Here is a 57,528-nt window from a genome sequence, read left to right as displayed (position 1 = left end):
GACTAGTAAATCCTGTGGTCATGAGCCTGTGGTGTGCCTCTTTGCTGTAAAATGGGTTCTTTGGTCTGAGGCACTGTGATGTGGGATACCACATTGAGACATCAGGCATTCTGTAAGCACACAGGTGGTGCTGGAGTTTGCATTGATTCTGGTAAGGACAAATCACTGCCCCCTCAATACCGGGGGTCTGATATAATCAACCTACCACAGTGTGGCTGGATGTTTTCTCCCCCTACTGGGGAGTAGCACAATATACACAGCTCAGAGCCAACTTCTGCCGCGAGCAGCCTGGGCACTCAGCAGTAGCTCCTAAAGTTGGTGAGAGGGCACCGTGATCTTGAGCCCATGCTAAGCCTCCATCTTGCCACCACGTCCACTATGCCAGCACTAGGGTGACTGATGACTGAAGAGAAGGGCTGGCTGACAGTCACAGGATGAGTTATCCTGCCCGATGATTGTTCAGTGCCTCCTCCGTGACGGATGCTCCTTGGTGGACATTAACGTGAGTCTCAGAGATCTGCTCCCTTCCTGTGTGTTTCCATAGGTCCATCTACGAGGGCTGGGTCTCAGGTGAGGCAGTGCACGATAGGGCATGAGGTTTAAGGAAGCCTTCACTCTTAGGATCATGGAAATGTACCCCAGTCCTGGCCTTGCCATACGCTTATCTCTTTCCCAGACCCCCTTTGCTTCAACTTTTCATTTTGCTCTTTCCAGGACTCTGACCAACTGACAAAACCATTTGCCACTTACTAGTAATCCATGTGTGTCCTTCCTCTGGACTATCTCTCCCTATACACAAAGTGGATGACCAGATGTACACTAGAGAGGATTTCCCTTTATCACTGTCCTTCAGAGATGACCTGAGTGGGACCATAATTCTAGCACATCCGTCAGTTGGTTATAGGGAACGCCCACGAGGCCATAAATGTGGGTTGAAAAAGAAGTACTGCAACAGAGGCAGGTGATTTGGGGTCCGGGCCGCCTGCTCATGCAATTTCCTTACACATTCTGGGCTAGCTCAAGCCTGATCCAAATGTGTCACTCCCATCACACAGTGGATTACTGCTTTGCCGTCCAACTTTAGGACTCGTGTATCGGACGCATGGATTCAGCTTTTGGTGGGCAGCTCCGGTTGAATGGTCGCTTGGTGCCCATTGGTCAGGCACTCAGTCTCTATAGCATTCCAGTAGCTGTTTTTCAGATGTGATTCTTTGCCAGAGAGGGTATGACCTTGTTCCAGAACCGCAGGGTATGTGGTACACTTCTCCATTGGAGCTTGCCCGAGACTCCACACAGCATCCTTATCCACCACTGGACACGCTGGATCACAGGCCCAGGAGGCAGAGCAGCTTGTCCATAGCTTGGACCTGCTGCAGGGGCCTTTCTCGCTCTGGGACTTACTTGAAGCTGGCGGTCTTCTGGGTCACCCCGTAAGTAGATTGAAGTGATGTTCCCAAGAGCAGCCCACCTTGTCTCCCAAATCCAAAGAGGCCAGATAAACACTCTACCTCTTCCTTTGTGCCAGGAAGTGCAAAGTGCAGCATCTTGTCCCTCATGACAAGCCCCAGAGCAGGGCTTTGGAAAAAGATGGTGACCAAGGGAACCTGAGGAGTTCTGTGTCCGACAGAGCAAGGATATTACACGCTGTGGGCCATACCAATATCTGTCTTCTCTTTTTCATTCCAACTAACTGCTTTCAGAGAACAAAACTGATGAGTTTTTATTTTTACCATCCTGCCCTCTGTGTCCAGGCTTTACCAATAGCCCGCCATTACTTCGTATAATCAATTACTATTTGATAAATAACTGCCAACGACTGGCCTGGCCTTATTTGAGGATTACCTGGTACCATTTTACAGGTGAGAAAACTGAGACCAAGGTCAAGAGACTTAGCTTCAGTCACACAATGAGCACGTTGGTCTGAACCTGGGGCTTCCAACCTGGGACTTCGCGGCCCTGGGGGTGAGGAGATTACAGCCTTCATGAACCAAGTGTTTGCCACAAGCAAGCCCTGTGCTAAGTGCTGTACAGGTGTGAACTCGCATACCCTTGTAACAGGCTCACAATAAAAGTAGATGTTCTGATTATCACCCCCAGTTTACAGACAGCGCATCTGAGACTTAGGGAGGGTCAGCGAATTGCCCAAGGTCACCCAGTCAGAACGAGGAGGTCTGGCTTCAGATCTTGGGATCTCAACTGCTAGCCAACACAGACGCCAAGGAGTTAGGGACACAGGCCCACACGGATGGGTGGGCACTACTTAACTGCTTTCCCACGGAATGATTTCATGTGAAAGATACAGGAGGGGAGCAGAAAAGGAGCAGCTTTCAAAGCCTTTAACTATTGCCAGGACAAAACAGCCCTGTATGGAGTTCCCCTGAGAAGACCAGGCCATTCAAGCTTTAAGAAACCAGAATCCAGGAAGGTTTTCTACCCACCAACTCAAACTCTACCCTTTGAATAACCTGTGCTTTGTAGCAATTTCAACCCAAAACATGGACTTGTTTACAGAACCATGGTATCTTTGCACATAGTTTTTTGTCCAGCCGAACGTGCTTTGCTGACATCATGAATGATCGTGACACATGCCCACATGCTCCTGAAAGAGGCAGTGATGTTTCAGATTCCACATGATGCCTTTTATCCTAACAGCTTCAGGCATTTGCAGAACCAAAAGCGTCACTTTATAGTTACTCTCCTTGTATCTATTTAGTCAACAGTCTTCTCTGCCTGCAGTATACCAAACACGCTGGGGGCGAGGCATGCAAAAGTAAACACAAAGTCAGCCACCTGTTCTTCTGGAGTTGACGTCTGGGTGAGAAGAAATACCCACAGCATATTAACCTTTTAGTGCCTCTTACTTCACATTGGAAACCAGTAGATAACGAAAGGCGTGGCCTGAAACTGAGCAACCGTGAGCTGAAATGGTCAGCCTTGGCCTTGACCTCAACAGCCTCTTTTTCCCACGGGTCTGCATGTGTCTGGCTGGCTTTCTAAATCCCAGCTTTATTATAGAATTGGCACATGAATTTATAATGAGCCAGCCCTAGGAAAATTGTTTCTGTTTTTCTGAAGGTATGAAAAAACTCCTCTATAAAATAATATGTCATATAATAATACATTCAATTTTTAGAAAATTATAAGGCCTTTTGCGAATGTAATACTAGTATTGATATTGATAAATTAGATCAAGTGCTTGGTTTTTAATGTATTATAGCGGGCTCAAAGAGTGACTGACTTACCTGAGCGAATGAATTAATGGCAGAAGAAATAGGTTTTTGTTTCTCTTCTTCATTCTTTTCCACTCTGAGGTGGAAACTTTCTCTTATTTATGTTGAATTCCCAGTGCCTGGCAGAATGCTGGCATGTGGGAGATGCCCGATAACTATGTATTGACATGTTGAGAAAATTTTTAAGGAGAAAAGAAAGCTTTCAGAGAATAAAAAACAGCCTTGCCAGGCAGAGGTGGCTCCATGTTGATGTCTCCCCGACTCCCCACACTTATACAATTGTCCCCTTCACAGGCCACTCTCGTGCAGTGCTGCATGCGTCTCCTCACGCACAGTCGCAGGCTGGCCTCAGTCTCGTGGTGGATGTTTTTCATCCTCGTGCACACCTGCGCCTGCTGTGGGCATCTGCATGGATGAGAGTGTCAGAGGAAAAGGAGGGAATTGACTGTGGAAAGGGAATAGAAGTTGGGGTCTGTTTGAGCCCCTGCTCCACTGCTTACTGGCGCTGTGACCTGGGGCAAATCCCATAGGTCCTCTGAGCCTCAGTTTCCACATATGTAAAAATGGGGATAACCCAGCCCAAGCCATTGTATGTAGAAAATGTGACTCATGCAATGTTTCATCAACCGGAAAAGGCTGCTACACTCGGGCATCATCACTTTATGTTTCATAGCAATAGAGTATTAATCAGAACTGGAGGTCCATCTGGACGGCCCATTCAACAGAGTCGAGCCCTCCCTTGATGAGTCAGGCAGCCTAGGGTCTGAGGATGCAGCCGCAGAGATGCGCAAGGCCTTTGCTGTCTGGAGCCTTCATTCTGGTGGGGGAGAGAAAGAGAAACTTGTGAACGAATAAGAAAGATGACTTCAGATCGTGATATGAGTTATGAAGACGATAATGCAGAGCAGATGCTGCTTTTGAAGGCCTCTTCTGAGGAGGTGACAGAAACATTAACCCACTGACCGGGTGAGAAGGAGCCAGACTTTCAAGGTTGGGGAAAGTCTCGGAACAGAGGGAGCTGGAGGGCAGTGGCCTGGAGCACTGAGGCTCAGTCACAGGGTCAGGCCTCAGCCTGCCAGCAGCCCAGGGGCCAGCGTGGCTCCCTGGTAGGCGCCTGTGTGTGCCCCGCCTTTCCCACACCAGCCACACAAGCTCTGAGGAGGTGGGGGGCGGGCAGAAGGGGCCTGAAAGGTATTGGGGAAGATGGAAACAAAGAAAACAGGCAGAAAGGAGGGATGTGTGTTGGGGGGCTGCACAGGTGTCTCCAGCTCAGATGTCTGCCCACCCAGCCCAGATTCTGCAGAGAATTCCAGAATCCTGGTCACCCCACCTTGGGATTCTGCCTTTTGGACAGTGAGGACCCTGGGGATGGACTCTCCCTCTCCAAACCCCTTGCCTGGGTGTGAGGACACAGGAGGATTAGCACTGCTTGGTGTTGAGTGTCCACCCCCCGGCCCCCTCTCATCAGTCATCTCCATTTCTACTTGAAGAGAGTCACACAGGAGGGCAGCAGGTCTGAGTGTCAGCACTCAAACACCTGATTGCCATCTTCTCCACAACCTGCCATTTAATTGGTCACCAGGTGGTGGAGGTGTGGTCTCCGCACAAGCCCGTCAAACGCCAGGGCTCTGCCCTGCGGGGCTGGGGTTCCGTGGTGCCCAGCCCACTTCTGGAGACCATGCCTACCACTTTGACACACTCTAGGACAATCCCAACGAAAGCATTCTTCACCTTTACAATGGGATCACTCACTCTTCTTGTGTGGAGCCTGGGCCCACGCCAGCAGCCCTGGCAGGCGGAGGGTCCTCTCAGACCCGTGTACAGCTGACTCCTTGCACAACTGCTCTGTGCAGACGCAGACCAGGTTACGGGACCGCCAGGAATCTCCTGCCTTTCCATCGGAGAGATGTCTCTTGGAAGAGCCTGAGCCTCTTGGAGGCTGTGACTGTCCCTTGCCCTGGTTCGTATCTTCATCCCCCTCCACCCTTCGGCTTAGGTCAACCGGGGCAAGTTCCTGGATCTCTCCAAGTTGCTTTGTCTGGAAAATGGGGGAAGAATCCCTCTTTGGAAGGGCAGTTGAGGGATTCCATCAGCAAACGGTGCTGAGCCCAGCAGGGGGCTGTCTGAGATGTGGCAGGAGCTTAGGTATTTGTTCCCTTTTTTCCAGCCAGCGCCTGGCCCCGTGTCTCCTCATGGCTGGGGCAGCAGCAGCGGGTCAGACCTCAGCTCTTCCCTCTTGCTCGGCTTGTGGAGGCTGGGGTCTGGTCCCCGCTCAGCCCTGCATGCTGCTGGGCTAACAGAAGGGGCTCAAGAATGTGTGTGTGGGGGCCAGCCCCAGTGGCCAAGTGGTTAAGTTCAGTGCACTTTGCTTTGGTGGCCTGGGTTCAGTTCCAGGTGTGGACCTACACCACTTGGCTATCAGTGGCCATGCTGTGATGGCGGCTCACATACAGAGTAGAAGAAGATTGGCAACAGATGTTAGCTCAGGGCAAATCTTCCCTAGCAAAAAAAAAATAAAATATGTGAGAAATGGCCTGTCTGTTGGTGTTCCCCTCCCAGAACTCTCTCCCTGAGTTCCCAAATGTATTAGTCTGTTGAGCTGCCGTAACAAAATACCACAGACTGACTGGGTGGCGTAAACAACAGAAATGTATTTTCTCACAGTTCTGGAAGCTGGAATTCCAAGATAAAGGTGCCAGCAGAGTTGGTTTCTGGTGAGGCTTCTCTTCCTGAATGGCAGATGGCAGCCTTCTCGCTGTGTCCTTACATGGCCTTTCCTCTGTGCTCATGTGGGGAAGGGGGAAATCTCTGGTGGTCCCTCTTCTTATAGGGACACCAGTCCTATCGATTAGGGCCTCACCTGTATGACCTCATTTAACTTTAATTACTTCTTTCAAGGCCCTATCTCCAAATATAGTCACATTGGAGGTTAGGTTTTCAGTGTATGAATTTTGAGGGGATACAATTCAGTCCATACACCCAACGTCAAAGCCTGTCCTCTCCCCTCAAGAAGCTGGTGTCCTAAGGCAGGTAGGACCCTGGAGGACTCTCTGCAATTCAAGGCGGTGGTACCCAGAGTGACGTACGTCCTCCAGGGCCTTGGGGAGAGAGCTCCCCTCTGGCTGAGGTGACAGAGAGGAGGAGGCACAGAGGAGAGCACAGTTTGGGGGCATCTGGGCTGGGCCTTGATAAGAAGTCGTGGGTGGAAAGGGCGTCCTAGGCGCGGGGAAGTCTGGGCAGGCGTGGGGCCACGTGAAGAGCGTGCTGGGTCAGATCAGGTTGCCATCCCCACTTTCTCCTTCTTCTTTCTCCTGCTGTGGGTCCTTGGGGAGTGTATGTGCTGCCAGAAGTTCCTCAGGCTGAATTTGCTGTTAAAGTGAATTGCAACGTGGCAAAGGAGAGAGCTGTCTGGGGCAGCCGCAGGAGGAATCCTGCAGCAGCTGGAGCCCCTGTGTTGCAGCCGTGTGTCCAGATGGTGCCGGGGTTAGGGCTGCCAGCACCTGGAGCGGGCAGAGAGGGATGGCGAGGAGAACACGGGATCCTGGGAGTCTGGAGAGACCATGGAGAGGGTCACCAGGGATCCGAGAGTCAGGTTCCAGGACTGCTCAGATGTGATCGGGAAGGGAGACCAGTGAAGAATTGTGGAGGATCCTGGAGGACTCAAGGGACCCCAGAGAACCTGAGGAAGCTCCAGATGTTCTGAGGGACCTTCGAAGCTGAGGGCGTCAGAGGCACCAGGGGATTTGGGGGTCAGGACAAGAAGAGTTCAAGGGGGTTCAGGACCTCGTAGATCCTGGGGGCTGGAACTAGAGGTCTAGAGCGGGTGGGGAGATTTAAGGTTCCCACTTTCTCTCCTCCGGCAAGGTCTAGAGTGTAGACTTTGTGGCCGAGAAGGAGTCATGTCACGGCAGCCAGCCCTGCAGACTGCCTGGTGCAGCCCCGGAGGCCACAGTCCTCCCATGTGGTCTGAACATCACCCACGACCACCTGAAAGAGAAGGCAGGAAGCCCTGTAGATGCCTTGGGTCAGGCATCGTGCTGCGTGGGGCGCAGTGGACTTTCCATTTGACAGTTGAGTTAAACTGAGGCTAGGAGAAGTTAATTACCAATAACTCACTCAAGCAAACTGCGAAGTATGTTTAACAAAGATTCAGTTCAGGTCTGGCTCCAGAGGCAGCATTTTTTCCCTCTGCCCCTGCTGGTTTGTTATCATTAGTTCGTTGAGCACCTATTGAAAACCTATTATATGCTGGAGTGTGTGATAGTTTCAAGGGCTAAAAAGATAAATAAGACATAAGGACAGGGGAGATACATAGGTCAACAAACCCGGGTAATTCAGAATGACAGGAGCTAAACTGGAAGCATGGGGTCCAGAGGGGTGTACGAAGGAGTGGTCCCTTCCGCCTGGGATAAGGTTGCATGGGGGAGAGTGGTCAAGACAAGCTTCAGAAAGGAGGTGGTAGTAGACAGAGCTGGCTTAAAGGGTGAGCAGATGATCCTCAGGAGAAACGGGCAGGGAGGGGTGGAGGAGAGTGGAGGATGTTCTGGGTTGAAGGAGTGGAGTGAGGAAGGCGTGGAGACAGAGCTGCAGTGCCCTCTGGGGATGGCAAGGCTGTGAAGGGGCAGAGAGCTCGAGAGACGAAGCCAAGAGGTCAGCCTGCCTGGGAGCTTTGTTTTTAGCTGGTTGGCACTGGGGAGCCATTGAGAGGCTTCCAGCAGGGAAGTGATGAGATCCGAGTTTCATCGATGGTGTCTTGTAGCACTGGTTCTTGCGCGGTGCCGAACTGCAAGGATCTGTCTACAAGCCTCTCGCCCAGTCAACAGTGTGCTCCTCCAGGGCAGAGCCTGGCTTCTGCCTGTCTTCGTGACTCCTTCACCCACTGCAGGACCTATGGTACGCAGATGTTCAGCACATCAGTACGTGCTAAAGGCAGTTTGGTGCTGGGGCCAGACAATTGCACAAGCCGCCATCCCTGCCCATAGGACGGATGCCCATCCCTCTCCAGAGCCCTCTTCGCCCAGTGTGCGGCACCTACAACAGGATATGGCTGAACCTCAACTCTGCCTTTTATTAGTCATAGGACTTTGGGCAAGTTATTTCACTTCCTTAAGGCTCAGTTTCCTCACCTGTAAAATGTTGGTGATAGTATGAAGCCCTCCAGATTGTATGTGTGTTAGAGTGATGACAAGTGTAGACATGTGGGAGGTGCTCAACACATTTCAGCTATAAAGTTATAATAAATAATACCCACCATGTGTGCCGGTCACTTACTGATCGTCTCTCAGCTCGGATCCCTCCCGTCTTTTTTTTAAATAATTTAATTTAATATGTTTAATTTATTTTTTTTCCTTTTTCTCCCCAAACCACCCCCCCTCCAGTACATAGCTGTATATTCTTCATTGTGGGTCCTTCTAGTTGTGGTATGTGGGACGCTGCCTCAGCGTGGTTTGATGAGCAGTGCCATGTCCGCGCCCAGGATTCGAACCAACGAAACACTGGGCTGCCCGCAGTGGAGCGTGCGAACCCAGCCACTCGGCCACGGGGCCAGCCTAGATCCCTCCTTCTATACTCTGCTCTGTAAGGCTGGGGCTGAAACTCTGCAAAGCACATTTGGCAGACTCCTTTGCCAGTGGGCTCTCTGTTAGGTTCTGTGGATAGGGAGGTCGGCTACTGGCAGACAGGGGAGGACTGGCTTCTTCCTGTCTGCTTCCTTTCAAGGTTTATCTAGCACCCTGGGCAGCACTACCTCCCCCAAGATCTGGATCCCACCTCCGTGGGGAGCCCTCCCTGAGAGTCCAGACTCTGACAACCCAACCTCACCTGCTTGTTCTCCCAGCCTGTGGCTGGGAGCTTCTTCCTGCAGTTCTCTCTGGCTTACTTAGTGTTCCCTTCTTGCTTCCATCCCGCCCACACCAGTAAAGCCAATTCCTTATATCCAATACTCCCTGTGGAAATACCTAGTGTGGTTCCTGTTTTCCTAAGGGAACTCTTGACACCAACATCATGGCTGTAATGGCAGCAGGTACTAAGTGGCTGTGGATGGTGCAGAGATCAGAAAGGGCCTGATCGGGGAGCCTCAGAGACCAAAGATGGGGCAGGGGATGGGGATAGATGGCAGGTCCCCACAGAGCACAGGCCAGTTGATGGGCAGCACAGTGCAAGCTGGCAGATAGGGGAGACTCTAGACTGACTGAAACATGGGGTTTGTATTGGGCTGGGGCGGATCATGATGCTGGAAAGGCAGGTTGCACCTAGAAGTGGAAGGCTTACATCCAGAGGGATGCAATAGAGATGAAGAAGGGCCTGAAGGATAAGAGAGGACAGTTCAGCTTGCTCTCAGTCCTTGAGGCAGGGTCGGGTGGTGGAAGGGGCTGGACCTCCAGCAAGTGGCTATGTGACCTTACACAAGCCATTTTGCCTCTCAGATCATTGATGCCATCCTCTCTAAAGTGGATTAAAAAATATATATATATGTATAATACACACACACACACACACATGCACACACGCTTTGGACATAGAAAGCTCTTTGCCCGCACAAGGAATTACTGATATTAGATGCTATTCTGAGTAGGTGGGGAAGGGCAGCTCTGGAAGAGGGGCTCACAGGAGCGGGGAGGGTATTTCCAGGCTGGGAAAGAGAGGAGGGTGGGAGCCCAGTGGGGAAGAATGTTGGGGGAGGACTCCAGGAGTGTAAGGGCCACAATCACACTGGGAGGAGAGGTTGGGCAGAGGGCAGGGGAAGGGAAGGAAAAGGAAGAAACGTTTGGATGACGGATGTGGCATGTCTGAGGAGTGAGGGGTGTGGGAACCGCTGTAGGTGGGGGCTGGTCCTGCAGGATTGGGAGGGGAAGGGGCCCTCATTTGTTGTGGCCCCAAAGAAACTGCAAGCAGAGAGCCGTCGACCCAGAGAATCTCTGAGAAGAGTCTGCTTTTCTCTACCTCTCGCCTGTTTTGTGTCTTCCCAGCTGCAAAACAACCTGAGGTTACAAAAACATGCTGTCAATCCTAAATTCACAAAAACTGACTTTGGCCCAGCTCAGACATGGAGGAAAAAATTTTCTTGGAGGATGTTTATGGGTCAGACCCTGCAGTACCCAACCAGGTAGAGAGAAGGCAGAGCCAGGGCCCTGGCAGGCTCCGACCTCAGCCATCCTGAGCCCAGGACCTTGACCATCTGGGCAAGAAGTCTCCTTTTAAAAGCAAACTGTTTGTTTTTCACTATATAAATAATGTATGTTCTTTAAAAGACATACAGAGAAAACACAATCAAGCAAAAACTGGATATAAATCATCCATAATTCCATCTCCCAGATGTATTTTTATACTTCCAGATATTTTTCTGAGTTTGCACATGTAAGCGCAAAAACGGCATTTATATTATTTGTAACCTGCTCTTTTTGCTCTGCACTTGGTTGTGGCCATCTTTCCACAGCACTAAATGTACTTCTACAGCATCTTTTTAAATGATGTCACAATTAGATAATGAGGACCATAATTTGTATGGAGCTCTATCGCTTACAAAGCTCTTGGCATCCATTCCCTTATTCCAGCCCTTGGCCTCCTGTGTGGAGGTCTCTCCCTTGGGAAATTCTGCTTCTAAAAGAGGCCATCCTGCCTCCTTCCACCTGCACCTCCTACCCACCTTGGTCTACAGTCACCTTCATTCTTCCTGTTTTGGCAACAGTTGATTTCCACTCCAACTGCCATTTGGAGAGCTGGATGCTGGCTGGACCCCTCTCCTCCGTTTCCACTTCTTCTTGCCTGACCCAGCTGTCAACACTGTCCTTTTGTCCACACTCCTTCCTTCCTCTGACTCCCAGAGAGGAACAGGCCCCTGTCTCATTTTCTTGCAAATCCTTCTTCATAGTCTCAGAATTTCTTCCCCGCTGACACCCTGGTCTTCCATGCATCATTCATCCTTCCCCTCTGTCCCCCTGCACCTCTGCCCACACCCCGCCCCCCTGTTGAATTCTGCGTGAGGACCGGCCTGACACAACCTGAGAGGGTGGGAACCGGAGTGGCCCTCTGCTCCCTCAGGATGTGCCCCTCCTTCCTCTCCGGAAATGACCGAGCAGAAAGTCTCCTGTTGTTGCTCACAAGTGGGGAGGTGTGGGGACCAGACCCACAGAGAGCAAAGGGACAGGATGGGGTGTCCTCAAAACTTCCATTGCGTGTGTATGTAAGAGGTCTGTCTCCTGCCTGTCAGTGCCTCTCTCCCACACTCCCCTTTGTCTGTTTCTCCCTCTCCTCACTGCCTCCCCAGCACTGCCATCCTTTCCTGTGCTCGCTCTGTCTGACATCTGAGAACGGCCTTGGGGCTTGAGAGCTACAGCCACGGGGGGAGGGGAGTGGAGAGAGGCAGGAAGGAGTGTATTGTGCCCCTGAATAAGTGCCCCCTTATTTGCCTAGGATTTCCGCCAACATCTTTATCCTGGGAGTGCCTCCCTTCTGCTCACCCCACTGCTTACCAGGCCCCTGTCTCTTCTCTCTCTCCTTCTGTGGTGGGAGTGATGAAGGTGAGAAGAGAAGCTCCTGGCCTGCTCAGTCCAGGACACCAGGCTGTTCAGGTGTCCTGCCTTTCCTGGGACCAAATGAGGGGCATGTCTGGGGCTGGAATATCTACTCAGTCAGCCAACATCCTGGGCAGGGGACTCCAGCTCCTGGCTTTGGAGAAGGCAAAAACGCCTGAGTTAGGGTAATCAGAGATCCAGGCCCGTTGGTCACCTCACCCCTCACCACAGCCACTCTGAGCACCTGCCCCATGGCCCTTAGGCCTCCTTTCGCTAGCAAGGACATCAAGCCTCTTAGCCCTGTGGCCCTTTGAGACCCTTACTTCAGGCAGGCATCGGGGGTACCTGAGGACTTGATCTCCGTCTCCTGACCATGTGCCTAGGGCTCACGAAGCACCCTCCCTTCTGACTCCATCCCAGCCCTACCAGCCTGGATTCCAGATTCCTGATTTGGCACACGTGCAGTGTCACCTGGATGGATAGTGCCACCCTAGTGTCCACTCACTACTGGTCCCTTTAGATGAGTGACCCAGAGGGGTTCCTGTTCATGGAAGGTGACCAGGAGAAGACTCAGGTGTTCAGACCCTCTGACTCCTGGGCAAAGATAAGGAGTGGGTAGGAGGTGCCAGCACACTGCCCATCAGTCTCACAGGGATCGGAGGAACCCAAACTGCCCTTCCCACCCCTGGGGGCAAGTGGCATGGTCTGAGGGGTTGTGCACAGGAGGCTCTGGCTGGAAGGAGGAAGACCTTTGCTACGGGGTGGCGGCCATGTCCTAATAGCTCACTGTCCTCAGCCCCAGCTGAAGGTTGGAGAAGGCAAACAACTCGTGGACCAGGGGAGGAGCTTCCACAGCATTGTTGACACCCAGCCAAGGGCAAGGTCCACAGTTTCTACCCCAGGGTTACCCCCTGGCTGGGCATCTAAGATCTAGTGCCCTGCCATCCAAGCTCCCTGGCCCTTGGAGAAAGCATGGTGTTATGGGGCTGATCCGAGAGCAGGAGAGGGATGCTGACCCCTCATGTCCTCAGACCCTGCTCTTCCTCCTACATGGTGACAGCCAGGAACCACCTTGGCTGCAGCCTTCTGCTCTGTAACCAGAGCCTAGAGGAGGAACTGTGAGTGTCCCAGATCGTCCTGCCTCCACCAAGGCCTGGCCCAGTGACATAGCCCCCCTGACCTCAGACCACGTCTACCCCCGTCCCAGGCCTCTGGGCCTCTCACCATGGAGGACTCGATTCTGTCCTCCCTACCCCACAAAGATGCATTGGTTGGTCCTGAGCTTGGAGGGGGTGGGACATGAGACCCATAGCTGTCAGCATCCCTTTGCTCATGTGGGGAACTTGTCAAGAGGACACACGGACAGGCCCAAGAGGATGGATGGTAAAATAATTCTTTGATGCTAATCTGTCGCCACTCCATTTCCTTCCCTTCCTAGCCAGCTGCAGGTTATTTTGTCTAGAATTCTGCTTGAATCTAGAGGAAAAGAGGAAATAAAAAAGGGGGTTTTTGGACTCTCTCTTTTAGTCATTGCATTTACCCTTCTGCCTCTGTGGTAGGCGCCCATCACTCCCTCCCCAGGTCAACCTGTTGTCTGTCTCTAGCTGTCTCTGAAAGAGCACATACTTCTTCCCTCCACAAAGCTTCCTTGTATAGTTGGGAAGTCCTCCTGAAGTCTAACTCCCATCTCGCTTGCTACTTGCTAAATCCAGTTCTTCTCTAGCACATGGATCGCAGGAGAGTTTGTCTTCAGGCATCCCTACATCCTTCTCCAAAAAGTTCTTCTGAGCCAGCCACCACCTGCTTATCTTTGGAGGTGGAGTGCAGACAGCATTTCTCTGAAGCCCTCTTTTCTTTGACTCCCAGTCCCTTCCTTAAGCCCTCCACATCCAGACGGCCAGCGCTTCCTGAGCACGCAATGTCCAGGACTGTGGAGGTTAGAGGGCATGGGTGCTGGGGAGAGGGCTTGACCCCACTGCTGCCCTCCAGGCCTGTGCAAGCACAGGTATGCCTGTGTGCTCAGTGTGAGTGTGTGGGTCTCAGATCTAGGGCTTCTGTGTGGAGTCCCTCCTCCCTTCCACTCTGCCGGAGGCTTGTCCGAGACCGGCAACACAGGGAGAAGAGCACAGCCTCCTCGACTCTTTTCTCCCTTAGTTGTAGTTCCACAAGAAACCATTAGGGGTCACTGTTGCTTCAGCCACCAATGACAGCCAGGGGTGCTGGGGCAGGTGGTCCTTGCTGCCCACCCTGACCCTGTCAGGGTAGTGTATATGGGTTGTAATTGCTATCATAGAGATGGCCTCATCTACACAGACTCATGCCCACTCCACTCAGGCCCTGCCCTAAGGAGCTGTGGTTTGCGGGGCAGCTGCTGGAGTGAGCAAGCATGTTTGCAAGTGCAAATCTCCCCAGACCCTGGGTGTGAGCAGCTTGTGGCAGAGCATGGCGGCACGGGAGCTCCGGCCCCGAGGACCTGGATGCAGAAAACACTGGTATAGGATGCTAAAAAGCCCTGAGCCATGACCAGCCCCTTCTGCTGCCACCTCCTTCACCAAGGTTTTAAGTCATTCATCTGTAACTCTCCCCTTCAAATGCCCTGATGGCACTGGCACAGGAGCCTGCAAGTGGACTCCGCTGTGTTCCCTGAACATGCCTCCAGGGCATCTCTGCTCCTGGGAAGGAACAACCATAGGGAGCCAGACACACAGACTCTGCTCTGATGTGTGTCCCTTGCCTTGGCTGGGTGGCATCCAGCACGGACTGGTGTTGTCATCAGGGCCCCTCCCCCACCCCATGTTCTGCCCAGCTCAAGTCTGTGCTGTGATATCCCAGGAAATGTCTGCCCTGTGGATACAGCGAGAGACGACCTAAAGATGAGGTGTGGGAGACAGTTGGTGAGGCTGGGAGGACAGTACAAAGCTGCCCTGCCCGGCTCAACCACTTCTGGCCGCCTGAGCAGCAGATAAGAGCAGGACTGTCCAGCTTCACTGCCATGGCAACCCTGGCTGCTCAGGTCCTCATGGAGGTGGTGTTTGACAGCAGTGTATTTATCCTGTATCACCGCCTCAGGGTCACCACCTCAAGTCCCCAAGGAGGGAGGGAGGAAGTTCATCCAGTGTTAACACCATGTAGATGGAGAGATAATGGGCTGCTCGGGACCAGGGTACAAACAGACTCGGCATTTATTGTGCCTTCTCCAGTCTTCCCATGAGAGGCAGGGGGTGGGGGGCAGGAGTGAGGGCAGGGAGGAAGCAAGGCTCTTAGAGCCTTAATAATCCAAGGGTACGAGGGAGGTTGAGGGGAAGAGACTGGGAGATGGGGTGAATCACTCCAAGGGATGCCCCTGGAGAAGAGGAATGAGGAGCACCAGGCTGGGGGCCCTGGGTGTGGCAAAGGAGAGGAAGAGGTGAGGGTAGGCCTACAGGGCCAGGCCGGGGACCCGCTCACCTAGGTCCCTGGTTCTCCCCACCACCTGGTGCATGGGGCCGAGGGAAGGAGATGAAACACAGTGGTAAGAAAGGCAGTCATGGGGACACCCCATCCCCAGCACCCCAAACAGGGGCAGAGAGGTTTCCAGGCTGATTCTGGTTGCTCATCTGGTTTCAAGTGTGTTGATGGCCCCAGATGTCCACAGGAGACCCAAGCTGAGGGTGGCATTCCCTGGACTCTGCCTCCGGGGCGGGCAGGCCTGTCTTCCTAGCCTGAGTAGGGTCTCTCACTCCGAGGGCCAGGACATCTCGTCCGTGGTCTGCTCTCTACTCCTTCTGCTGTGACCTTGCTTACTTTCTCATGGAGAACTCAGACTCTTGAGAAAATCTTCCCTGCGTGAGTCTGCCCTGACCCCCTCAGTCTTTCCTGCTCCTACTTTCTGTCTCACCCTCGGCCACCCCCTACCCTGTCTGAGAGTGGGGTAGGGGTGTGAATGTCTGCACATCTCAAGGCCCCAAAGTTCAGGTCCCTTACTCTCTGCCCATGGGAGACCAATCAGCCAGGGAAGGGGGTCCCCTCAGTGCCCTGGACCCCCATTTTGGGGGCTGCAGTTTGAGGAAGCCCCTTTTGGGGTTGGCAGGGAGTCGGGCTCTACATCAGTGGGCAGCAGGGAAGCCTGGCCCCCGCGGCACTCGGGGCTGTAATAGAAGGAGAGGAGGCGGAAGGAGGGCCTCAGCTCCCCCTGTATGCTGTCCAGGATGTGGGTGAAGGTTGGGCGCAGGCGCGGGTTCTGTTGCCAGCAGCGGCTCATCAGCTCCTGCCTGGAGGGGTGGGGCAGTATCAGAGGAATCCAGGACCACCCCCCACAACACTCCCAACTGAGAGTGGGGGGAGGGGTCATGGGGCATTATGTCTGGGCGGGTCACCGGGGAGTGAATGAGGGTTGTGGTGGGGATTTAGAACTGGAGGGCTCAGAGCTGGCCATCAGTGGAAGTAAAGCATCAGAGGAGGTAGGCCAGAATCCTGGGGCGGGAGGCAGGTGTGGGCAGAGCCGGGATGAGGAAAGGGCAGGCTGGGGTGACTCACAGCTGAAGCGGGCAGCTCTCCAGCTCCTCCAGGACCCCGCCATCCATGACAAACTTGAGCACCTGCTCGTTGGATAAGCCCTGGTAGGGCTGTTCAGCCAGGGTCACGATCTCCCAGAGCACCACGCCGAAGGACCTGGAGGACACGTAGGAGGGCCTGAGCCCGGCACGCTGCACGCTGCTCAGGGCACCCTGAAGGGCTGCACTCAGACCTCCTCCCTAGACCCTGCCCCACATCCCCTGAGCCCTCTGCTCCAGCCAGGCCCCACCAGACATCCGAGTGGGTAGTGAAGATTCCATCTTTGAGGGACTCGGGGGCCATCCAGCGCACAGGCAGCAGCCCCTTCCCACCCTTGCGGTAATAGTCTGTCTCATACACGTCTCGAGTCATCCCGAAGTCTGGAAAGTAAGGGTGGATGGGTGTGAGGCAGAGAGCCACACACCAGCTCCTGCCCCAGGAATGCTTCTCCCAACCCTCTCCACCTCCATAGTCTCCAAGAATCCTGGAACGTGCAGGCTCCAAGGACCTCAGAGATCATCCCAGCCAAACCCCTCTGCCCTTGGATGACGAGACTGAGATCCAGGGCGCGGAGCTTTGCTGAAGTTCTCACAGGCTCACAGGGACAGAGCAATGGGCTAGACTCGATCTCCTGAGGCCTAGCTGGGGAGAGTCTCTCCACTCCTCAGGCTGCCCTCACCCGCCTGGCACCCTCTGTACCCCCAATCTTGACGGTGAAGTCCTGGGACACCATGCAGTTTCGGGCTGCCAGATCTCGGTGCACAAACTTGTTGGCAGCAAGGTAAGCCATGCCATCTGCAATCTCACCAGCCATCTGGATCATATCTCCCAGTGCCGGCCGTGGGAGCCCAGGGTTGTTCTAGAGCCAAGACAGGGGCTGGTGAAGACAGAGCCTAGAGGCTGGACTCCTACCCAAGGATTACCCCCCAAAACTGTGCTGAAGTCTTCTCTAACTCCCCAGTCCCTTGGTCCAGGGTCTTCCTGGTCCCCACCTCTGCCTCAGGCCGCAAAGATCGAAGATGGCTCTTGAGGTCCCCACGGGTCATTAACTCCATGATGACCAGAGTTGGCTGGCCCTGAGATACCACACCCAGGAGACGCACCTGGGACGGACAAAGAGCCTGGTTGCAGGTCTACCCAGCCCCCTTGACCCACCTGGCCAAAACCTTGACCTGCTGTGGTCACAACCTGACCCAGACACCAACCCTGAGCCTAACCCCAACCATGACCATAACCCTAATCCTGACTTAACAATGACCCTGACCCTAACCCATGACCTTGATCATATCTGACTATCATCTCAATCTTCATGATTGACCCAACTCTGACCTTGATCCCAATGATAACCCTAATAATTATCTGGGCACTCAATATTGACCCCTAGGCATGACCAATCTGAGCCCAGCCATGATTCTACCGTGGCCTTGCCAGGACCCTGTTCTGACTCTAACCACAAGCATGACATTTACCCCAATTAGGATTCTAACCACAGTCCCAACCCTGACCCTATCAGGTGATAGGTGCCTGAGGTGCCCTGGTCCCATCCCTGACCCTATCTCTCTTACCACATGACCTAATTATGACCCTGATAATGCCCCTGACCCTGTCTTACCACATGGTGACACTTGAATGCCTTCATGACAGAGGCTTCCTTGAGGAACTCAATGCGTTCCCGTGGGCTGGCCAGCTCATTCACTGTCTTCAGGGCCACGGGCGTGGACTCCTCTCCAGCCTCAAGTCCTTGTGCCAGCCCCTCATATACCATCCCGAAAGAGCCCTGGCCCAGTTCTCGGATTATGGAGATCTGCTTCCGAGGTACCTCCCACTCGTCAGGGATGTACACTGAGAGGAGGTGGGGGTCAAGAGGCAAGGCTACTGCTCTCTGTCACGCCTCCACCCACTTCTCTCTTCTTCTGAAGGGCTCGGGTCCCAAGGCTGCCTTCTCCAAGAAGGTCTCCTGGAAGTCTGCCTCTCCTCCCCTCCCGGCTCCCTTTCTCACAGCACCTGTCCACCCATCCCCAGACCTACTATCAGAGGCACTGAAATACTCCGGATTCACAGAGGTGTACAGGGTGCTGTTTCTGCAATGGGAGGAAAGAGCGTCAGGCTGCAAGGTCCTCAGGAAGGAGCAATGTCAGGGGACAAGGAAGAGGGAGTTGCAAGGAGAAGGGAAATAACTGACTACACCCCCAGCCCTGATCAGGGTGACCCCTGGGAAGCCCTAAGCACTTTCCAAACTGGTCTTGGTCTTAGTCCTGGGATCTGGGATCTGATGGGCTGGGAATAAGGAGGCCAGGAGTAGAGGGGTTCCTCCCCTCTCAGCTAGTTCTTAGAAACAAGCTAATCAAAGCCTTGCCCCCACTTCCCTCTTGCATTCAGCCCCGGGGGGATCTGACATCAGGCATCTGAGGACATATTCTGAGGTCTCCTGCCTCTCCCCTTGCTATGGTAGAACCAGCTTCATTTTTTCTCAGGCCAAGAGTGCGGTGACAGATTGTCCTAGTGTGCCCAGATTGAGGGGTTTCCCAGTATGCGAGACTTTTACTGCTAAAGTCAGGAAAGTACCAGGCAAACCAGGATGAGGTGGTCACCCTAGCTGAAAGGTATGTCCCCTCCATGCTGCCCCCAGGGGAAGAATTACTGCTTCTAAGGAAGTCCTTTCTGCTGTCTTATCTACTTCTCTCCTACTACACTGACCTTGTGATGAGGGCGCAGGGAGAGGAGGGGGTTGGGAACTGGTGGGACTTGTCATCACCTCTTCTTCCCATAGAAGAAACCAAGGGCAGCAAGAATGATGAGCAGCATGAGCCCCACAGGGGTGAGAGTGAGAAGGACGTGCAGACTCCCGGAGTCTTCCTCCTCTGGCGGTCAGAGGACAGGGTCAGCAGGCAACAGAGGGTAGGGTCAACGATAGAGGAGCCAGGGGGTAGAGGATGCTTCCCTTTCCACAGTGGGGAAATGGGGAGGGATGGGGTGGAGGGGTCTGTGGTTTCTACAGTGGGAGATGTGGCTGGGGACCCAGGTGGGGCTGTTTGGGAGTACAGGGCTGGGACAGAGGCCATGTATACCTGGGCCAAGGATGTAGAAAGCAACACTCTCTGTCCAGGACCCATTGCCAGCCAGTGAGGTTGCCCGAACTCTGGCAGAATAGTTTCCGGGGGGCAGCAGGGCCAGCTGGACCCCCCCAAACTTGGCATATCGCAGGCGGGACACGCACAGTACTGTGGCCTCCTGAGGGCAACATAGAACAGCTGGCTGGGAATAGGATGGAGGCACAATTTGGGGCAGGGTTAAGGGTCCCCCGGGGTACCTACCTCCCCTAAGCGGCGGTACTTGATTTCATACTTGAGGATGAGTCCGTTGGGGTCCGGTGGCTCCAGCCAGCGCAGGAGGACACTGCTTTTGCTGGCCACCTCCCAGACCACCTTCCCTGGGATTCCATCCGCCTCTCCTGCAGGAGAGGGCATCAAGCAGCCCAGCCACAAGTATTTCCTCTTCCCTCCATGTTCAAACCCAAGGGGGCTAAACCGGGGGGTTTGAGGAAGCTCTGGGATTATGGGGGACTGGGAGGGGAGAGCGAAGCGAGGCTCTGGAGTTAGCGGGAGGTCAAACTCGCTAGTTGGAGCACTAATTAATTAGGGTCGTTGGCGTCAGTGGCGGGGGTAGAAGGTGAGGGGCGTCACCTACTGTGGGGCATGGTGCGCGCGAAGACGAAGGTGGCTGCGCTGCAGCCCACGGTGTGCGCCGCGTGGTTACAGGCGTGGATGTCGATCCTGTATTCCGTGAAGTGGCGCAGGCCACTCAGCACCGCTCGCTCCCGGGGTACTTTGTCCTCCTGGATCTCGAAATCTGAGCTGTTCCCCCCAAGCCTGAGGGCCCCCACGGCCCGGCGGTGCCGCCCTGAGTCCCTGTGGAAGGTGCGAGTCAGAGCCAGGGCCCGGCCCCAGGACCCTGCCCCTCAGCCCCGGCCCCGCCACCGCTTACATTTGAGGGCTCTCGTTGATGGACGTCACCTTCCAAGGGGATCTGGGGAAACCAGGGAGGGCCCTGTCAAGCCCGTCCGGAACGCTCCCCCACGCGCTAAGCGGCGGCGAGCGGCCTCCAAACCCACCCACAACCCAGGCCCCGCCCACAAAGCCCCACCTCCAGCAAGACCACCACCCTCATGGCCCCGCCCATCCGACCCGTCCGGCCCGCGTGTTCCTAGCCGCACTTGGGGATGGTGATAGCGTTGTGTAGAAAGTTTTCAAACTTCTTCTGGAACGAGGCCTCTTGCGCTTCCAGCGGTGGCAGGACCTGCCCAGGAGGTGGGTGCTGGCAAGGGCAGCAGCCGGGCTCCATCTCGGCCTCGAGTTCCCCATCTTCGCGGTCGAAGCGGGGATCGTTGTTGCTGGTGGGCAGCCGCAAGCCTGGCGCGGCGGCGGGGAAGGAAGTAGTTAGACGGCCAGCGCCCGCGGCCCGGGGCGCCCCAAACCCTCTGGCTCGCGCATCCTCCCCGCGCACCACGGTGGCAGTAGTCATTGAGGTAGAGGTCGCCGTCCTCTGCCAGACGCTGCCACAGCACCAGGTAGTAGGTGATGTTCCCGTTGCGCTGGGTCGGTGGCTTCCAGCGCACCAGCAGGTGGGAGGAGGAGTTGGAAGTGGAGATGACGTCCTGGGGCACCGTGGGCGCTGAGGGTGTGAGTAGGGTACAACTGAGGTGCCACGGATCCGCCTTTCAAATACTGTCTGGTAACGGGCACCTCTCTCTGGGCTCTGACATTCCCTTCTCCTGAGAAATAGGTGACTCTCAACCTCCCCTTCTTAGAACTCAGCATTTTGTCCTTCCCTTGTCCCCCAAAGGCCCTTGAATTGTCTCAATCGTTCCCCCTGTGCTCTCCCACCCACAGCCTCCCTAGGACCTAGGCGATGCCTCCTCTTCCTTCTAGGACTCAAGCAGCTGGCCTGCTAGCCTTGGTGAACCAGGTGTTCAGTGACCCAGCTTCTCTATTTCTGGTGTGGGTTTCCCCGTTCTCACTAGGACCCAGGCATCTAGCTCCCATCCCCTTCGAAGGCTTCAGCCTACCCGCAGGCAGGGTTCGCAGGTAGACAATGGGGCTCTGGGCTCCTTGGTGGGGGCTATCCTCAGCAGTGGTCAGCGTGATGGCCCGCACAAACACTGCATACTGCGTCCAGGGCTTAAGAGGGGCGAGGGTCACCCCTGGCTCCTGGGTACGGCTTAGGGGCAGCTCCACATCCAGCAGATTCCAGCTCTGGGTCCCACAGGCATCTGGACCTACGTGCTCCGTGGCATTCTGGAATGGACTGAATACCCCATCCCTGGAGCTGAGGGGCAGCTCAGCCTTATCCCAGTTACTAGCACCCCCCTCCTCTCTGAATCACTCCAAGACTGTCATTGTCATTCTTTTTCCGGTACACACAAGGGCCTCCAGAAGCAGGTATGGGTCTGCCCTCTGGGGCAGGTAGCCTGTGGGCATGACACACTCACTGAGTGGGTCTGCTCAGAGCTGGAATCGAGCCAGGATCCCCAGTATCTGTCTCTGAGGGAACGCAGCCACAGCCACACTGCAAGGAATGATGTTAGGGGAGCTTCCTGAAGGACCTCTAAGTTTCTCTGCCTTTTGAGCCCAGAGGCAGCTGTGTATAGCTGTGCAGATTGTGAGCTGCACAAGCCAGGGGTTACCATTTACGTTGCAGTCCATGTTAGCGCTCCTCAAAGTGTGGTCCGTGGACCAGAAGATTCAGCTTTACCAGGAAGCTTGTTAGAAATGCACATTCCTGGTTCCTACCCAGGACTAATTGAATCAGAATCAGTGGGGGAGGGCCCCAGGAATCTGTATTTAACAAACTGTCCAGCTCCCCCATGCTGGACACCTTCACCTACCACTGAGGCCTAGGAGAACCTTGGCCATATGAGCAGGCCTCCCACCATTGACTTCCCTCCTTCCTCCAGGCCAGGCCCTGTGCTAGTGGGCAACTAAGACCTCTCGATTTTAATTCATAGGAAAAGCTTCTAAGCCAGGAGGCTCCCATCTTCTATCTACCACAGAGGGAGAGAACTCCTCACTCCTGCCCTCCAGCTTGCCATCCCAAATCCATCTCTCTCCTCTAAGGATTTCCATTTTTGATTCCTAGCCATACTTTTGGAGAAGTCTTGTGGTCTAACCACTCTCCCTCCTGCTATGGTCAGTACACTCTCTCCAAAGCAAAGAGCAGCCAGTCTTTGGCTGTCCCTGTTCCCTCGCTTCCTCAGGCTTTAATGAAATGCTGGCAAAGCTGTGCATAAAACTGGCCAAATTAGTGGGTACTTCCCAGACCGCTGCTGGGGCAGGAGCATGTGGTCAGTACAGAGCATTAGCATAGTGAATTGAAGTTTAATTATCCCAGCCATCCCAGCGGGGCGCCTCTCCTGGGCTCTCTGAAGCCCTGATTGCCCTCTCCGTTTCACTGGGTGAAGTGAAATGTAGAGGGATGAAGAAGGTGAGAGGAAAGCCAGATATAGACCCTACAAGGGAGTGCGACTTAGGGGTCCTGGCTTCTTGGCTCTCCACAGCCCCGCGACGCTCTGCCCTTACCTGCCTGCTGTCGTGAATTAAGTGGCGGGGTCTGATTCGGACCCTGCTGCCATTCTGGCCCCGCCCCCGCCCCGCCCCGCTCTGGCCCCGCCCCCGGTACTCACGACTCCTTGTAGTACACTATGAAGCTGAGTAGGTCGCGAGCCTCCAGCGGCTCATAGCGCTCCCAGCGCAGCAAGATGCGGTCGGCCTTCGTCACGTTGGACACGAAGCGCAGGGTACGAGTCTGGCCTGGGCGGGGCGAGGGGAGAACCCTGCTCTCAACTGCGCCGTCACCCCCTTGAGCCGCCTACTTCCAAGCCCCTACCCTGATCCCGCAGCATCCCACCCCAACACCGCCTCTGAAGAGAACTGATCACGTTGTCCCCATCAAGCGCCCCCTCCCACCCGGGGGCGTGTCCGGTGTGTTTCAGTGTGTGTGAACGTCTGCGTGTGTGCGCGCGTCTGGGTGTTTCCTGCCGTCGAGTCTCTCGTTCGCGCGCGAGTGCGCTCGCTGCTCTGCGGTTGGGGTGTCGGGCCTCACAGGCGGCGCGGTCTCCGTTGGTGCGGGGGTTGATCTCGGCCTTGTTTTGCCGTCCTCGCGTGCCGGTCACCTCCTCCAAGCGGTAGATGTGCTCCAAGCAGAGGCGTGGGTTGAAGGCGAAGTAGATCTTGCCCACGGGAATGGTGAGCCCAGCAGCCACCCAGGAGCCCAGCTGCTGCAGGTTCTGGTTGTCCAGCACATACAGAGTGTAGTTCCTGGGGGAGGCCAGGGACCTTGCTCTGCACGGGAGGTCGGGGCAGGGGGTCGGGAGGGGTGCCTCATAGGCTTCTCCTGGAGGGGCTGTGCTGGGAGCACAGGGGAGGAGGGGCGCTTGGCAGCCCACTCACGCCCAGCATACATGGGCCATTCATACACACCCACTCTGTGTCACTGACCAAGAGTGTAATGTCTGGCGAGTCACCCACATTCTGCATCTTTTCCTCATCAGTGAAATGGGGTCAGCAGTTTCTCTGCCTCCCTCCTTCCCTCATCTCACATTAACTAGGCACCTGCTATGTGCCAGGCTCAGTCCTGCCTTTAGGAACATGGGGAGGAGTGGGACTCAGTCTGGGGCTATGCCTCTTCTGTTGAAGAGGCTGGAGTGTGGGCACTCCTGGGGGTACATGGCAATGTGCCAGGAGACATGAGAAACCACTTGGCTGGATGGTAATTTAAAACATTATTTTGAAAAATCCTGGCTACATTATGGGTAGGCCTTGGCTGGTAGGCAGTAGGAATGGGTTTCAAACCCACACAGTCTTGCTCTGCAGCTGAGAGGATCACGTGATAGTTATAGCCAACCCATAGAGTTATATGTTACTATAATTTATATAGTATGTAATGCATTCCAAGCACTGTTTTAAGGGCTTTATACATAACAACTTAAGTAATACTCACAACAGCCCTAAGAAATAAGTAGTGTGTACTTATTACCCCATTTTACAGATGAGAAAAGTGAGGACCAGAGAAGTTAAGTAACCTACCTAGAGTCACACAGCTAGTAAGTAGCAGAGCTGGTTTCAGAACCCATGCTCTTCACCACTGTTTTGGGAGTGTTGGGGAGGAGATGTGATAGAGGGAACTGGTCAGAGGCCTGTTTCTGACCCCTTACCCATCCACCATGGCATCCCCCCGGATTAGTTTCAGGTTCTTGAAAAAGCCCAGGGACACGAGGGCAAAGGAGTGCTTGATTTTGAGGAAGCCGGTGATGGTCTCCACCAGGCCCAGGCTGCGCTGCAGCTCCTGTTCCAGGTTGTCTAGGGGATGGGAAGACAGGGCTGGAGCAGGGGCAGGGAAAGTGATGGGTCCACAGGGTGAGGGGGCTGCATGGGGGCCCAGGGAAGGGGGGCCCTCAAGGCTGGGATGGTGGGCCATGGAAAGTGGTGCTTTAGCTTGGTCATTGTAAGGGGCGTGGCTGGGAGGAAGGGTGTGGCCAGGGGAGAGGCACGCCCCTGAGGAAGGTACTAACAGCCCTGGCGAAGATTGAGGATGAGGCTCCCCTCCACGTGGGTGCAGCCCACCAGATCCTGTGCCGCCTGGACAGAGTCGATGGTCTTGGTGCCCACCTTGCACTCTTTGGGGCACAGCCCCTCGCACTTGTGGCAGAATATGCTAGCAGGGGCAAGCGGAGGGTGTGGTGTGAGCCCTGGACCAGTGTGGGTCTCCTCACTGCTCCAAGGGTGCCCCCCCACCCACCCAACACTCACCTGCTGCCATTACTGGTGAAGCCTGGGGGGCACTGGGCCAGGCAGCTGCCCTGGTGGATACCAAAGGTGGAGGCACGGCCGGGCACAGAGCGCAGGCTGGCACAGCGCTGGGCCGTGACGCAGCGCCAGGATTCATGCTGGTAGGTGCCTGGAGGGCAGGTCCGGTGGCAGGCGCCCTGGAAGTAGAGATGGCGGCAGGCGACGCAGGCACGAGGGTCTTCCGGCCGGCTGCAGCCCCCCAGGCATTCGATGTGGCAGCACTCACCCCGAGCTGTGCAGGCCAGTCCACGGGGACAGGGGCACACTGTGGACAGAGTGCTGCATTAGACCTGACCCACGACTTCTTGGTCCTGGCCCCACCCCCTCCTCCTGGGATAAGGCTCTTAGCCTGCTCCCAAACCCCTCCCGTTCTGATGACACTGGTTGCCTACTCTGTTTTCCTTAGACAGGGGCTCTTGAGGACAAGGACCATGGCCCTTTTCTGTGGCTCCCCACTTCCCACAGTGCCTGGTCAGGGGTGTCAGAACTCAGGACAGAGCAGTGACCTTGTCCATCAGGGCTGCTGCTCCCCAGCCTGCTGTCCTGTCTAGGCCTGGTGCCCAGATCATCACTGGGCATGGTGCCAGGGCGAGCCAGCCAGCTTCTCCTGAGCAGCTAGCCCTGGGGCAAGGTGGGCCTGGGAGTGTGTGGAAACAGGCGCCACCACTGGTCATTTCACCCAGGCCCCTGCCCATACCTCCTCCCCTTTAGTGCCCTGCCCTGGGCAGGAGGCGGCCCCAAGCAGCAGTGGGTGGGTTTGGGGCTGGGGGCCTAGTGGCCTGGGAGCTCTGCACAGTGGCAGCTGGATGTCTGTGGGAGCGATGCGGGTGGTGGGGGTCAGCCGGGGCATGTTGACACTATACACGAGAGGGGACTGGTGGCAGCTGTGTTTACAGCCAACAGGGAGGCATCGGGACGTGGGGCCCAGTGGATACAGCAGGGGTCTGGTTACTCTTCTGCCCTGAGGCGGAGGCATTTGGGTGAGGGGGGCTGACTTCCAGGAGCTGTGTGGAAAGAGCCCCATGTTGGGAGACCCCAGATCTGCTCCCAGCCTCTGAATGGTCTTCCTTCCCTCCCCCATAACTTTCACTTCCTCCACCAACCACCCCTCCTTATTCCACTCCTCCCACTCCTCTTCTCCACTCCAGTCCTCGGGTTCCTCTCCATGCATCTTACTTCTTAAAGAAGATCCCGCCTCACATTTTCGTCCTCACCTATCCTGTCGTTCGTCTGTCACTTCCTCCTTTCTCTTCCCACCCGCTCCCAACCTCCCCGTTACCATATCACCCGCCGAGCCTGGACCACCTGCGCTGTGGCCACTTTCATCAGGAACACAGAACAGCTACCATGGCCCAGGCACCACTCGAATGCTTTACAGAGTAGCTCATTCCTCATAACAAGCCTATGATCATTTTACAGGTGAGGAAACCGAGGCACAGGTAGGCTAACTGAACACAGCCAGTGAGTAGTGGAGCTGAGATTTGAACCCCGGCCGTCTGGCTTTGCACTTAACCACTGCCCTATACTGCTTCTTGTGCTGCCGCCTCGTATCCACTCACACCTACCCTTTCCCCCACGCCCACTTGGTGCCTGTCCTTTACTTCCGCCATGACCACCTGACGCTGTCTTTTGCCTACCCCTTGACTGCTTCACGCCACACCAGTTATTTAACTTTTCCGAGCCTCAGTTTCCTCATCTGTGAAACAGGAATAGCAATAGTACCTGCCTCATAGGGTAAGTGAGGATTAAAGTAAACACTGGCGGCAAAGTACTGACCCACACCATCCTGTGGCTACCCTGTCCTCTCTGTGCCCCCCAGTCGTGCTCTGTGCCAGTGCCCACCTCTCTGGCAGTGGCTGGAGGTCCAGCACCTGTAGTCGGTGTGCCCGCTGAAGGTGGTCCTGGCACAGGGTTCGCCAGAGGCACCCAGCACGCCGGGGCATACGTCGGCACACTCCTCACCCAGCTTGTTGCCCACGATGTGGTTGGCGCCAGGTGAAGGCTGCAGCAGGCCCCAGTCAATGGTGGAGAGGTGGCAGAGCTCCTGGTTCTTCTCCACACGCACAGCCCCACGCAGCACGGCCCCCAGCGCCGGCAGCCCCACGTCACGCAGGTGAGGCATCTCGAAGATGACCAGCGCGTAGCCCAGGAAGAGTCGGGCACCGCGGATGACTGCTAGGTTGGGGAAGAGGTCACGCAGGCTCTCCAGGCCATAGACACGGAAGAGGAGCAGGTAGTCGGTGATCTGGGTGAGGCGCGGGAAGCTGAGGCCATGGAAGTCCTCGCCTGTGGCTGTGAACAGGAGCAGGATCTGCAGGTGGCCCTCTACCACACTGCAGTTCTCCAGCCGCCGCAGCTCTGCCACCTCTGAGCGGATGTCCAGGCTGGGGCACACTGTGGGCACACACGGCAGGCAGCTGTCAGGGCAGCCTGGTCCAAGCACTCCATCCCACCCTGGCAGCTTTGGAGGAAGAGGACCACATTGGGAGTGGGACATTGAGGGGGAACCGGGCTCTGCTGTGGGTGTGGGGTGACCTCCTCCCTGGGCCTCCGAAGCCATACCTGCAGCTTGCAGGATCTCTCCCAGATGAGCCAACACGGACAAAAGTGAGCTCTGGACCTTCCCTCCCAAACCCACTTCTCCTGCTCGTTGACTGCAAATTCCTTCTTGCAGTCGGACTCCAGATCTAAAGGCATCCTCGCCTCCTTTCCTTCTCTCACCCCCCACACCCCATGGGCTCTGTCTTTAAAATAGATCCAGAACCCAGCCACTTGGCACCACCGTCACTGCTTCATCATCATCTTCCCCTGGCTTTACAGTAGCAACCCCCCTACTTCCGCCCTTGTCCCCTCTGTGGTCTGTTCTCCACTCTAGCCAGAGTGATCTCGAAACACAAGCTGGATCATGTTCCTCCACTGCCCATTCCCCCGCAATGGCCTCCATCTCCCTGATATAAATCCAAAGTCCTCAACACTGCCTACAAGCCCTCTGCAGCCTCTCGGACTCCAGCCCCTTTCTCTCTCTCCTTCAGCCACACTGACCTCTTTGCTGTTCCTCAAACAAGTCAGCCAAGCTTTGCTTGGTGTCTTTGCACCTTCTGTTCCCTCTGGCTAGAACACTCTTCCCTCTAAATGGCTCCCTCCCCTCCTTGAAGTCTTTGCTCAAATGTCACCTCCTCAATGTGGCCTTCCCTGACCATCCTAGTTAAAATGACACCCCCTCCGACTTCCTCCTTTATTTTTCTCCATAATTCTTTTTTGTTAAAGATTGGCCCTAAGCTAACATCTGTTGCCAATCTTCTTTTTGTTTTTTTTTCTTCTTCTCCCGAGGCCCCCCAGTACATAGTTGTATATTTAGCTGTAGGTCCTTCTGGTTGTGGCATGTGAGATGCCGCCCCAGCGTGGCTTGATGAGCGGTGCTATGTCCGCGCCCAGGATCCAAACTGGTAAAACCCTGGGCCGCCAAAGCGAAGTGCGGGAACTTAATTAACCACTTGACCACTGGCCCCTCTCCATAATTCTTAACACTGGATAATATATAATTTACACATTTAGTTTGTTTACTGTAAGCTCCAGAAGGGCAGGGTTCTTTGTATAATTCATCGCGGTATCCTTGGTGCCTGGTACAATGCCTGGCACAAAATTGGCGCTCAATAAATATTTGATGAATGAATGAATGAATGAATTCTGTAACTGGGAGGCAGTAGTCTGAGCTTCATGCCCTCCACTTCTCTCCCAGGCCCAAGGGAGCTAGGTGCCTGGTCCCTGCATTTGTTTTACTCTCACAGGGACATTCTGTGGCTCCTCAATGCCAAAAGTTCAAGCTTAGGCTCCTCAGCCTGACGTTCTGGGAGTTGATAAACTGGTCCTCACTAATATCTCCAGCTCTAGAAGAGTTCCTCGGCCTCGTAACAACCTCAGCTCTTGTCCTGCAATCTGCAGGGCCAGCTCCCCCTTCCCCGACCCTCTGATGTTGAGTTAATCACTTCCCCTTCAGGCTCGGCAGCACTTAGTCCAGCACCCACACCAGAACACCTGGGGCATCTCCCCAACATTGCCATCTATATCTCTGTCATCCCCTCCAAGGAGGGATCTCCTGAGGGTGAGGCCCTTGTTAGTCAGCTCTGCATCCCCCCACACTTAGGGACTGTGGGTTCAGTCGATGGACGTCTAGATCCCAAGTCCACTCCTCCCTTGGGGACCTGAGTGTGTCTGGTTTCTTCAGACCCCTGGCCCCAGCCTCACTTCCCTTTCTCTCCCCAGGGCACCTAGGACCATTCCCCTAAGTGGGCTGGATACCTGGTCCCTGCACTCACTTGCTCCCAAGGATACCTTCTATGGCTCCCACTGTGGGACAGTCAAGTCTGAATTCTTCAGCTTGCCATTCAAGTCCTGCCAACCTCTCCAGCCTCTACCCTCTCCCTTCCCACCTAGCCCTCCAGCAACATGGCACACATTACACATCCCTAGGCCCATCCTCTGATGGTTAAGAGGCGGGTGGGCAGGCAAGGCTGGCTCCCTGGGCTTACTCCACACTTTCCCTCTGTTGTCATTCATGGTCCTGGGCTTGGCTCTGCCCAGCAACTGTGTGTGTGTGTCTGAGCACATGCACACACACACACACACACAAAAGAGAGGGAGGAAGAATGAGAAAACACTTCTAGCCCCTCTAGGCACAGGCCAATCAGGCTCTGCGAGGCAGATGGGGGTTCTCTCAGGCGCCCACATGCCACTTCCCATCATGCCCCTGCCTCGCTAGGGCTCCCCTGATGGGAGTCATTTGGAAAAATAAATCTACGACCTTCACAGATTAACCCCTGCCTCCCCTCAGGACACAGCCCTGTGCAGAGCTGCACTGGGAACGGGACATCTGGGTCCCTGACCAAACACCAGCCTCCCTCCCCCTCAGGGACATGCTCCTGTGCTGACGACGGTGCTCAGGGCTGGCATCTGCTGTGCCCTGTCCTGTCACAGCCCTGGAGGAGGGGAGGGTGTGTGAGGGAGGGCTGGGCCTTGCAGGCAGTGCCTCTGTGACGAGCACCCTTCAGGGCACCCCCTACCCCAACCCATCACATCACTCCTCTGTCTCTGTAGGAGGTGGAGACTGCCCTGCCCCTGCAAGCTCCCAGTCTGGGGGCATCACAGGACCCCTCCGGCAGGCACAAAGCACTGGATTCCTGAGCTCTGTGTGGAAGCGAATGGTGGCATTGCAGAGGGGACATCTGTTCATCCTGCCCCTTTTGAATCTTCCACCCTCAGCTTTTTTTCTTCTCCCCGCCAAGCCCCCAGCACCCCCATGAGGGCCACTTAATCTACATGATCCTCCCCAGAAACCCCACACATGGGAAGTGTCTAACATAGGGCACTAATGAAAAGCAGCCCCCCACCCCAGTGGATGGGCCCTAAGGGTGGGGGCACAGGACAGGGGCCTGGAGGCAGGAGCTTAGGACCCAGTCTAGCCTGACCTCTCAGTTCTCTGAACCTGTTTCCTGTCTGCACCATGGGTTCAGTTACCCAATGGTGCCAAGTTCTCAGCCACCTGTCTGGCTCCTGACCCCTTGCCATTCAGTGGCTCTAGAAATGACCTGTAAGACTCCCCCGCTCATATTGGTTCTCATTCAGGCTTCACTGGGATTACAGTCTCACAAGCAGGAATGGAGGACAGGTATTCATCCCTCTGTTTCAAGGTCCTTTTCAACTCCCAGGGAACTGAGAGTAAAACACCCTTATGTGGGGCACTCACTGCTGTCCCTGGTGGGAAGTCCTTGTGAGAGCTAACCCCAGTCTTCACACTGCAGCAGGGAAATAGGTGTGTTCTGGCTGGAAGGGAGACGGGGCTCCAGGAGACAATGCTGGGCACTCACCCTCCAGTGCATCCAGGCCAAATCCCAAGGAGAGGAGGATCACAAGGAGGCATGCCACCCACGGCCACACACTGGGCACTGCCATTGTCCTGGCCCTGCCTTGTGCCCAGTCCTGGCTCTCCTCCAGATGTCTCAGGGCAGGAGAAGGGTCTGACATGCCCTATGGGACATGGAGACCAGGCTTCAGAGGGGAGGGGAAGGGGCTGGGCAGAGCCACGAGGAATCCCACACAGAGATGGCAGGAGACAGAAAAAAGGAGTGACAGCCACAGAGACACAAAGCAGTGACAGGCAGCTGGAGACAGAGAACCCAGAGAAGAGAAATGGGGACAGAGGTACAGACAGCGACAGGGAGAGACTCAGAGGGGCCTCCAGAGGGAGAAAGTCACACAGGGTGCAGAGCAAAAGGCAGGCCAAGAAGCGGCCAACCCCGAGGGCAGGGCGAGCGGAAGCCGGGAGCGTGCCGAGGAGAGCAGCTGGGGTCCCGGGGAACGGGACTCGCAGGAGAGGGTCTCCCCGGATCCCTCGGGGCGCGCTCGGCTCCCGGGCGCCCGCTCGCTGCGTTCTCTCCTGGGGCCGCACGCAGGGGCCGCGCCCAGCTCCCGCCCTCCCCGCCCCCAGACCGAACGGATTGGTCTGCTGGGACCTCTCGGTTCTCCCCGCCCCTCCCGCCAAGCCAAAATATTTAGCCTGACAACTGAGGGGGATAGGTCTGTTGGGGAAATAAGGCCAAAATACAGGGGGATGGTAGGCCAAGAACCGAGCTGCCCCCAACCCCGCGGTGGCTGCAGTGGGTCCTCCCCCTCTCGCCCCGGACTTCTCCCAAATGGGGCTGCTCGGTCTGAGAGGCAGCGAACCGGGGCCCCCGGGAAGGAGTGGTTCTAGGTTCTGACACCCAGTGCCTTGACACCTGCGGGGTAACTTCTGGCAGCCGCCACCCGGCGGGAAGCGAGCTAGTTGAAACCTGGTAGGAACACGAACTGTGTCTCCTGCATATTCAAGCCCTTCCCCTCTCGCCTCTCGGAGCCCCTCTCAGCCTCTGAGGAGGCCGCCACATTGGGGACAAGAAGCTCTGTCCTAGCGCTAGTCCTTTGGTTCTGACCAAGATCCCCGTAGAGAGGGCAATCACCCTTTGGGCCCCGCCTCTGTCCGGTCACCTTCCTGAATTCAGGCTGCTCCATCGGTCTGTTTGTCCCTCTCTGTCTCGGGGAATTACGGGCCGGTCTGTACTGGGGCCCCGGCGGAGAGGAGAAGCGCGCGCCTCAGAGGGCTTCATTCGCTTGATCCCTGGGGTCCTTGTCTGCCTTCTCCCCAAGAGTCCCTCCTCCAGGACCCCTCTTCCTCCCCCCTCCCCGGCTTGAGGCGGTCCGGCTCTTGCAGCCACAACGGCCTGCGGGGTGGGAGTGGCTGGGACCTGCCCGCGGGCCGGTGCTGGGGATCCTGGGGCTTTCCGGGCGGGCTGGCGGCCTCCTAGGACAAACGGGTCCCCAGCTCCACCCGCGGGCGGCCCCCGCGTCCGAGGAGCTAAGAGAAGATCTATTAATTTCTCCGTGCAGAAATCGATGCTCTTGTCAGGGCGGCGATCGATGCCAGCCCAGCCCGGCTTGGTCCTACCCGGCCTGGGGGCCAGCGCTGGATGGCCGGGGTCAGGGGCTGACTCGGGGTGGCGAGGCGCAGAGCAGTGGGGTCTGCAGACCGCGCCCCCACCCACCCAACCCGGGCGTAGCTCACACCTTTGCTCGCGAGCTTCTAGCGCCACCCTGTGGCCTCTCCTGGAAATCTGCGTCTCGGCTCCCTGGTCTCTCTTCTCTGGCTGTTTTTGGGCGACACCTTCCCTTTCTCTGCCTCTTCCGTGTTTTCCTTCGCCAGGACCTGCATTTGGTGTTCTGGGGGTTCCTTCCCAGTTCTTCCTAGGGTTTAGAAAGTGTTTCACCTAATTTATTCCAAGTGACATCCCCCACTGCCTCAGGCACACGCACCGGGAGGAGGGAGATTCGAGGCCGGGGGCTGGCTAGGATGACCTGGACGGCAACCTTTTCCCCAGCTCAGTCATCTCCCCTCCCCCCTAAAGGCAGCTGCTTTAGGCCGATAGAAATAACGTATCAACTTCCCAGTTCCCCCATTCCCAGCAGACACCTCTGAGGCGTTCTGCGGCGGCCCCTCTGCGTCTCCCGGAGCTAGGGGGGTCTTGGGGGAGAAAGCTGGCGCGGGGGCCCCCAAAGCGGTGGGGACAGAGTTGGGGGCTTAAGAAAGGAGGAGGAGGGGTTGGAGCCGGAGGGGGCGGGGCGGGTCCGGGCGGGGGCCGCTGGCTCCGCCCTTTCCTGGCGGCTGGGTCTTTAACACCGCCCAGCGCACATGTCGCGGGAGGCCAGGCAGCCGCTGCTGCGAGCGCACAGACGGCGGCCCGGCCGGGGCGAGGCGGGCGCCGCCGCGATGCTGCGAGGCGGACGGCGCGGACAGCTCGGCTGGCACGGTCGGGCTACCGGGCCGGGCAGCCTGCTGGCTTGGCTGATGCTGGCATCTGCCGGCGCCGCACCTTGCCCCGATGCCTGCTGCCCCCACGGCCCTTCGGGGCTGCGCTGCACCCAGCCTGGGGCCCTGGATAGCCTCCGCCACCTGCCGGGCGCCGAGAACCTGACGGAGCTGTGAGTGTCCGGCGGGCGAGGGGGCGCGGGGACCGGCGGGCAGAGCCGTGCCCCGAGGGCGCGGACTCCCCGCCTGCTAGCTGGGTCCGGAGGGGCAGGCGCGGCGGGAAGCTGGTACCGCGGCAGCCCTCGGTTGTGCCTGGACTTTTCTCCGCTGCCGCCGCTGCCCTGGCAGCCACCGCAGTTACTGCCTAGACGTTGCCTAGATCTCAGTGCAGCCTCGGGGAGATCCAGGGTGGCTTTCGGTACACCAGGTCTGAGAGAGCCCCGCAGTCTCGAAGCCGCTTTCTGGAGCTCAGACAAGAGCCTAAGCACGGCCTCGTGCAGGGGGGTGGCTAGCTGCGGAGAACCTCTCACTCGGCGCTCTTACCGCCATATCTCCTTTCCAGGGGGAAATTGGACCTCACCTCCTTCTTTGTCATGACGAGGCAAGGCCAACTCTTTCCCTGGAATTGGGAATTGAACTGGAATAGGTGGGAGGTGTGAGGAGTCGCAGCTTCTCCCTATTTCCACCATCTCTTGTCCTCACGACCTCTTGATTTTGGATCCCACGACCCCTTCCCGGCTTCCCTCTCCCCACCCCCATCTCCCTTTCCTCCCTTGTCTCCCTACTTGGGGCAGAGAGTTAAGGCCGTTGCTGAGGAACACTCTCCTCCCTTCAGGGCCCAAGACTGGGAGGAATCTCCAACATTCTGCAGTACTCTGACATCCTGCAGTAATTGATTACAAAATACTCAAGTACTTTTTAGCAGCTGGTGAAACCTATGGGAGTATTCTGTAATAATTGGCCTAGAGGTACTCAAGCATCATGTGGTGATGACTGGAAAATACTTGAGTATTCTATGTGGCTGGTGGGGCCAGCAAGACTTCTAGGAGAGGGGATGAACAGCTAGAAAATCCTCCTCCTGTGGCCTGGGGCGTAGAGGGTGGGCAAGGAAACCTGGCCTCCTGCAGTGATGGGCTGGAAGGTATCTGAGGCAGGGGCCATCACTGTCTGGAAGTTACTTGAGCAGGCTGCAAGAATTGGCACTGAGTCACTCGGGTATATCTTGGTAATTAACGGGAAGGTACTCAGTCTCTCTCTCTAATGGCCCTAGGGAGACCAGGAGGAGAGGACATGGCCTTGTCTTGGTCTGGACCTCGGTCTCTCTCTGCATGATGGGAGGGGGCATGAGATCCAAGCTGCCACCCCCAGTTCAGTCCACTCATCACCCTGGGTCTTCAGAGCAGCCCAGCCTCCTGACTGTTCCGCATCAGCTCTCTCATTTCCCAGTCCCCTTCCAAGCCCAAAGTGGGTTCAGCCTGGAGGGAGGGAGGGACGGCATGGATAGGCTGGGGCTGGGGACCAGGAGGCATGCAGGGTAGTGAGCTGCGATGTCCCTCTGGGTGGGGCGGCAGCCTGACCCCCTGCCTTCGCTTGCACGGTCCCCTCCTCCTCCCTCACCCGCAGAGCTAACGAGGAGATAATGGACTCGAATAGACAGATTGATTATGAATCCAAACGAATGAGGCAGCTTTGAGCACGCTGCCTGACAGCTCCGACACACCCGGCCACTGCATTATCACTCCTCCTTGGGTCCCCACAGCTCTAAACCCTCTGGGCAGGGACTGGGGGTGTGGGCAGGACAGGGACCTACTCACCCTCGGAGTCACTGGAGGTTCCTCCCTGGGCCTCAGGGGACTGAGGACCTGACACCTGGCTTTCCTGCTGGGGCCAAGGCTGGGGACAGGGAGAGGGGTCACTCAGGATGCTCCTGGTTCCCACAAGTTAGGGGAAGTAAGAGGGTAGAGGGGGAGAGTTCTGAGAACAGGCAATGAGTCAGGGGCCCCTGGCATGTGTGTGTGTGTGGGGGGGGGATACGCTGACGTCCCACTGCCGGGCAGCTGACTTCTCAGGAACTCCGTGGTGTTCCAGATCCAGAAGTGGGGCAGGGCATAGGGCGTCAGCCATCCCCCATTCCCACATGCCTGCTCTTACTTCTTTCTTTCTCGTCTCCCTATCTTGCTTTCTCTGGCTCTCTGTCCTTATCTATCTGTCTCCCTTTCCTTATCTGTCTTTCTCCTTGCCTGTCTCTCTCTCTCTCTGCCAGTCTTTTCCTGTCCGTTTCTCTTTGTCGGTGTTTTTCTGCCCCCGATGTTGAGCCTTCCCATCGCTGCTCTCTCAGCCAGTCCGCGCCCCAACTCTGACTCCATCTTCTCATTGTACCTCTCCTCCTTCCTGGGTCCCTCCTAGGGCAGGCAGAGGTTCAAGGGGTCCCTGACTGACAGCCTCCATGCCTCTCGCTTGCTCTGCTGAAAGATGGGGTGGGGGAGTAGGGGTTGCTGCTTGAGTGTGAGGAGGGGCCAGTGGCCTTGAGGGGAGAGGGTGGGGTGTGTATATGTGTGTGTGGCACGGTGGGTGAGCCCAGAGCAGGCGTGTTTGGGAGCGCCAGGTATATTTGCATGACCCCAGGGCTTCCTCCGTGCTGGGTGGGGCAGTGGCAGTGACGAGGCCCTTTGTGGAAGCAAGCGTTTCAGCATGACCCCCATTGTTGAGCATGTGCAGGAGAGGCCCTGTGCGTAAGAGCTGAACACCTAGCTGAGAGTGGACTTGTGTGTGTTTATGAACGTGAGTATGCACACACATTCTCACACTTACATGTGTGTGTTTGTGAGAGATATATACGTGTGTCCTTGTGTGAGAGTGTAAGCATGCACATGTTCGTGCACACACATGTGCATGTGTGACTACGTGAGGAGGTGTGTTCCTGTGCATATGTTTATGCCTCTGCGTGTGTATGTGCATGACTGTGTGCGCACATGTGAGAGATGAGTGATGGTGCTAGGATGCATGCATGACTGTATGTGAGGAGGTGTGTCTCTGTGCATATGTGTATGCGTGTGTGTGCATGCCCGTGCACGTGTATGTGTGTAAACAGGTCTGTATGTGACTGTGAGCACGTGAGTGTGCATGTGTGCACACATGCATGTGTGGTTGTGAGGGAAGCAGATGGGTGGCTATGGGAACTCCACCGTGGGCCTGAGCCGCTGTGACTCCCATCCCTCTCCCCACAGCTACATCGAGAACCAGCAGAATCTGCAGCGTCTGGAGCGCAATGACCTGCGGGGCCTGGGGGAGCTGAGAAACCTGTGAGGGGGCTGGGGACTGTGGGTGTGGGGCTCAGCACAGGGCCTGGGGGACGAGAGGCTCAAGGGCACTAAGGACCTGGGGGACTTGGGAGGCTGAGGACTGAGGGGCTGGAGGAGGTCAGAAAACTCAGGGGTCTTAGGGGCCCAGGGTAGCTGAGGAGGCTATGAGGGCATGGGGAGGGCTCCAGGGCTCAGCACTGGGGACTTGGGGCTGGCGTGGGCAGAGAGGCCAGGGTGGCTACGGCCCTGGGCGCTGACCCTCTGCACCCTCCCCAGCACCATCGTGAAGAGTGGTCTCCATTTCGTGGCGCCAGATGCCTTCCATTTCACTCCTCGGCTCAGTCGCCTGTGAGTGGCTGGGGCTGGGCAGAGGGGCTGGGAGGACATCCAGGACTGGGTGGCTAATGGGCTTGGCCCTCCCCAGGAACTGTTCTGAGGAAGGCCCAGCCTGGTCAGGGAAGTCGGCTCACCCATTCTCCTGGGGATTCTTCTCATTGACTTCAGGGAGGTCGTGCTCTCAGCTCCCACCCCTGGCAGCTAGAAGGTCCTTCTTGCTATCTTACTTCCATGCTTCATGCTACAGGGACACTTCTCATAGGTTCACGCCCCATTTTTCTTCCCAGGTTTCAGATACACACCAGGTACTGGCTGGGACTCCATCTGCCACTCCCTCCCTGGCCCCTGGGGTGGCCCGGGAGCTGGGGTATCAGATCTGCCACTCATCACCCTCCCCTTTCCTGGGAGTCATGGCCACCCCTCCTGCAGGGGACAGGGAGGGGCAGGGGTGGGCAGGAGAGCCCTCCAAAGGAGAGACCCTTGGAGTCCCTGGCAGCCCCTCCGTGGCCTTCTGAGGGCAGGAGTTCAGCTCCCCCTTTGCACGACGGGCATATGAGAGATGAGAGGGGCCTTGGGGCCTGTCATTCACAGAGTTGTGCTGGGCACTCTAAACTCTCTGTTGTGTCCAGTGATCTAGCAACAATAAAACTTCAGTTAAAAATGTGTACTTCGTGACCCCTCACAATGCCTCTGCCAGTGAATCTTCACAATCAATCTGGTGAGAGAGATAGGGTTATCCCCATCTTATAGATGAAGGTTCTGAGAATCAGAGAGGTTAAGTCTCTGGGCTGAGGCCACACAGCTGTAAGTGGCAGGACAGAACCACACCCAGATCTGTCTGGGGCTAAAGTGGGTGGTCTTTCTGATCCCTGTGTGGTGGTGTCTCTTCAACTCAGCCCCCACAAACTATAGGACAGCCAGGCAAGGAGAGGTGTCAGGGCAGGCCCTCAGAGGCAGAGGGTCCCGGGAATGGCAGCCTGGTGCAAGTCACAGAGTACTGGGGTTCCTAAACCAGCTTCCTGTGTGGCTTGGAGCTGGCCCCCTGCTGAGCTCACTATCTCCATCTCTACAGCTAGGGGGCTCGGGGCCTGGGGTCCCTTCCAGAGTCTTTCATTAGTCTCTGAGGAGGAGAAGGAAGGAGGAGTGGGGAAGGGACCTGAGGAAGCGCTCTGAGATCCTTGTCATCCAGTAGGGGGCAAGGCATTGTGGGAACCGCGGTCTCGCCTCCTCCTTGGGCCCTGTCCTGGGCTCTGTGGGCAGGGGAGCACAGATGGAGCCCCTTCCCCCAGCTGGGGCCTCAGCACTTTGCCAGCTGGGGCCAAGGGTGGGGGAGGGCAGAGCGGCTCTTCTCTCAGAACCTGCTCCCTGGGGTCTTGGGAGGGGGTTAAGTGGGGTTAACCCTTGTTGTCCCAGGGAGAAGAGTGGGATTCACCCCCATTGCCTCTCTGGCTGGTTCTAGTGGCCAGGGTTGGGAGGGGGAAGCGAGATGTCAACTTCATCCTTGGCTCCTCCCCTCCCCTCTCTCCCTCTGGGTCAGAGCTGAGGGTGGGTGGCAGGTGCTCATAGGGTCTGTCTCGTTCTGTCTCGACTCCTGCAGGAATCTCTCCTTCAATGCTCTGAAGTCTCTCTCCTGGAAAACTGTCCAGGGCCTCTCCTTACAGCAACTGTGAGTGTGGGGGCTCCCAGGAACAAGAGCAGCAAGTGTGCTGGGGTGTGTGTGTGAGATGTGTGTGTCTGTGGGCACTTGTGTCTCTGTGTAAGGTATGTGGCTGTGTCTACGTGGAACTGGAGGGGGCGGCTCCCTTTGGGGACTGCGTGTTTGGCTGTGAGCTGAGACTGGGGACTCTGTGCATGCCTGTGAACCCCCCATCAAAGGGGAGGCTGCAGGCCCAGCTGCTGAGGGGTTACTGCTCTGGGGGCATGCAGGGCGGGGGGTGGCATGGAGAGCTGGCCTGGACGACTGATCTGTACGTGCTCAGGAGGCTGGGGGCTGGCACGATTCTCTGGGCCTGTGCTGAGCAGACCCACAGGCCCACCGCCTGTGCACACGGGCACGTTCGCCCACATTCCCAGCACATCATGCGCATGGGATGGGCGACAGCAGTGGTTCACGTGTGCTTGGTGGACACCTAAGGTCTCTGGGTCATCCGGAAGGCAGTGCCCTTCCTTCCTTGTCACCCTGCTCAGAGCCCTCACCTGGCTTGTTACCCTGGGGAGCCCAGGGTAGGGGAATTCCGTGTGGCGCACAGCCGGCTGTCTTTGATCTGCATTCTATTTCTTTTAATAATGTCTTGTTACTGGGGTCCCTGAGAGGAACTTCTCCTGTGTCCCCACTCCTTCACCTCTAGACAGTCCACCCCACTGACTAAATGCGCTCCCTCTTACTGTAGTACTTCGTTCTCTGGGGCTCCAGGCTCACCACCTGTCCCTTCCCTGACTCTCTTGGTGTCCCCCACGCCCACCAGAGTCCTGTTGGGGAACCCTCTGGACTGTTCCTGTGCCCTGCGCTGGCTGCAGCGCTGGGAGGAGGAGGGGCTGGGCGGAGTACGTGAACAGAAGCTGCAGTGTCACCAGCAGGGGCCCCTTGCCCTCATGTCCAACACCAACTGTGGTAGGTGCTGGACGTGTTGTAAGGGGCTGGGAAAGAGTTATGGGCTTGGGGAGAGGACATGGAGCAGTGCTTGGGGAGCAGGCACTGAAGGGGGCCTGGGGCATTGCCAAGAGCTGGGGGAAACTGAAAGTTGGGGCCCATGGCCAATGGGGGGCTCAGGGTCACTGAGGAGGGTGGGGGGAGGAGCACTGCCTTGGGGTAAGGTTCTGAGGCCACTCCCTGCTCTAACACCCCTCGGGGATCCTGGGCGGCCAGGCGTGCCCCTGCTGAAGGTCCAGGTGCCCAATGCCTCTGTGGACGTGGGGGACAACGTGTGGCTGCAGTGCCAGGTGGAGGGGCAGGGCCTGGAGCAGGCCGGCTGGATCCTCACGGAGCTGGAGGAGTCAGCCACAGTGATGGTGAGGAGCCCTTCCCCACCCCCCGCTCCCCCTCACCCTGGGCGAGGCCTGGACGGGGCAGTGGGGACAAAGACCCGGAAAGAGAGGCAACCAGTAAGAAGCACACATGGGCGAGGGATGGACAGAGATGGTTTAGATCCATGGAGCTTGGGCTGATGCTGTGGGGCAACTACAGGCACATGCATGCCCTCAGGATGGGCCCTGGCCCAGCAGGGACCCCAGGCTCTGCTGGATCCACCAAGACTTCGGCCCCCTCTCTGGGAAAACAATGCTGGCTGCAAGTCAGAGGGTCACAGAGCCCTCACATATTGGAGCTGAGGGGGACCCCACAGACCATCCCTCCCTCCCAGCCCCTTTCTAGATAAGGAAACTGAGGCCCAGGGAGACGGTGCGATATTTGTGAGCCTGCACCCAGGCGAGTTCTTGGGGGAAATCCGTTTTTTTTCTGGAGATTCTGGAAGCAGCATCCTCTGATGTGTGTGATGAGTGTATGATAGTAAAGGAGGCACAGGTCTGGTTTCAGCTTTCTCATTAATTCATTTTTGGAATGACTTTTTGGAAAAATTCCTTAATCTGCCTGCATGTCATTTTTCTTATCTGTCAACTGAAGAGGTGGATGTGATGGCTTTCTGATGTCCTGCCTGCCTCTGGGCACTCTCTGGCCTCTACCTCTGTTATCCAGATGGTCTTTGGGCACCTTCATAGGCCTTGCCCTTTGTCCTCAGCTGGCGACAGGAAGCTGAGAGCAGCCACAGCTGACGCAGGAGGCCTTGTTGGCAAGAAGAGCAGAGGCCACCAATAGGCTGTACCCACCCAAAAACCTGGCCCCTTCTGGGTAGACACACAGGGTCCACCCCATGGGAGGAGCCAGGCCAACAGGACCAGGGGTGTGATCTTCAGTTTGGAGACCCTCACTTTGGGAGGAGAGTCAACCCCAGAATTGCTGGACTCCCCAGGAACAATATTGAAGGAGGAACCACTGGAGGAGGGGGTCCAGACATGGCGGAGGGACCACTAGCCATGGAGTGGTTTCCCTTCCCGGAGATCAAAGCCACCAAGAGTGAATCACGGAAAGGGACAAGGCAGAGGCAAGAGGTTGGCCATGGCCATCTGTGGAGAGACCTTTGATCAACTGAGTGTTTTGAGAAATTCCAGGTTTTTGCTTTGCTTTTTGGGAGATTTACATATTTGCTACCACTCATGTGTTCTAGAAACTTCTTATAGAAAAGTCACACCCTAACTGGGTTAAATGGAGAGGAGGGGAGGCTGCTCACCCTCAGGAGAGTAAAGGGTGGCAGAGCAGCTCCAAGGGAAGAGTTAACGGGACGCCATACCCCAGGGTGATTTGGAGGAGTGGGCAGCCCCGAGAAGCTTAGGAAAGGCTTCCCCTGGAGGTGGCTGGAAACCAGAGCGTGCCCGGGAGGCTGGAGAGCTCTTCTGGAATCTTTGAATTCACATATTCCAATGGAAGCCAAGGGAAACTTCACCTCCTCTGGCATTTATTCAAAAGATTCCACGTTTATCCGGAAATTATGAAATTTCCAAATAAATGGGATTTGTCCACTACTCCATTTATTTTCATCATTTTATGAAAATAGCTTTCTAAAATGATGAAAGATCATTTAAAATGATGAAAGATCATTCTGTCTACCTCTTCAGCTTACAAAACAAAAAAAAACCCCATGGTTCAGCAAGATTAAGAATTGTCTTAAGGTCAGATAACTTCCACACGTCCATGGTTTCTTAGGAAGAGAATCTGAACCTGATTCAATCTTTTGATGACTCAGAATCAGGTCACTTTGCCTCTCTAACTTCACTCTCTGTCTTCATCTGCCAAAGGAGGGCACGAGGCTACTGTTGCTTGTACCTGCCGCCCTGTTATCAGCGCCATCTCTTTGTTTCTGATCTTCCTCGGGCTGAGACTAAGTTTGTTAGAACTGTGTAAAACAAGAATGCGTAGGTGGTGAGGTGCTAGTTGGCTCTTCAGTGAGTTGTGTATATTTGGTATTTGGGATTCATGAACTCTATTTATCTGCTTAGATGAGTGGTTTTGGTTCAGGGTATTTGTGCCTATTTTGAGGTCATTGGTTATGGTCTAGGTTTTTCAGATCATTAAATAAATGATCCAGGAGATAGCCTTCGAACAAGCTCTAAGGGAGGAGGGCTATTCCCTGCCATATTCTCTCCCATATCTCTACCCTCAGCCTACTCCCCTTCCAGTCCCCCTCTCTTTTTCCATGTGGAGCCAGAGGGGCCCCCCAAAGACATCAGCTCCAGTCCCCTGCCTCCAGCCCCAAGCCAGCTGACACTCTTCCTGGTTTTCCTCTCTCTTCCCTGATTCAGCAATCTGGGAGTCTACCATCCCTGGGGCTGACCTTGGCCAATGTCACCAGTGATCTCAATAGGAAGAATGTGACATGCTGGGCAGAGAATGATGTGGGCCGGGCTGAAGTCTCTGTTCAGGTCAACGTCTCCTGTGAGTCCCAATGTCTGCCCCTGTACCCACCCCCATCCCTTCTCCCCTGAAAAGAGGATGTGAGGGTGGGGGGCTGGAGGAAGGGGGTGGGATGTATGTCTCCACAGCTGCTCCCTCCCAGCTGTTTCCAGATTCCCATGAAAACCTGATCCTTTGGGGGAAGTCCTGGGGGCTTGTCAAGGCCAGAGGGACGCAGATGGATTTCTTTTTGGCCCCCTGCCCAAGTCTTGCTACCTGAGGCCCTCAACGCCAGCTGCCCCGCTGTTCTCAATGCTCTGCTGTATTTCTTCATGCCCGTCCCTTTGTAGGACTTTCACCCTACATCCTAGTTTTAAAAGAAGAAATCCCTCTGCCAAGTTCATCTTTAGGCTTGCTGCCTAATTTCTCTAGGTCTGCTAACAAATTATTTTAAATCTTCTACGTTATATAATTTTTCTTCTGAAATATAACGTACATAGATATGTACATAAAAGATAAACACTTTAAACAACAATTATTCTTACCAGCATTTCAGAAGACACTCCCTTCCTTTCCCCATTCAGAGCCCGTCCTTCTCTTCCACCCCATCCTGACTTTTGTGATAATCATTTCCTTGCTTTTAAAAATAATTTTACACACATATCCTTCCCTATCGATATGGTCTCGTTTTGTTCTTGTACATATATCAATGGAATCGTACTGTAAGTATCATTTTATGTCTAGTTTCTTTCACTCAACATTTTATTTGTAAGATTCATCCATATTAATGGGAGTAGCTATAGGTCATTCAATTCACTGCTGAATAGTATTCCATTGCAGGAGTGCTGGCTAGAATTCCAGTATCAACTGTAGATGTTGATTATATATATATATTTTCTATTATTGAGGGGATTTCCCTTTTTTCAGGTTGGGTCTATTTCAAACCCATATCTTTTTTCAAAAAGGTTTTCAACTGGGTTTTTTGCTTGTTTGATGTTTAGGCCTCCTCCCGATCTTCTTAAGTTTGATGACACTTAATTTTACCCTTATCCAAAAAACTCCATGTTTAATTTCTATAAACTGGTACCCCACATCTCTAAGGCTGTTGCTTATATACTTTAAGCCCTCCTCTTAAATTCTTTAAGCTTCTGAATTTCATACACCTGCTGCCTGCTTTATTTAAGATATACTGTCCACTGTCTTCAAAATGTTTCTCCTTGTGAACGTCTTAGGGCCTCCTGACCAGTTTCTCTTAGGCCCACCATCTGATTTCTGGCTCTCCCCAGCTTCCTCCCCTGGACCTGTCAGGTTCGGGCTGGGTTCCCTTCAGATACCCCCTGACTTCTCACTGTGACTCTCTGGCTCACAGTCCCAGCCAGCGTGCACCTGCAGACGGCGGTGGAGCAGCACCACTGGTGCATCCCCTTCTCAGTGGACGGGCAGCCAGCACCCACTCTGCGCTGGCTCTTCAACGGCTCTGTGCTCAATGAGACCAGCTTCATCTTCACCGAGTTCTTAGAGTCAGCGGTCAACGAGACTATGCGGCACGGCTGCCTGCGCCTCAACCAGCCCACCCACGTCAACAACGGCAACTACACGCTGCTGGCTACCAACCCCTATGGCCAGGACTCCGCCTCCGTCATGGTCGCCTTCATGGACAACCCTTTCGAGTTCAACCCTGAGGACCCCATCCCTGGTGCGAGGGCCACCCTGAACCCTGCCCCTGCTCCCTGGGCTCCACCTGGGTACAGATCCAGGTGTCCAGGGAGGCCTGGCCCACTTCCTGCTGTGATCCTGACCCCAGAAGTTGGAGTGCCTGGTCCTGGACAGAAAGGAGCCTGGAATTCTGGTGTCTAGCTCTGTGCTGGCCTCCTTGCCCCTGCCTCCCCCAAGCCCCAGGAGTCCTGAACCCCTGAGCTATTCCATCCACTTGAGCTGGCTGAAGAGAGAGCCGTGTCCCAGGGCATCCACAGCCCAGCTGGAAAAGGGCCATGTGCATCATCTCCCTTGAGGTCCAGCAGCCCCACTGCCCCATCCCACCTCCACCCCATGAAGGGATGATCCCAGAGGGGGAAGGGGCTTGCTGCTCTCCTCTCCCATCTGACTGCTTTCTCTCCTCCCTCCCGCTGCAGTCTCCTTCTCGCCAGTGGGTGAGTAGCCCAGGCTGGAGGGCATGTCTGTCTGGCCCCTGGAGCTGAGGCTGGGGCAGAGGGCACAGCTGACCTGATCCCCGAGGGGTCAGCTGGGGCCAGGGTGGGGAATTGCTAGAGGAGACTTGGTGTGTGCCAAGGCCCACCTTTCCTGCTCTGTGTCCCCCAGACACAAACAGCACATCCAGAGACCCAGTGGAGAAGAAGGATGAGACACACTTTGGGGTGAGCTTGTGGGGTGGAAGCTTGTCGAGGAATTGGGATTGGGAGGCTGGGCTGGGCGTTCATCTGCATGTCACTTCTGATCAGAGTGTGGGGATCACTACAGTCTGGCGGGGGCTTGGTCAGCCACCGTCACAACCACGGCCTGGGGCACGGCGGGGAGGAGGCAGGTGGGGAGCCTGGCTCTGGGCTCCTGTGCAAGATGGAGAAACAGTTTGCTATCTGGGATCTCTGAGAGCACAGGAGAAGCCCCAGATCTAACCCCCCACCCCCAGGTCTCTGTGGCCGTGGGCCTGGCTGTCTTTGCCTGCCTCTTCCTTTCTACGCTGTTCCTTGTGCTCAACAAATGTGGACGGAGGAACAAGTTTGGCATCAACCGTGAGTTGGGGGGCTGCAGAGGGGCGGGCTGTCAGTCTGTCCTGCTGGCTTGGTTTCCTCCTGGCTCTTTCTGACTCTGTCCTCTGCACGAGGGGCCTGTGCACACGTGGAGTTGAGCGAGTGCGTGTTTGGGGTACGTGAGGGCCTGGCTGCGGGCTCGAGAGCGTGTGTGTCGGGGCTGCTGCTGGGGTAGTTTCAGAGGGAGCAGCTGCTAATTGGCGGCTGGATTGTAGTCAAACACTAAGTGGGTCTGGGAGGGCTGAGCTCTGCGGGGGGGCGGTGGGGGAGTTCTTTGGCGGCCCATGGGGCCTGGGGTTGGAGAGGCTCCAGACAGAGAGAGGCCACAGTGCCTCCCCTTCCCCCGCTTGCTGTCTTGCTCCCTAGCTCTTCTGTTCCTCCCCTGCAAGTCACAAGATGGGGTCACTTGGCACCCTGCAACCTGGCAGGGGCCAAGGTATGTGCCTGGGCTGTGACTCCTCCATGTAGCTCTGTCTCCTCCCCAGGTCCCGCTGTGCTGGCTCCAGAGGATGGACTGGCCATGTCCCTGCACTTCATGACATTGGGTGGTAGCTCCTTGTCTCCTACTGAGGGCAAAGGCTCTGGGCTCCAAGGCCACATCATCGAGAACCCACAATACTTCAGTGATGCCTGTGAGGGGCTGTGCTGGGTCAAGGGTGGGGGCGAGCCTGTAGACACGTTTGGGTGCACACGTGCATACGCGTGAGTGTGTGTGTGTAGAAGCTACTGTGTCATCACCTTTGCCCACCCCAGGTCTGAACAAGCCTTCCTTCCACCCTACCCCCACCCCATCCACCCCACAGCACGGGGCGTGGTGGAGTAAAGGCTCAATTTCAGTCCCCATCCATCCCCTGGCTGGCACCCTTGCACAGCATACAGCCCTGCTACACAGTCCTGTCCTTGCCCCCACCCCATCCTTCCCCAAACTGGGCTCCTGTCTGATCCTGCCAGCCCCTCCGCAGGTGTTCATCACATCAAGCGCCGAGACATCGTGCTCAAGTGGGAGCTGGGGGAGGGTGCCTTTGGGAAGGTCTTCCTTGCCGAGTGCCACAACCTGCTGCCTGAGCAGGACAAGATGCTGGTGGCCGTCAAGGTAGGACCTTGTCCGTGAGGGACGGCTGGCCTGGGTCCACCTCCTGGAGCACCATCATTCCAGGACAGGGTGGTCAAGCTGGGGGGTGGCATGCTGGGGTCTGGCATGGCTCACAACTTGGGGCTCACAAGGTGGGCCACCTTGGATGTGGGGAGGTGAGGGCTGGGCCCCCACTCAGTCCTGTCCCTGGCCCTACCACCCAGGCGCTGAAAGAGGTGTCGGAGAGCGCTCGGCAAGACTTCCAGCGCGAGGCTGAGCTGCTCACCATGCTGCAGCACCAGCACATCGTGCGCTTCTTCGGCGTCTGCACCGAGGGCCGCCCGCTGCTCATGGTCTTTGAGTACATGCGGCATGGTGACCTCAACCGCTTCCTCCGGTACGAGCGCCTGGCCCCAGCGCTGGCCCCTGGCCCCGCGCTCTGAGCCCCGTCCCCCCTTCCCTACAGGCACATCTCTGCTTGTCTTTTGAACTGAGGAGGGACACCAAGAAGAAGCAGGAAGGCATGGCTCCTGTCCCCAAGGAGCTCTGGGGCAGATGTGTGAATGTGACAGTCTGGGCGAAGGACGGAGTGTCAGGGAGGTAGACAGGGAGCACAGCAGTCAGGGAGGCTGCGCTAGCGGAAGTCCTGAGCTCAAACTTCAGGATGGGAGGGCTTTGCAGAGGGTCTGTGTGCATTTGTGTGTGGCACGCAGAAGCCAGGCCTGTAGGAGGTGGCAGTTAAGATAACTAGACAACAGCAACAACAACAAACGTTTGTCAGGCACTTTCTATGTTCAGGCACCACGTTATATACTGTACAGTTCTTTCTTATCATGGCGGTACATGCTTGTACCTATATATCTGTACAGTAGTCCCCCTTTATCCACAGTGTCAGTTCCCTGTGGTCAACCGAGGTCCAAAAATAACACTGTGGCACGATGCCTACACCTCACTTGATCTCATCACGTAGGCATGGTACCGTCTCACATCATCACAAGAAGACGGATGAGGATAGTACGATAAGATATTTTGAGTGAGAGAGAGTCACATAACTTTTATTACAGTATATTGTTACAATTGTTCTATCTTATTAGTTATGGTTGTTAATCTCCTACTGTGCCTAATTTATAAATTAAACTTTGTGATAGGTATGTATGTATCAGGAGAAAACACAGTCTATATAGGGTTCGGTACTATCCATGGTTTCAGGCATCCACTGGGGGTCTTGGAACAGATCTCTGCTGATGAGGAGGGACTATTGTATAATAATATAAATATATATTTATTTTTCAAAGTCTCCAAGCATATATGGCAATTTATACTTGAAGAGAGTTACCAAAAATTCATTTATTTGGCTTTGGACAGAACAACTCTGATACGTTTACTGCTTGGTGCTGATATATATATATATATATATATATATATATATATATATTTTTTTTTTTCTGAGGAAGATTCGCCCTGAGCTAACATCTGTTGCCAATCTTCCTCCACTTTTTATGTGGGCCACCACCACAACATGGCCACAAGTGGTGTAGGTCCATGCCCAGGAATGGAACCCAGCCCACTGAAGCAGAGCATGCCAAACCTAGGCACTAGGCCACCGGGGCTGGCCCTGTGCTGATAATTGTAATAACTTCAAGAAACATGCCCATTTCACAGATGAGACTTAGAAAATTTAAGTGACTTGCCCAAGGGCACACAGGTAGTCAGTGGCCCAGAGGGGATGTCACCCCAGGCACAGCCCTGCTCTCAACCTCTGACTCACGGGTGGTGACACATTCCCTTTGTCAGTCCTTCTCCCAAGAGATCGCCCCCTGTGAGGATGGGGCCATGTGAGGAGGAAGAGGGCCAGGCTTTGGAATCAGCTGCAACTTATTAGCTGAGACTTCTTTGCCAAGTAGCTTTTCTCTCTGACCTCAGTTTCCCCACCAGTAAGAGGGACAACGAGGGGACTGTGGCTCTGAATGAGAAAGCATGGTGTGGTTGTCCAGGTGATGGTCACGATTTGGTCCCCAAACACTCCCTTACGAGTGACAGGTCGTTCATGCAGTCAGGCTGCAGAATTCAGCTGGGAGACAATGCAGCGGCTGAGCTAATCCTGGGGCTGGGGAGGAGCCCATGGAGGGTGCGGAGCAGGAGGGAGACCATGCCAGACCCGAGATGAGTGTGGAGGTGACCGAGAAACTGGAGGCAAGAGAAGGCCAGGGAGGAGCCCTTCCCCTTGTTCACAGACACAGTGTGGGCTCGGCGCTGGGGGCTGGGGATGCGGGCCAGGGGCATGCCGCCATCTGGGGCCCATGCTGTGGAGAAACGGCTCTAAATGCTGCACGGAGCACGGGGAGCCAAGGGAGGGAATCATGAAAGCTCCTAGACGAGTCTGGCAGACTTCCCCTAGGAGAAGCCGTCTGCTCCTTCTTGCCTCCGGGCCTTTGTACTTACAGTTCCCTCTGCCTAGCACACTGAGCCTCCCTCCCAGACACTTCACCCACCCCTGTCCCTGACCCCTTCCAATGGCTTACCCACTGCTCTTCCTTACGGCTTGCATCTCAGTTTAGATGCCTCTTCCTCCAGGAAGCCTTCCCTAACTTCTTCCATCCCTACCCTGAGTGCCCATCAGGTGCCCCTCACACTGCACTGCTGTGACCCGTTTATCTGCATCCTGCTCTCCACTGTAGCTGTGGCACTTGGCGTACTGGAGATGTGTGACGAATACCTGGGATAAAGAAGAAATAACCAGATGAGGAGAAAGTTGACTAGTAGGAAAGGGCAGTACTGACAAAGCCATCAGCTCAGGCAAAGGTTCAGAAGAAGGAACTTGTGGGGAATGGAGATGAATGATCAGGGACAGATCTGGAGTGGTGGCTGTGGGGTGAAGGAAGAAACCTTTGGAATGAAGGAGGACCCCACAGGAATGGCTGGATATTGAGGGCAAAGGTAAGAGAGATAGGAATCAAGGAGGACTCCCAGGTTTCAGGCTCAGAGCCTGGGGGGCAGTTCCCTTCATTGAGGCAGGGGCAGGCTCAGGGAAGATGCTGAACATTTAGACAAGGGCTAAGCTGGAGGTGTCCATGGGTAAGAGTTGTAGGGGCCAGTGGACAGCTGAATGCTGCGGTTGGAGTTCAAAGGGGCTGCTTGAGAGGAAGGCATGATTGTGGAAAGTGTCGGCCCGGGTGGAAGCCCTGGAGGTGGACACACCTCTGGCTCCTCATCCCAGCCCCTCTAGACAGCTGGCTCCCCTGTTCTTTGCTTTCTCCATTCCCGCTGAGTCCCCTCCTCCATTCCACCCCAGCTCCCCGGCCTCCCCTTCCTCAGGCTCCTGGGGGTTCTCCCCTCCCAGCCCGCCCTTCTCCCTTACTCTCTCGCAGGTCCCACGGGCCTGATGCCAAGCTGCTGGCTGGCGGGGAGGACGTGGCTCCAGGGCCCCTGGGCCTGGGGCAGCTGCTGGCCGTGGCTAGCCAGGTCGCTGCGGGGATGGTGTACCTGGCGGGTCTGCACTTCGTGCATCGGGACCTGGCCACGCGCAACTGTCTGGTGGGTCAGGGACTAGTGGTCAAGATCGGCGATTTCGGCATGAGCAGGGATATCTACAGCACTGACTATTACCGCGTAAGGATCTTTCGTCCCAAACCCTCCCGCAGCATCCAAACTGCGCACACGCTTCATGCTGAGTCCCCCTAGGAGAGCCTGCCCTTGCTGGGCACGCCAGCACTCTTTGGCTCTGGTTTTTAACCCCTCTCCTACCTCCTCGGCCTCCAGTGGAGGAGGGTCTGTCTCCGCTATCCCGGACAGAAAGGGCACCATCGGTTTTTCCCTCTTAGCCGGGGGTGGGAGAGCCACTTCTATTTATTTTTAATGACGGGGCTGGGGGCGGGTCTGCGCGGGGAGAGGCTGTGGATGCGGGCGCCCCCTGGAGGTGACGCGGCGCCTGCCCGCCGGCAGGTGGGAGGCCGCACGATGCTGCCCATCCGCTGGATGCCGCCCGAGAGCATCCTCTACCGCAAGTTCACCACCGAGAGCGACGTGTGGAGCTTCGGTGTGGTGCTCTGGGAGATCTTCACCTACGGCAAGCAGCCCTGGTACCAGCTCTCCAACACAGAGGTCAGCCTCGCCCTGCGGGTCACCCCCTGCTGGCCGCCCCTTCCCTGCTCCTTCCGAGAGCCCTTTTTCAGGGAACTGAGCGCCCTTTTGCTTTTCATCCCACTGCCAGCAGGCACCCATCCAGCATCCTGCCGACACTGCGCTCCCTCCACCCCAACCCTGTTCTTTCCTTGCGTCCTTCCCCTCTCCTATTCTTGCCTCCGTTTACTGTCCTAAGCCCAGGCCCAACGGGCTCCTGGGGGAACCTCAAAGCACTTCATAAATGGAGCCCAGACCCCCCCCCCCCCCCCCAGCTGCATTTTGTAGACCTAATAGGCATTATCAGGGTGGGAGAGTTGTGGGAAGAGGAGCACAGCACAGGAGGGCCTGACTGCAGCAGGAAGGCTGGAGATTAGACTGTAGGAAGGACGGTCCTGCCTCCTCCCCGTGCCCTTCTGACTGGACACAGTCAGAGCAGGCCCCAGGTGTTCTGTCTCCCAGAGCAGCTCCCCCACCCCCTCCTTGGCTCGCAGCTGTCAGTTTCCATTTCTCCTCCTAATGCAGTCTGCTCCCTGGAGGCTGGTGGGGTGGGGGAGAGGGTTATAGATTTTAATTTTCTCAAGCACTGAGAGAAGGAATGGAATTAGTGCTGCCTATAACCCAAGTCTTCTAATGGGGAGGGAGGAAAAAAGGGGGAAGAGGCTCCAGGTCCCTGCAACCATCTCCCTGCCACCATCTCTTCTTCTTTGGCTCTTTTAGCTGCTCTAGTGGTCCTTCCTGGAGTCTAACTTTGATCTTTCCAGCTGTAGTTTCTTTTCAGAGGACCTAGGTCCCAACAGAGTGGTACCGACAGAAGAGAAAAGAAAGTGGGGTTGCCCTCTCCCTTAAAATGCCAGCCAGCCATTTGTCAAGGCCTTTACCAGCAATCCAGCTCTGTTTTCTTTTTGTCCCCTGGAGCGGAAAGCAGAGGGCTTTCCCTTCCTCCATTCAGCCCTCAACACTGTGCTGATGGATTTGGCAAATGCCTCAGGCCCACCCCTTCCTCACCCCACCTGGCAAGTCTTCTGAGGGTCTGATTCCAGCCCTTGGAGGAGCAATCCTACCTCAGCCCAACCTTCTCAGAGTCTCTCCAGCCTTCATCCCTCCCACTGCTCAGTGTCAGAGTGGAAAGGAATCTTGGGGTTCGCTGCATCCTTTTAGATTGTTAGTAGCCAAGAGGCCCAGACATGTTGTGTGACCTGCCCTGAGAACCTCAGTGAGGCAGGGGCAGTGCTGGGGCTGGCCTCACGCTGCTGCTCCCGACCCAGGCTGCCCTCCTCTCTCCCCTCGGTGGCCCCAGGCGATCGAGTGCATCACACAGGGACGTGAGCTGGAGCGGCCGCGTGCCTGCCCACCCGAGGTCTACGCCATTATGCGGGGCTGCTGGCAGCGGGAGCCCCAGCAACGACACAGCATCAAAGACGTGCATGCTCGGCTGCAAGCCCTGGTCCAGGCACCTCCCGTCTACCTGGACGTCCTGGGCTAGGGGGCTGGCGCGGGGGCTGGGGTTGGGTAGCTGGAACATGGGGCCTGCCCTCAGCAAGCTCCACAGCTCCCAGCAGCCCCAGGGTGATCTCAAAGCATCCAACTCACCCTCAGCATGCCGGAGGGGACAAGTGGGGCCTGGGAGTGGAGGATGGTCCTGCTTCTCTAGGCAGGGTTCCGTCATAGCAATTATATTTATTACCCCTTGGCCGTGTCTCTTGCCAATTCTTGGGATGACGTCGTTCTGGGAAGGGGTATGGGGACTCAGGTAGGGGGATGACTCTCTGGGATCTGCCCTCTCTCTGGTTCCCCACAGCTGCCTACCCCTCTCCATGCAGCTGTCACTTCCACCTTGTGGCTGTGGTTTGCCTCCCAGTCCTGTGGTCACCCTGTTCACCTGGTGGTGAGGCAGCCTCAAGTCAGGCTTCCCAGAGCTTCAGACCTCACTTGCCTATCTCTGTACTTCACGTTCAGGAAGCCTGGTGCTGCAGTGGGAGGGATGGAAGTTAGATGTCATGGTGGACAGGATGGAAGCATTGGTGGGAGTCTTTCCAGTACTGGGGTGCCCAGAACAGAGCGTGCACAAAGTAGAACAAATGGATGAGAGAGAGGGAGTGTGTGTGTGTGGCAGGGACACAGGAGCAGGAGAAAGGAATGGTGAGGGAGGCAGGACCCCATATTCCTTCCCCTCTGTCACTCTTCTTGGCTTTAAGTGCTTTGAGATCAGCACCTGGAGACCAGGGACTGAACAAGGTGGCTGTTTCCTAAGGACAGAGCCATCTCCAGGTCCCATTCTGCCTGAGTGAGGAGGTGGAGTCTCCTTTCCCCTCTACCCCTTGGGACACCACTGGCCTTACTGAGTGGCCCGAGGCTTCTGTCAGCACGGAGGCTGGATCAGGTCCCCTATCCCCTGGACCTGGGCCTTGCCCTCGTCTTTCTCACCCAGGAGCCTGGAGCCCAGAGCCCAGGAGGAGCAGCCCCCCCACCCCCGCAGCCCCATCACTTCCAATCACCTGGCCAACTCCTGCAATAACCCATGCTGCCCATGGCTCCTCAGGGCTAATGGCGTAGCCGTCACATGTCCCTGGGTGCCAAGCTCCCCCCGCCCCACAGTGATTCAATCTGGGTCTTATCACCCCTAGGCCTAGCCCGCTGGTGTCTGCCTCTTGTCCAAGCTGGTTAGTGCTAATGGAGGTCTGACCCAGGGCTGCAGGCTGATTGATAGCGGGGGCTGGTCCCTGAGGGCCAAGTTCATAGGCCCTCCTCTCCTGCCCTGGGATGGGTGGGGTGGATGCTGCACCACCCCTGTGAGGAGGGCAGGTGGAGCAATTGGAGGGAAAAGGGGAGGGCACATGGTGGGAGAGACAGGCTGTGGGATCAGATCCAACAGGTGAGCCCAGGGACAGGTGCAAAGAGAGAGACAGTGCAGACGGAGACAGGGACAGGACCTGCAGATGTGGAGACACACAGACAGGAGAGAGACAGACTCACACAGATGGATGGACACGGATGGAGAGACAGACAGAGGTGCAAATGAGTGGGGTAAACAGACACAGGTGGGACAAGCAGCTGAATCAGAGAATGTCCTGGAGAATAACATGGACTCCTGGGAGGCGCTTTCTATCTCACCCCCACTCCCTTCCGCCCCATCTCCTCTGGCCCCTGAGCCTCTCCTCAGGGCTACGGAGGGGGTGGGACACTTCCAGCCTTGGAGACTCTGTGGGTAGAGGCATGGGGGGGTCTGAGGTTCGGGCCACATTGAACAGGAATGGGGCCATCACTGAAGCAGAGGGGATGGAGGTCAGGTAGCAGAAGGGAACTGCCAGGGCAGGCGGAGCATTTCCAAGGTCAAGAGCATTAGGGCATCAAAGTCTCTTAAAACCACAGCTAGAGGTATTGCTGGAAAAGCCGGGCAGGTGAGGTGAGGGGTTCTGGGAACAAGGTTAGGACAGGAAAGGGAAATTCCGGGAGAGCATGGGAGAGGGAACTGGATAGTTTTCATCGATCGGGGAACAGAAACTGAAGCCAGCCACTCCGACCAGCCACTCCAGGCAATCTGGGCTTGGGACCCTGTCCTGGATGGTGAGGAGGGGGCTTGCACCCACATTGCCAGCTTCATGGTCTAAGAGCACCCCAATACCCTCCCCTTCACTGACGGACATGAAGAGGGCACATCGACAGGCACACCTGCCTGCCACACACAGCCAGGCACACGTGCAAACACATCCACACACACAGCCCCCCATCACTTCAGAGCTGTTGGATTCCATTGTCAATATGGTGCTCCCCCCCCACTGCAGCACATGCCCGCTCCCCATTAATTACCTCCTGGCTGTGCCAAGTCCATTAGCTTCCCCCCACCACACACACACCAGGGGCTGATCACCAGCTGAGATGGACGCCTGCAGGGGGATCAATGAAATGAGACCCTGAGGGCCCCGTGGGGAGCTGGGACAGGGACAGCAACCTGAGGCTGTGGGGATCAGACATCTGAGTCTCCCAGACCTGGCATAGGCCCCTCCCTCTCAGAAATGACTGTCTTGGTTGGAAGACAGAAGCTCAGATAGGGTGGTGGGCACTGCAAGAACACCCAGCATGGAGGAAAGAACCCAGAGCTCTCCTCTCTAAGGAAGCTTCTGCCAGCTCCTCTATGTTGACTCTGAAGAGGGGGAATCAGTGGTGCAGAAGCCAGTGGGGCTCCCCAGGGGCCCCTGGCACTGGGATGGGTGCTCTAAAGAACCCGGGGGTCCAAGCCATCCCAACCCCCTCAGCTTTCCTATGCAGCCTCTGCCTCCTTCCTGCCCTGCTCCCTCAGGGGCTGGATTCCCGACAGGAGAACAGAGCATCTGTTCGGGTTTCCAGGAACAGTGTGGGCAGAGCGCTGGGGCAGCCTGGGTGGAAAATATCCTGTCCTGTGCCCCCTTGGACCCCCAAATTGAAAAGAGATCCTAGAAAAATTCCATTCTCCATGGGCCCTGGGCTCTCTAAGCACCAGCTGGAGAGAACCTGTCTTGCCTAATTCCTAAAGTGGCCTTGGACAGGCTATCCAGTGAGAGAGGGGATGACAGTCCTGGGAGCAGCCAGGACCTAGGATCTCAACTTTCAGCCTACTGCCGGGCCAAACCACAGGGCTGTCCAGCCCCCCAGGAGGGAGTGAGGTGACTCCATTGCTCCAAGCATCAGTCCCCTCCCAGACTGTCTCTATTTGTCCCCCCACCCGACCCCAGCTCTGAGAGACTCCAGTGCTAAGATGGAAAGTTTGAGAGCTCTGGCTCAGGGGTGGTGGGGAGGAGAGAGATCTGGAGCCAGAAAAGGCAGAGACAGAACAGGGCTGGAGCTGCAGGAGGTGCCCACAGAGAGGCAGAGAGGACACGGAGACAGACAGAGGGGACAGCCCAGAAGAGTGCGGAGAAACAGGGCATGCGTGCAGAGGGCACGGAGAAAAAGGCAGAGCCCGAGACGCAGAGGGACGGAGCGCGAGATGCCCGGAGCAGCATGTTTTACTCTGAGCCCTGCCTCTGATGGAGCCCCGGGACCAAGAGGCTCTTCAGCCCACCTCCCGCTAAACTGGGTCCCTTCCTCTTCTTCCAGGGCTGGGCTCCCTGGAGGCTGAGCTTCTAGACTCAGGAGGCAAAGTGCTTGGTTCTGCACTCGCAGCTGTGTGATGTTGGGCAGGTTATTCACCTTCCTGTGCCTTGGTATAGTCCTCTGCGAAATGGGTTGAATAACAACGCTAACCTCATAGGGTTTTTCTGGGGTTTAGACAAGTCTCAAGGGTAGAGCTCTTCCCTCAGGGCCTGGCCCGGAGCTGCTGTGTTGTTTTTATTCCTCTCTTTCCCACTCCTCCTCCTCCTGTTTCCTCTTCCTCGCTATCCTACCACAGGCTTTGAGTGCCCTCAGCCCAGGCCCTGGCCCTGGTCTTTGGGGCTGGGGCAGGACGGGTTGGCAGGGGGTAGTTTGGGGGTACAGTGCTCACAGAGGAGAAGCTCTTGTCCCCGATCCAGACCACCCCCTCTGGCTGCAGCTGCGGAGCGTGTGAGGTGAGGACGGGGCTTCCTCCCTCTAAAACCCCGTGGGCTGCAGGTCTCTGTGCTGCCGCAATGCACCCTGGTGGAGGAAGAGACCTCAGCTCGGGGGTCTGCAGGGAGGGCAGGCCCAGAGTGCCCCCATCCACTCCAGTCCCCCGACTCCCTGATTTTCCCCAGTGGGAACTCCTCCCAGCTCACCTCCTGTGGGCAGCCCTCAGGGATTAGAGGTGGACCTTGGTGCCCTCATAGGGTGCTTCTAAGGTCACAAATCCTTAAAGACTCTGAGTCAGGTCTCCAATGGAGCCATCCAGGAGTGGGAAACATACTTCCAGGTCTTTCTACCCTCTACCCCAGTGGCCTCCTGCAGGAAGTCCTTCCTGCTCTCTACCCTTCTGCTTCCCACCTGGATCTGAAGGGGTTACTCAGCTCCAGGCCCGCCCAGTGGAGGTCCCAGCTGCTTGGGGCCTGTGGTCAGAGCTAATGTAGGCAAGAGTTGGAGGACAAGAGGGGATAAAGTTATTAGCGTCTTCATCTTTGAGGGATATCGATTGTTGGGTCTCCAGGCTCGCTTGGTCTTATAACGGGGCTCACGGGGGGGTTGGGAGGGGCTCAGAGAAATCTCATGGAGCCTCCACCCCATATGCTTGAGTGGAAGCTGGGCTGCTGGGTCTTCTGAAAGGATGACATGTAGAGACACAACTTGGGAGGCAAAGGGCTCTGGGGAGGCAGAGGGGGCTGAGAGGGGAATTAGGGCTTGTGCCCTGGGCAAGGAGCAGACTGTGGGGTGGGCCAGACAGCTGAGGTGGATGTGGGCTTGGTATCAGTTCACTACACTTGGCTTTAAGGTGTGTGTTTCTGTGTGTGTGTGTGTGTGTGAGAGAGAGAGAGAGAGAGAGCCACTGAGCTAGAGTGATTCAAGATGGCAGCCCAGGGAGAGAGGGAAGGCAGGGATCCCTCCTCCTGAGGCTCATGTCATGCAACTGACCGCCAACCTCCCGTCGTGGAGGCAGAGCCTCTTCCACTGGCACCTGGATGTTCTGTGACACCTCAGCTGCCCCTCTCCAAGTGGCCATCCATGCTCTGGAAGTTTGTACTGTGACTGTGTGTGGTGGGGGGTGGGATCTCAGAGTGGAGTGCCACCCCCTTCCCACTCCCAGGGTGACTTTGGTCCCAGGATGTCTGGTTTTGTGTTTGCCTGTGACAGTCCCTGTGTGAAGGTTTGTGTGAACTTGGCTCTCTGCCTGCATCTGTGCAAATTCCTGTTCCCAACCTGAAATCAGAAGGGATGTTGGCAGGGGAAGGGGCTCCGGGATCTGGCTGTCCCCCTCGTCTAGGGAGACCCCTCTTCCAGTCAGAGGTTCTTCAGCTCCTGATTGACTATCTCCAGGGGTGAGGATGGAGCTCAGACTGCAGAGACTCCAAAAGGCGAGAGCCTCAGAGAGGGAGATTGGGGGGTGCGAGAGTGCTAGGGACAGAGGGACAAAATCTCCCTTCCTTCCTTCCTTCCTTCCTTCCTTCCTT

The 57,528-nt window shown here is 56.1% G+C and overlaps 2 protein-coding genes across 2 annotated transcripts; one reads left to right on the top strand and one right to left on the bottom strand.

Moving 5' to 3' along the window:
* Positions 1–15,590: 15,590 nt before the first annotated feature.
* Positions 15,591–31,068, bottom strand: INSRR (insulin receptor related receptor). Its single transcript, XM_046683133.1, has 22 exons — positions 30,984–31,068; positions 26,962–27,513; positions 25,081–25,384; positions 24,843–24,985; positions 24,486–24,630; positions 23,375–23,589; positions 22,956–23,082; positions 21,342–21,580; positions 20,780–20,947; positions 20,490–20,685; positions 20,261–20,302; positions 19,964–20,184; positions 19,591–19,727; positions 19,345–19,507; positions 19,032–19,137; positions 18,305–18,357; positions 17,889–18,118; positions 17,269–17,379; positions 16,976–17,135; positions 16,527–16,656; positions 16,259–16,393; positions 15,591–15,993 (listed from the first exon to the last, which is right to left on the bottom strand). Exons 1-22 carry the CDS (start codon positions 31,066–31,068, stop codon positions 15,750–15,752), a joined length of 3,906 nt encoding a protein of 1,301 aa, XP_046539089.1. The 3' UTR covers positions 15,591–15,749.
* Positions 31,069–33,415: 2,347 nt separating this feature from the next.
* On the top strand, positions 33,416–51,980 carry NTRK1 (neurotrophic receptor tyrosine kinase 1). Its single transcript, XM_046683134.1, has 17 exons — positions 33,416–33,627; positions 36,682–36,756; positions 37,033–37,104; positions 38,690–38,758; positions 39,558–39,703; positions 39,959–40,101; positions 42,445–42,577; positions 43,905–44,231; positions 44,668–44,685; positions 44,855–44,910; positions 45,183–45,285; positions 45,789–45,935; positions 46,266–46,396; positions 46,600–46,772; positions 49,744–49,984; positions 50,318–50,476; positions 51,795–51,980. The coding sequence occupies exons 1-17, from the start codon at positions 33,416–33,418 to the stop codon at positions 51,978–51,980; spliced, it is 2,391 nt and encodes a 796-aa protein (XP_046539090.1).
* Positions 51,981–57,528: the final 5,548 nt, after the last annotated feature.

Source organism: Equus quagga, chromosome 13 (assembly GCF_021613505.1).
Source record: "Equus quagga isolate Etosha38 chromosome 13, UCLA_HA_Equagga_1.0, whole genome shotgun sequence".
NCBI lineage: Eukaryota > Metazoa > Chordata > Mammalia > Perissodactyla > Equidae > Equus > Equus quagga.
This window is presented reverse-complemented; position numbering and strand designations above follow the sequence as displayed.

Bases quoted from the DNA above. Each gene is read 5' to 3' on its own strand.
- INSRR (XM_046683133.1), bottom strand. From the start codon at position 31,068: ATGGCAGTGCCCAGTGTGTGGCCGTGGGTGGCATGCCTCCTTGTGATC. The intron at 23,083-23,374 runs GTGAGGCCCGAC...CGCCCCGCCCAG, and splicing joins CAACGGAGACCGCGCCGCCT to GCCAGACTCGTACCCTGCGC. The intron at 20,185-20,260 runs GTAAGCGGTGGC...CACCTTCCACAG, and splicing joins ATCAACGAGAGCCCTCAAAT to GGACTCAGGGCGGCACCGCC.
- NTRK1 (XM_046683134.1), top strand. From the start codon at position 33,416: ATGCTGCGAGGCGGACGGCGCGGACAGCTCGGCTGGCACGGTCGGGCT. The intron at 33,628-36,681 runs GTGAGTGTCCGG...CTCTCCCCACAG, and splicing joins GCCGAGAACCTGACGGAGCT to CTACATCGAGAACCAGCAGA. The intron at 49,985-50,317 runs GTAAGGATCTTT...GCCCGCCGGCAG, and splicing joins ACAGCACTGACTATTACCGC to GTGGGAGGCCGCACGATGCT.